The following is a 72,089-nucleotide window of genomic DNA, read 5'->3' as shown; positions in this document are numbered from 1 at the left end:
GGGAAGCCTTGCCTCGTTCAAGAAAATAAGAACCATGACGGGGCTCCGAACCCCAGTTGTTGACACTATATTTGAAATGAGGAAGGAAACCACGGAAACAGCACAGAAAACACGAAAACAGATGTGAAGCTAGAGTTCTATACCCCACCATTGATCGTGCTAATAGGCCACCCAAAGCTGCAAATCATTCTCGACATTCATGCCGGTGACGTAAACTGCAATGTTGCTAGGACAGGAACATTCAACAATGCGTGGGGGCAAACACCCACCACTTTCTTCGAAACAAACATTCGTTTGAGAAATAAATCGTGAAAATAAAATGGCATGATTTATTCCTGGCACGTGACAACATGACACAAATACTTAAATTTGAAGAGATGGAAGAGTGTTTTCACTTTGATTTTTGGAACGTTCAATTGTTGCTGCAAAGATTTGGCGTTTCTGAGCAACAGAAATGTCAAACATTTTAACGAATTGTCATGTCACTTTGATGTAATCCATACAACCCTCTATTTTTTTTGTAACATCAATTAACATAAATTCCCAGTTGTTACATCAATCACTGTTTCTATGTCATGCCTGTATATCATGGCTCGGGGTACCGCAATGTCCTCCTTTAAATAAGAGATGTACATTGTGCGCCATTTTGTTGACGTATGATTGCGTCAGCAATTGGTACTGTCTTTAGCGCAATTCAAAACATTTCCCGTTGTTAACTCAGTAATATTTTCCTGTCGTGGCGGTGACATTGCCTTGGAAACGTAGTGTCCTTCTTTATACCTGCTGCATACGAGACGTCATTTTGCTGACGTAGCATTGCGTCAGTGACTGACACGGTCTATAATGTGCCATGTACGTGAGAATTGCAGGTCGTATGAAGGTGATTGTGCAAAATGATATTATTCTATGAAGACTTCTATAAATCAAATAATAATTAGTTTGCCTCATACATCCCCCAAGATTTTAATTTTTCTTCAGATTTCAACTTAAATAGATTATATTGAAGGCATTGTTAACAAAGTTGTCTAATCTTTCAACAAATGTGGGTACCTCTGACAATCCCCTAATCAGGACAACTTACAATCATGCACATCATCAGTCAGACCGCTTTCCTCGAATTTTTCACGGTTTTAGGCCTCGAAATTTGGCTCGATTTGGAGGTATGTTCTTGACTCTCTTCCAGAACCCGAATCTGGATCTGGGGTAATGTCAATCCAGGAAATGTCATGAGGTATAGAAACATCTTCATTCAATTCACAATGCGCTTGCCATAAATACGTGATTAATTGAATCACCCGTCATAACGAGGCCCGTTCAATAAAAGAAGAGCAAGTTATTAAAATATCAAAGAGTAAATGAACGAATTAATGTTCCACAAACCGACGGAATATGTTAACACGTTATTTACTTGGATTAAAGCCCGAATGGAGACAATTTCCTTGACATGCATTTTTTTCTTTTTCTTCTTTATATTTTTTAGTTTTTGATTTTCGTTACTACGATCATACATTTATAAATTGATAACCTAAAACTGGGGCCTTGAAATTATCAATTAAGTGTTCCAGAACGCATAAGACCGCACATGATGCTATATATTTACAGGGAGAGAGAGAGAGGGAGATAGAGAAATAGAGAGAGATAATTCAGTTTCAACAATTTATGAAGATAATCTGATACTTCAAATTAAAGACTGGTGCCTTTACTAACGAAAAAATCTGTCAAAAATTGCAGACCCCACATGAAGCTTTAGTTGTCATGTATGGAGACATAGAGAGAGAGGGAGGGAGGGAGAGAGAGAAAGAGAGAGAGAGAGAGATAAATAGGGAGAGAACTAACGTTCCATATCTTGCCTTAAAAATCGAATAGTATAGAAGAGAGAGACAGAAAGACATACATATGAGATACAAAGGGGGAGAGAGAAGGGAGGGAGAGAGAGAGAGAGAGAGAGAGAGAGAGAGAGAGAGGAGAGAGAGAGTGGAGAGAGAGAGGATATATATATATATATATATATATATATATATATATATATATATATATATATATATATGTGTGTGTGTGTGTATATATATATAGAGAGAGAGAGAGAGAGAGAAAGAGAGAGAGAATAGATAATGGAGAGAGAGAGAGAGAGAGAGAGAGAGAGAGACAGACAAACAGATTCAGAAACAAGGTCAGACATACACGGATAAGCAGATGCTAGTTTAAACTGTGTGATAATTCGCTGTAAATATATAGGCCCTATTGAGAGATAATATGGAAATACACCAATAATGTAGAAATACTCGTCATATAATGGCATTTTCGGAACTTGTTATCATAAATACAGCATGCCAAGTATTAGTTGTATTAGATGTATTAATTCCCCCATTTATTTATGCACTCTCCGCGAAACATTCAATTTATGAAAATTACACAAATAATTAGATTATAGTTAACTCTATATCCATCAAGTTGCTTATGGTACGGTGTCTGTTTGTTGTTTACAAGTTGAATAGTGTCAAGTTAAGTGATAACATTTAAAAAGATGAAAATTACATTTATCCATAAATTTTGGCAGAATTCTAAAATCCTATAATGAATCAGAAAATAGTGCAACCAAAGTATTTTTTCGATCTTTGAGACAACTAAACGTCATCACTAAAATCTTGATAACTTTCTTTCTTCTTTTTGATGTAAAAAGCGATTTTAAGAAATAAGTATACTTATGCTTTACTATTTTTGTATGAGCTTTTGGATTGCATACAGCATCAGGTGGATATATGAAGCATTTTCGTCAAGAATTTTTGTCTCTCAAACGAGATCATGTTCTGACTTGAGGCTATATATGAAATAAGATCCTACACGATCGGTCTTCCTGATTTAATTAGCAAATTGGCAACGGATCTATGAGCAGCAATTTCGATGTTCACATCATCTCATGGATGGCAAACGGAATCTAATTTGATTCATTACGGCATTTTAAGAAATAAATTGTCAGATTTTGTACTTTCTGCTCAGCGGGGGTTATCATGCACTGCCGTATATCAAAATCCTGCCATAGATATGTGATTCCGGTGTATGACTTGCATTGGTCATGATACAGTATTGCATTTCTATTTTGAAATGAAATATCTTCATATTTCAGGTTAGAGTAATGTGGATATTCTATGACATGGGAAAGATTATGACATAACTTTAACAATTTTAAACATTGAAACGTTGTTTTACCTAGCTTGGGATATATTTGTGATATGCGTAATATAAGTGTGGTATAATATTATCATTATTATCATTGTTATCAATATCATTACTATTATAATCATTATCATTACTATTATCAATATTATTATCATTAGTATTATTATATATCCAGAGAATCCAAACCAAGAAGTTTGCTTAGAATTGGATTCTTCTTGCGGTCAATAACAAATTATCTTCACGACTAAATCCTTCTAACTAAGTATCTTTGTCAATCAAACACTGGTAATCATTAATGAGTGGCAAATTATCTTATCTTAATTCCTGAAATCTTTCAATATCCTTGCTTTGTGTTTATCTTCACAGGGATAATCTCAGTAATGGGTGTCAAAAACTTTGTTTTGGGGTTCTGGACATAAAAAAGGTATACCGTAATTGACAGTGTAACAAAATAAAGCTGACTTTAAAGATATAATGCTCAAACTTTTTGAAAGTTCAAGAGCCCCCATCGTCCCTAAAAAGGATTTTCCATTATTTTATACATAGGCTACACTTAATAAGAAATGTCAATTTCTTCGCACATAAGCAATTCTCAATACATATAAGAACGATTTTCCCTTTGGACATACAATAATTCTCAATTTTTCATTCATACATGTAAGAATTCTCAAATATTTGGTGTTGATTTTATTTTTCCGTATGGTACCTCTAATGAAAGATATCTTGTAATCAAGATGCTTAATCATTATCATATTACTCCATGCGAAACCAATATTTGTATCATTCAACTTTAAAATTTCATAAAGGAGAACGCTATATTTCCCCCTCTTTACCCTCAAAATAGTTCATTTTTTTCGCTTCTGAACGTAGAATTCAATCTTTTGTGGCCGTTCCAATAATATTTTGTACCTTGCCTCATTGTCATTGCCTTTAAAAGACCGGCTTTACTTTGCGCAAATATAGTGGGAAACCGATATGTTTGCATTGCATACAATCGAGCTACACGTTGTTATCCATGTATATTGACAGCCTGAACCAGCTGCATATATACAGCACAAGTTCTCAACGAAGATATATCATAAGATCAGTTTTGCCACGATGTAAACCACCGTTTCATAACATACGTCTTTAAGCCCTTCGACGCAGGTTTGGCCTGATGACGATTGTAATAATTCTGCGTAAACGTTTAGTTTATTGTATTACAATTCTAAACCTCTTGTCTAAACTTCGTGATTATTACTGAAGTAACATGGAATACACATTTTGATCGACAAGGTTAGATATTTTAATCTCACTCATCTGGAATGGTGTTTAGAACACATCCACATAAAAGTCACAACGCTTTTTCCATATTTTCCCTTAATATCTTTCCAATAATCTCAAAACTAATTTGCACTTTTCATGTTTTGAAAGGATCTGTCAAATAATTTGTACACGAGATAAAATAAGAAAACATGATTTGGACATCCAGTATACAAATTACGGCTTATTTGAGCTAGTCTGCTTTGTACGGTTTAAATGAAATGTAGATGAGTATACATTCACATTTTCCATTAGGGTATTATATACATTCAGTTTAGTAAGTGCTCTACAAGCCCCCTCCCCCAACATTGAATGTTAAAGAATCGATATAAAATTAACATTTGACTTTTTCCTTTAAACACACATCAAATCAAGTCAACATCTTGAAGTATGGATCTCGGCATGATTTCACACCCGGCCATATTTCATCACATCTTTAACGATTAACGGATCATGAGGAGGTTGTTCACTCTTCGCAGAAAGCCCCAAAACAAGGGATGTGACGGATAAAGATGAAGTTAATCTTTAGCTACTCGAGGAGCATGATATCATGGGGATAAGACGAGAATTCAAACATGATCCAATATTGATACATCCTTGTTTTCAGCGCTCTCGGTGTGGATGTGCCAGATACTCTAATTATTCTGATTATTGGATCAAGACGTTTTTAGATTGTTTGGAAATTCAAGCGTTGTGGAAACATGTAAACACGAAATGGGATCAACTATGCGTGGGTTCACACGATTAAGGAAGGATGGGTGATTTTAATATGATTATGCATTGCTACTTCGTCAAGAAGAAGATTGTTTCTAGACTCTATTCTAGTATATCTTACACTATTCCATTTGTTTTAAAATGTCATACTCCCAATTATCCTAATAAGTTCGTAATAATCTGTTTTTACTTTCAATAACATTTGGAACTGGCATGCATGTAGAGGGTGTATAGAGAAATTCGCAATATGGTGACCTAAACAAATATTAATAGAGACAAATATGAAAGAGGAATGAATTTTTGTGTAGAGATATGTTCTCATCAATATCATAAACCTTCTCTTCCAATCTTCTCCAGTGAAGACAATTTAATATCTTCACCGATTCAATGTGCGAAATGACAGATAACGATTATAAACAGAGTTCTTTTTAACATTATAAGATTTGAAAAGAAAACAAATGATGAGAAAGAGAAAGTCGGAAGCTAGTCCCCTTCTCCTCCCTGTCTAATTTCCTGCACTGGGCTTTAGTGATTCAATCAAAACATCTTATTTCATAACATGTCTTATAAATATTAGAGCTCATCAAACTTCGTATTTGGGTCAACTTCCGACGGATTCCATCTTATTTCTTAAAGATACTTCCGTCTCTTGAGGTCGAGCTCTAAACGGCTCTAAAGTACTGTTCGCCTCATATACATAATAATTCTTACCCGTCAACTACATTATACCCCAGATTATTTTTCTTCTTACCCATATTAGATTCGAGAACATTAATAGAGATACGAGCTCTCTTAGTCTTATTATTGTAATCATAATGGTAAACAAATAGATTTACAGCGACATGAAACTCAATGCCAAAATCCACCTCTAGTTTACTGAAAAAGGGACAGTGAAAATAAGCTTTTTAATTTGTTTGATTTCCATGCAGATTGCCAACGTCACAAGAAAAGATTACGCTTTAAATGCTCTGGTGTAACGTTGAAGATTCCAAAACAGCGTAAAACACAGCTATACAAATTTATGACCATTCCGATGAGACAATCTCCTTACGAAACTGCAATCGCAATCATTAAACCAGCACTTAACATTCCCTATAACTAAATAAAACTATTTTAAAGGGCTTATTTATTTAAGAGATAGAGGCCATTTGAGCGGGGTTTGGCAAACATTACAAAATAGAACTTCACTTTACTTTATTCCCCTACAGTTTAGAATTAATCAAGTATATTTGCACTATGTCGAGCTATAATTATTACTGCAGACATGCTTCTGTGCTGGCATTCTTAGTCTAGACTAATCGAAACACAATGAGATAAAAAAAAAAAAAAAAAAAAAAAAAAAGCATCGAACCATTGGTATGAGCACTCTCGTTTTCTTGAATAATCTTTGAAACTATTTAAAGATACTATGTCTCTTTTGTAGCCAACATCAAATTCTGTAGAACTTTGCAGGAATTATGAATATGTCATGTATGTCCTATCTGTGAAATTTAAACGTTATAGCGGTGTCCTAATATTCAAATTATTCAAGGAAACCCGTTTATTTGCTAGGCTTTACTGTCAGACACTATTGAGTGACTGATTGGCTTTTTTCTTCTTTGGTAATAACATTCATAAAATGAGCTGTAAAGGGTACAAGAACATTTGTCTACATCAATAACCCACTTCTTGTAATGGCCAAAATTAAACTGATTGAATCTTTGCGCAGCATAAAACGTACGACCATTCGGTACAATGGTCTGAAAAATCAGACTATTACTTACTGGCTCTATAGCTCCTAAGTCGATTCGACAACTAATGGTCGTTATTTTCCCACTTTTTTAGGGAAGTTCTAAATTAATATTGTCTTTCAAATGCCATTGGAATTCAACCTTTTCATTTTTTTGGCCTGCAAACGGGACATAGTACCTTTAAAGCAAGTCAGAGGCACAGTTTCGCATGAAGCCTTCGGAAATGTAACATAGACATGATACATTTTTGTACAAGCTAAAAATATCGCGTATTGTTTACTAAGATGTCGAGTATAGGCGTCAATGGGTTACCTGTCGTAACGTACATAAGGTAGAACAAGCCAATGGGGGCAGAGCTGTCGTTGGGTGGAGGGGAGGGGGGGGGGGGTGGTGTGGAGGAGGGGTGAACCAGAGAACAGGGTCATCAAGCAAAGTGGAGAATAAGGCTCCAGTTGTGTAATCTTATATTTCACGTTGCCTTCCCTTCTCCCATTCGCCTCCCGTACTTTTCTCCCATTACTTTTCAACATTCATAGGGGGACTGGCCCCATACCTATCCACCTAATCCACGTCTACAAAAAGTACAAATGGACCGGACCGATAAAGGCTTCAACAAGGAGAATTAGTGCAGACATCGACAAAGAAGAAGAGTCTCGTCCTTGCATAAATAGATCGCGAATGACCACTTCGAGGTAAACTTTCTAATAGTTCTTTGAGGAGTGGGAAAGTGCAAATAATGTTGAGCGAATCAACACTGTTTGGCTTCTTTGAGTGGGCCCTTCAGGTTGGAGTCATGGGGGTTCTGTCTGGACAGAAACTCGCCGTTTTAGTTGTTCCTTCGATTAATTGTCTATCGGTTGGGCGAAATGTTACAATAAGAAGATGAAGGATGCATTATCAATCGCCTTTCCAGGTTTCTCTAAAAAAAATCAGTCATGTCTAATTGGGGGGAGGAGGAGGGGGGGGGGGGTGGGAGGTCCTAATTTCTGGTGCATTTTGGGGACTACAATTATTGCTGCGAGAGGGGCAACTTTAAGGACCTGTATGCTGTGTCAGGTTAGACAGTTTTCAAGACCTGACAGCTCATCTGTTAAAAACAAAAACAAAAATCTGCATTATTGCCATTCAGCTATGTTAGAATCTGCATGTCGCAGGGGAGGATAAATGAAACACATTTCCAAATGCTTAGTTGCCAGCAAAGACCCAAAATTTACATTGCCTATGATTCGTGACTATTCTTTTCTTATTTTAAGACCAACTTTATCAGGTTTTGTATTATGTTATGTTATTTGTTACACATCGGTTCATGACCTATATTTCTGTCTACCGTATAACCAAACTATTAGATGAATCATAATGGAAACTAAACCATGCAGGCCCTTAAATATGAATCATGTTACAAATATATCACTGAATATTTGGGTGCATAATCCAATAACAGCCGGGTACTTCACAGAACACATCTCCTCCACAGATTTCAGCAGACGGTGTTTACAAATGAGATAAATGATGCCCTATTATACGATAAAGACCAACTCAATCCAATTAGAGGGGCACTTCGAAGCGTATCAGTCGCTCCATCTACACCCTTTCGCGTTTGCCCCCTTTCCAAAAGAATTCATCTGTTTCAGTAATGGGGTTACAAGCAGTAAACGGGTCAATAGACAGTTCATACCTTGTTCAGAAACGCGAGCTGCGAATGTCGCCTGATTCGCGGGAAATTTATAGCGAAATTGGAACAGCGTTTCCCGCCATACAACTCTAGTTAAACGCCTCCCGTTCTTTCGATTTGGGGTTTATTAATTTTCTCCGAGACCAAGTCGTCGCCATCACGACTGCATGTCGTCGTCATTATCATCAAGGACACCCATGCTTTTATGAAGTCGAATATGTCCAAATAAAGAGGCTTCTTTCTGATGTCCACAAGCTTTTCCCGGCGGTCAGACATTGAAATTATGTTGTCTGTATTCATATCGTGTTGGTAGCGTCCATAGAATTGCGCATTGTTCCTTCGTGCTATTGGCAGGGGTAATAGTGGATGGCCATCTCAAAGACTGCTTTTGATAAGGTCTCTTCGAAACTATAATATGGGGTAAATATAATTAGAATAGATAGTGCTTCGAACGGCCAGTTTACAATACAATAGGAGAGAAAATAGATAAGTGGTCTAATCTTTAAATGTTAACTTTCAAGCACCGGTGGCGAACACAAATAAAGTAGCGCCGAATTGTGCAAAAATACGCTGCAAAAGAATGAATGAAAAGAATTTTGAGAAATTGGATAAATTGGAGTCTCGTCAGTGCAGGTATATTTTTGTTTGATTTGAAAGTCCTCTCGATTAGGACCCCTAAAAACTATTTAATATATTTATTACTGTCTGACTGAAACCTTTTACTTGAGAGTGAAGAGATTAAAGAAACCTGACAAACTGGCGAAATCATAGAATTTAGCGTCTCAACAAAGCAACTAGACGTATTTAACTAGTACTGTTAGCTTTTATTCTTCCAAAATATTTAGCGAGGACCAAACACAGACAGACATGAATAAGATAAACCAAAATTAACATTGGTATGGTATCTAATGCATACACGCATTATTATCCTAAATGGGTTGTTATATCTACAGAGAAGCCAGTAACCAATTATAGCCGAAAACTGCACAATCCTAGCTCCCTCCTAAATATTCTGGTGGAATTTACGATCTGAGCAGTCTTTACCATCTTAAATATGTTTCAATGATGCAGTAGTACTAGTATAGTCTTTCGATTGTGCAAATGTAATTACGGAATTGACCGTAGATTGAATGAAAACTGTACTTTCTTTCTTTCTTTACCTATGAATATATCAATACATCGCCTTCTCACTCAATCATTATCAACATATTTCATCTCCACTTAAAAATTCCTCATCGTTTCACAAAAATCTTACGATTTTATCCAATCTTCAGCTTGTCTCTTCATGCTGTGACCGCTGAGTTTGGTGTAAAACCCTGCAAAATAAACACAAATCTGTGATCAACAGTTCCTTAACCATAATGAGAATTTGTACCATCTCAATGGATCATATAACCCGCTGAGCTTTGACAAAATTGTATTAGAGAGCACCTCGGATCAGTGATTAGTAGAGTTCATAAGAATAAACGAGAAATGATGAAAACCTGCGTATTGAACTGAGTGTGTGTGGGCACAGGAACTCATTCGAAATGTCTCTATTTCTGATCATACAAAATATGAGGAGTCATTTAATAGTTGATCCGTAGAAAATAACCTGTCATCGATAAAAGCTTTTCTTTTGGGAGCTGTGGCCTCAAGGGTGTATATAGACAGTTCTGACCAATGCCGTGTTACCAGCTAAATTATTTGTAGTATTCTACCCAATCTCTTGTCCATCGTGTCTTTAAAGGTAAAGACCAGTATTGGAAACGCCCCAATTTCAAAAAATGAAATGGAAGCTCTCATTACCAATCATGTGAAAGAATATGTTTTGACCAATACATAATGATAAAAAAATTTACCGGGAAACCGCCTACTAATTCATATATTTGGTAAATTTGTTTCTCTCATGGACTGTGAGAGATATAGGATAGTCCCATATACATCTTTCTGTGTATAGTGCTTGTAACTTTACGAAGAATGGGCCAAATTTCTTATCATTTTGATGATTCCAGAACCTTGCAGATGCTAGATGCTAGATGATCAACCTTTTCTGATCAATTCCACAACGTTTTTTTTCACAATGCAATCGCATGACCATAACTGGTCTTTACCTTTAATTACAGCGATGGTGCGACTAGTCTAATATGCAATATTTACGTATGTTTATAAACAGAGTAACATAAAGATGGCAGTAACAGGCATGTGAATAAAATGTGAAAAAACACGAAATATATTTAAACGAAAAAGTAGGCAATGTGAATATATTTTGTTGAACGATTCATGTGAACAAAACGAGAAATTGCAATGGGACGCTGTATAGTTTCCTATTTCTTTTACATCATTGGGAAGGGAATTCCAATGTTTTATGGCATTGTAATAAAACGAATTTCCAATACTACCTACTCTTTCTGGTAAGTTAAAGTTGAATCGTCTATTACTTGTATTATAATCATGTACGTCAGTAACAAGATCGAAGTTGGATCGAATATAATGATTCGACCTATATGATATATTTTATGCACGTGATGCAATACGAGTTGTTTTGATCTTGTTTTGGGTTACTTGACGACTTTATGGTAATTGATAATGTTATTTCTGAATTTTCAGGTTATTGTTCTTCAAATGATAATGTTGATTTTAAGAGCTCGCTTACTGATGATGGATATGATACTAGGAGGCATAATATGGATTCTTCTATTAATAATAATGGTAGACAGCTTATTGGCATTTGTCAGAGTTTTGACTTGAAGATAGTGAATGGGAGATTTGGTAGTGATAAGGGTGTTGGTAGCTTTACATGTTACAATAAAAATGGAGGGAAAAGTGTGGTTGATTATGTCATTGCATCTGTTAGTTTATTTCAATATATTACTCATTTTGAGGTTGACATTTTTGATAAGTGTGTTTCAGATGTACATTGTCCATTGAATCTGATGTTTTCAAATAAACTGATTCCTATAAATGAAGATGTTGAATTGAGAAAAATTGAAAATAGGGTTGATGCTCCCGAAAAAGTGAAATACACTTCATTTAAGTGTTCTAAAGAGAAGGCATCTGAATTTAAGTTGAAACTTGATCAAAGTATTCCAGTACTGATGAATGCATTGGAAATGGTTGAGAAGTCATCGACACAAGGTAATATGGATAATTTTAGTACTGTATTGGCAAATTCATTTTTGAAGACGGCAAAGGAAGGCGGTATATGTGAGGATAAAGTCTGTAAGAAAATTCATTCTAGGAAACTTATTGTGGAGAAGAAACCATGGTTTGACACAGAGTGTCAGCATGCCAGATCAAGATATTTTAATCTAAAAAATAGAATTAAACGACAGTGCAAAGGTCTAACTTTGAGTGATAAAGAACAAAAAATGGCTGAAATTAATGCTGTTGCAAAAGATTATAGTAAATTGCTACGTAGAAAGGAAAAAGCGTACACTAGGCTCTTACACAACAATCTTCATATACTTAAGAAGGATAGTCCTCAAGAGTATTGGAAAATTTTGGATGGACCGAAGCGTAGCTTTTGTCCAGCCAAGGTCTCTTTAGATGATTTTGTGCATCATTTTAGTAGTTTGAATAATGTGCAATGTGCAGCATCTGAAACACATTATGTGGATTTTGACCAGTCAATGGGCAATGATGAGCTGAATGCCCCTATCTCGGTTGATGAAGTTATAAAGATTATCCAGAAACTAAAGAATAATAAGGCATGTGGTGTAGATTTGGTTAGAAATGAGTTTTTGAAAAATTGTTCAGCAGCTGTAATTGGTTGTATTACTGTTTTTTTTAATGTAATACTGGAGAGTGGTCTAGTACCAAAAGACTGGTGTCTAGGTAGTATAGTCCCTATTTTCAAAAATAGAGGAAAGGATACAGATCCAGATAACTATCGTGGGATAACACTTTTAAGCTGTTTGGGAAAATTGTTTACTTCCATCTTGAATTATAGGATAACAATTTATTTCGAAAATGAATGCAAGCTTGGAGAAGAACAGGCTGGCTTTCGTGCTGGCTATTCTACAACAGACCATATTTTTGTTTTGAAATCCCTGCTTGACATTTACTTGTCTAAACGGAAGAGAATTTACTGCGCTTTTATAGACTATAGAAAAGCTTTTGATATGGTTGATAGGGTTTCACTTTGGCACAAATTATTGAGGTCAGGGGTGGATGGTAAGGTGTTCACAGTTATTAAGAATATGTATTCTCAAGCAAAATCGTGCGTGATAGTAGATGGTCAAATGTCTGAGGCTTTTCAATGCGATGTTGGTGTTAGGCAGGGTGAAAACTTATCACCACTGCTCTTTGCAATATATCTTAATGATTTCGAGGATTTTCTCAGTAAACACTTTAAAGGTCTCAAATTTTTAGTTGAAAATGTATGTGCTGACATTTTAGATAAAGAAGTAAACAAACATCTTTTCTTACAATTATACACATTGTTGTACGCAGATGACAACCCTATACATAAAAATGGCAATTTTATCAGGTGTCATGCGATATTGTTTCGAAACTAGTCCAGAATATAATCCCTATCAAATATTGATACTGGACTCCCAGGCATGTCCAGTATAACATGAGAAAGGTGACGATGCAAATAACAACGATAAACTCGAGGAAAACACCCCAAATACCAGAAAATGAAAGAAAGATGTGAGAATAAATGAAAAATGGCAAACAGCGGTGTGAAATAAGTGAGAAAAAAAAGGTAAAAAGGGTCCCCCAAAACTATTCTAGACTGATATCACTCATGTCTATCCTATACCAAAGGTCATGACCCCCAGTCAACTATTCTTGACACATGGCTTTAAAGGAAAAGAATTTATGACATGGGAGGTGTCCTCTTTTCAGGTGTTCTTGTTTATTCTTTTCCGACATAATCACTTGTGTTTTTGTCAACCGCGTTTGTTTTTGCAACCTATATTGTGTTATGATTGATGTAGCTATAGGCATGTTCCTAACACACCCTCATAATTAAATATGACCGTGGGCTCAATTTGTGGTATTTTATTCGATTTCAACCCCCGTAGAAACCTTGAAATAGGCTATGAGATATTGAAGTTCAAGAAAAATACAAATCTGTCAGAGATGTTGCCACAAGTCGCATAACCTGAAAGTACTATTAGACGGGCGGGTTGTTCCCACTAGGTGAGTGTGATGACGATGTCACGAAGTGTTGAAAGATTATGACACCACAATCCCTTACGTTACCAAGTCCAAAAAAGTCAGCGCACAACATAATTATAGGGGATGTACATCACAGGAGTTTCAATAGGATGAAATAAGTTTGGAAATACAGAATATATATTGACGGCATGTCAGTGGTAACGGGGCGGGGAAATAGAGCAACTTGCGTTGACTTAAGCCGACGGGTCTTTTGATGTAATACAAACAAATTATTCCAACCTCTTTTGTTGGGTAGTTTTACATCGGCAAACAGTGTGAGTCCGCCTGATCTAAAGAATAATCATCATGACATATAACATACCTCGCCAGGGACCCGAAAAAAAAAATCACCATTGGGTTGTCTGGATAACGATGAATAGGGGTCATCGTAAGGCGTTGGAATCCACATAAATTGAAATAGCGAGATCGATTTTGCGCACAGTCAGAAGAAAAGATGTATGCATTGATTATGCTGATAAGGACGTTACTTCAATGCGCAATGTGACTCGAAACACAACGTGGGAGTTTGAAATGCGAGGTATAATATCAATTATTATGTCCCATCGGTGTAGCTCAAAGCAGAGCGGTGATATTATTAACATTCACTGTGAAATACGGGCTGGTATTTGGTTTTGGCGTCACACATAGCATATCGATTGAAGGGGAAATATATACAAAACACCGCATCGAATTCGGCAACCTTCTCTTCGATCCCAAACTCTCACGTAATGACATGTGAGCAAGCAAAATCATCAGCTATTCCCCTTTCAAAATACAAAACAACAATACACAAAACATTAAAGCCCCACTACACTACTTATAGCTACTTGCGCCCTCTATATAGCAAACAATGCCTTATCGGTGACCATTGGTCCCCCATGATCCCCTTTTACTTTTGTTAATTGAGAGCTGATTTGATGAGATAACCACATGTCAGTGACCAGGCAGGGAGGTCTAATCCCTCATGGCCAAACTAGAGCAGTGGCCAGGGGCTTTAAGAACAATACTGTGAATGATCGTGTATGAGATTGATGAGTAGTGGTAAAGTAGTTAACTGGACATGAAATGTGAAGGTGATGGACTCGAGCCCTGTCACTCACACTTGTCCTTTTAGCAAGACATTGAACTGCACTTGCCACTCCATACCCGGGAGAGGAAAAGGGGTCTGTCACTATATCGAAGCCGGTGATTCAATTTACCACTACGCTCTGACGGCAACCATCTTAGAATGAATACTGCACAATGAGCCTAAGGCCCCATATTACAAAGAGTTGATATCAATCGCAATTATGTACAAAAGAGAGGAGACTGCAAACCTGCGATTGATTGGAGGACTTGCGATTGATTTGGATCAATCGAAACTCATTGTGAGACGGGGCCCAGATAGTGCACAAGATAGTGCACAGGATTGACTACTGACTGTATCAAAATTTCCATATTTTTAATTCAAATTACTAGCAAACATAAACGAAACAATTTGCTGAATGCTCGATTGGTGACCGATGATATTAATTGTATAGACCAGTTCTGGTCATGCGATTGCATTGTGAAAGAAACGTTGTGGAATTGATCAGAAAAGGTTGATCATTTAGCATACAAGTATTGGTGTGTACTGCAAGGTTTTGGAATCATCAAAATAATAATAAATTTGGCCCAGTCTTGGTAAAGTTACAAGCACTTGTACACAGAAAGATGTATATGGGACTGCGCGATATCTATCCAGTCCGGATAAATATGATAATCTACCACATATATCAACTAGTAGGCGGTTTCCCGGCAAAATTTGTATCGTCACGTATTAGTCAAAATTTATTCATTCACATGATTGGTAATAGGAGCTTCCATTTCATTTTTGAGAGGGGGCATTTCCCCAAAATGGCCTACATTTAAGCTAAGATGGTACACCCATCTTTGTGTGAGTGCTTGAATCAGACGACGTAAATAATGATTAACTACTGTGAAGCCCTTGGAGACGTAAGAATCTCTTTTTATTACGTTATAAGCATTTAATGTCAACCAGATAAAGACCGGTTACTAACATATTAAAATGTATGGGTCTTTCTTCCCTGAAGCCCTAGTGACGAGGTATCCATTAACGTTTTATTAATGAATGGACTACAATACTTGGAATCCAGTCTGCATAGTGCATAGTGCATACAATTCGTGTTGCTATGTCGGACAAGCCTATGGCAAGCCTTTAGGTTGTCAATAACAAGCTTTCTTTAAAAAGTATGCATGGAATTTGATATATGCTAGTAAACCAGTCTACTGAATAGATGTCACCTTAATTCAAGTTCAAATGTATTTGTTTCTGTGGTCAGACGTTCACGTGACTCGTAGAGAAGATGGTCTTGGGGTTAGGCCTAGTTTAGACCATAACCTTCCTGGACCAAATTGAGGATTCAGGGATTTAGGCCAAACTTCCGAAAGGTGCCTTTGATTGCCATTCATATAATAAGAATGCTAAATCATGAAACAAATTTCAGTTTGGATCTTGGCCAAAAGAAATAGGTAATGGGGTTTTCGACGCAACGCAATATTTCGTTATTCACAATGGTTGGGTTCGACCGTTAGGTGCATTCACCTATACCTTTGAAATATTGACGGCACATACTATTTCCTTGAACATGTTTCTTTCTGTCTGCTTGTCTGTCTGTCTGTCTCTCTCTCTCTCTCTCTCTCTCTCTCTCTCTCTGTCTCTCTCTTTCTCTATCTCTCCCCCCTCTCTCTCTCTCTCTCTCTGTATCTCACCCCTTCTCCATCATAGTACAAGTATCGAACATGTATAATGCTGTAGCCCGTTCAGAGTGTCTGTATCTCTGAGTATATTCTCATCCTTCATTACTCAGTTAATGACTCACAGATTACATCAATAACAATCTTTATGGAAAAGCCTGCCAGACCGACCTAGAAAATACAATTATACCATTTCTGGCCTCCTTCCTTTTTCCTCTCTCATACAGAATACAATCATATGCTTTTTCCTTTACGATTTTCCACATTGAAACGTACAGAATACAATACTGACACATAAAGGGATTATGCGTTACATCATAGATCTCAGAAGAGCACTTATGTTATTTTAGCCCCCTTTCACAATGAAAACCCCGAAAGTTATTCATGCTTGTAAACATCAACACATAGACCAACTGACACAAGGTTTACTCTTTTCATGGTGCCAGTCACACACATTTACATTTAAATCAAAGATAAATAAGATAATTGCATTGATATTTCTTAAATGTTAACTATTTCAGATATATCTTATTTGAACTACGATATCTGTACAACTGTATGTTTTTAGTTTATTTGCATCGGTAAATCCATTGTCCTGGGTCAAAATGCTTTTGTGATATATCTCTGTATGTGATTTGTTTGTACCACTATCTATGTGGATTACGAAATATATGTTGTATATATTAGAGATTGCATACTCACCCCGAGTTGTGTAGAAAACTCTCAGTTTGAGGAGTGAAAACTAAGATGGCAGCTACCATACTGACTAGCACACAAAGCGTCTGAAGCTCCATTTTTGTCAAATCCACTCACCCGCCAAAAAGTTACAAAATAAGTCCACGAAGATCTGATCTCCTCTGATAAAATATCCACAAATGAAGCGATTAGGATGTCGATGGTTGTTGAGACTGTTCGCGATCCACTGAGATTGCTTTCCGAAATAAGATAACTTAATAGTGATACAGTATTGTCATCCACTAGAACACCAATTACAAGTAAGTCGGATCGGGAGCTTGACAGTTTTCATATAGACGCGTTCTTAGCAGACGACAAAGAAGGAAGCTTTTAACGAATTCGAGTCTTCTGCGAATTATTGAAGTGCGTTGACTTTAATCGGTAACTGTTTGTGAATGGATTTCAAAATGTTGGGTACTGTTAAGTGCCTAGACTGTAAAGTAAATAATTAAACAAATATAGGAGAAATAGAGACGCTTGTAGTATAATCATTCACAAATGTTTTACCACATAAGTATGTTTGGAGTTCCGCTGCCGGTAAAATTGTTTTGCAAAATTGGTGATTTGTAATGGTCACGAAACTGTTTAACGTGAATCACATCCGAAACACAGACAGTAAGTTTTGAAGAAAAAATACCGTCAAACCGAGGACCAGCGATATCACCTTAATACCCACAGCTTCCTTCTAATTCAGTCTCCACTTCACATCGAATGAGCAATAATCATAACCGCTCGTAATTGATATCTTATGATGGCAAATGTTTCTCTATATTTTTTGACGTCTTGTACCTGGGGTTCGGAAAGTTTACCAAATGGTAATGCCCTCGTTTTGGGTATTAGCAGGAAGTTTTATTTCGTGGGCGGTATAGATCCGGTGGAGCGGTGTAGCACCGTTGCCAAAAGAGTCTGACGAGATGTATTTCAATTCATATTCCAGATATCACCGTTCTAAATTAACACCTCTATGCAAAGTGATAGTGGTAACGGTAATTAGTTTAAAAGGTGATTTCTGGCATCACATTCTCCTGTGGATCTACGTATAATGGGTTAGGTGAAAAGGAGATCAGAACATTGGATATGAAATTGATTTGTCGGTCGGGTAGTTGGCGGTGATAGTCACTGACAGGTCAGAAACATTAATCGAAACGTGGAGTTATGCGGAGAGTACAGCCCACCTTCATGGATCCTTTCTAGGGTTTAGTCGTCATCCGAGTGCTCGTTGCAAGGTGATCAGCGGTTTCACAAGGACAATCCGAGGATAGATGGGATTCTTTACAGAGATACGACGGTGATTAGAGATATTACGTTGACTAAAAGCGTAGGCATATGCAGAGAGGATCAGTTCAAACGAGACGTTATAATCTCATAAATTACAAAGGGCTCACAGCTCAGAATTTAATCCTATGCAAAATATCTGCATGAACGTTAGAAGATCCACTCAAGGTTAATCGCACCGTTAGTTACCTCTTACAAAATGTGTAGAAGGATGCGAGAGTTGTAGTTTTAGAAGTGATTTTCCTTCCCAGCGCAGTATACAGTCGCCTTTGGCTTCCGAAATTATATCGCAGACAAAGGGAAAATCACCTTTAAATCAAGTGAAATTCGAGTATAGTCGAGCTCCTCAAATAATCTTCCAAAACAATGGTACTCTAGTTTAGGTCCCATCAACATCGACATCCAAGAAGACAGTAAATGTATGAAGGCAATCCAACTCTAATAAACATGACAAGAGTTCCACAGGTATTCAGAGAGATCACCTCACATACCTCGGCGTATAAATGCTATTCCAAAAATCGACGCAAGAGCCAAGCAAAATGATCCCAAACGAGACAGAACGGTAGCTATTTTGGTTCAAATGAAAACAAATTTCGACTTTCCTAGGAAACGGAGAAGTGGGTCGTCCCAAGCCGAGACAAATAATTACTCTCCAGCCGCCCCAAAGCAGTCAATTTCGATCTCGATTTACCCCCTAATGAGGCGGAGGTTTGATGGACGTATTGTATTCAAGACATCACCATCATCATCTAGGGCACCTTCAAATGAAGTGACGAGCTAGAAATTCATTTGCGAAACAAACTGTCGTCTGCGCGTTGAAAATGAAACGCGATTGGTCAAAGTTTCCGGGTATAGAGGTTGAACAGGTGACTGAATAGCGGTGATGAAATATCTCCTATTTATAATCCTCCACCGATTCGTACCTTGACTGCTCAGCTGTCATTGGTGGTGGCTACTACTGCGGGAGTTTGCCGTATGAATGACAGTTGACGTAGTATGATGATCGTTCATAAAGACCCGTTCCGTCGAGGGCCGATCACAAAACTGTGGTGATATGTCCCACCGCGTGCGGGCGTGCTCTTGTGGCTCACAGCGGTCGTCGTGTTTATAAATTAGAGAAGACAAACTGTGTGATTGAGACGGAGGGGGGGGGGGGGGGGGGTTACAAAATTAACCAGGGAAGTGAATGAAAAAGGGTATGTGGGTATACAAAATATAAAATGACAATTACTCAATACACTAAATTATTTATTACAAGTAAATGATATAAGAAAAAAGATAGATAGAAGTTCATGGCCTCAAAAACATTAACATGATTCATGAACCAAAAATATAAATCTATATAATTTGTGTGTGTCATCTTTCGAATAGGCGAACGGTATGATAGCATGTTGCTTAATAATCAAACATGATTTTTAAAAGCATCACAATAAAGTATTGGATTTGCCTTGAGTTGCTTTCTGGAGAATCTTCAAGTGAGATCATGTAGTGTGAGAGAGAAAAAAAAAGAGGTGCTAAAGACAAGAGAAAGGTGATTAACGCTGTAGATCGAGCTGTAACAGGAGGCGGAGAAAAGCACAGGGAACGTATCGTTCACGTTCATGATGATAATGAATATGATAAAGCATAGGAGCATCTTCCTGTCTGAAACATGTTTTGTATCTTTAGCGTACTGGGCTTTTAATTGGGTTTTTAACTGGGCTTTTCAATATTTTAATATCCCTCTTAACGCTCGTGTGAGATTGGAGGATATTGAAATTTACGCAAGAGCCGCAGAAATAACATTTCAAACTGATGGACTCTGAATAATGAGCTTGAACCAGCAATGGGCCATGCTCGTCGTGCAAGCCTTTTCCAGTCATAACACTCGAGACTGCACAAAATGTTTGGCATACCGGGAGGATAGCTGTCACCGAACTAGGATCAGTGAATCTTCATCGCTTGTCCCTTCTTATTCTTTTCGTCTCTTCTCTCCTTCTTTACTTTTTCCCCGAGGCACATCATTTTCTCTCTCTCTCTCTCTTTCTCTCTCTCTCTGTCAATATGTCTCTGTCTCTGTCTTTTTCTTCTCTCTCTCTCTCTCGCTTTCTCTCTCTCCCATTCTCCCCGACATTCATCAACTCATTTTCGTCTTGTCTGCGCTGTATCAGCACAACTGTGCTTATGGCTGTTCTATTGGCTTGTTTTCTTTGATGAAATAAATCTCACACAATATATACATCTATCTTTGTTTTATCTGTTTTAATGTCATTTCGTTTTCCTTTCAGACTGTCTTGTTTCCAACTAACATGATTTCTTTGAAGGTATAGTGATGCAACACCAAGTCTCCCCCTCTCTTCATCGTATATCTGCCCCTTTTGTTTAATCTCTCTCTCTCTCTCTCTCTCTCTCTCTCTCTCTCTCTTTAGTAGTCTTTATACATTTCATTCCCTTCATCCTTTTACCCCTTTTCTCTCGTTTCCCTCTCTATTGTGAAGGGGGAGGGGCATCAACTCTGGCACGTAAGTATAATAAGAATTAGTACATATAACATGTATAATGATATCGATGTTGATGTAAAAATCACAAATAAAGCACTTCGCTGTCGAAATACCGAAATATGGATGGGGGTATTTAGGCATCTCTCTCTCTCTCTCTCTCTCTCTCTCTCTCTCTCTCTCTCTCTCTCTCTTTCTCTCTCTTTCTCTCTGGTGGTCTGCATTGTGAGCATGTCTTGGTTCTTGCCAGACAGGGAGATGTGAGTGTTCTTTTCTATAATGACATATTATAAAATGTTGTGTGAGGCAGATGCACAAATTAATAGCACAAGTAAGCACACAGAGAAAGAGAGAGAAAGAGAGAGAGAGAGAGAGAGAGAGGACGAGGGAAAGAAAAGGGACAACGAGGCAGAAAGACATAAAAAGAAAATGCAGAAATGAAAAGAGAAAGAGAGAAAGAGGGAGAGAGAGAGAGAGAGAGAGAGAGAGGGGGGGGGGGGTCAACTGTGGTGGCAGAAAGTGAGAACCGACAATAATCGCAGAAAAGGGGCAGGTGGGTACGGAATAGAAAAATAGAAAACAGGAATGTAAAGCTACAATAATAAAGTGGTAAATCTGATAGAAAAGTAAACATCGTTGATGTAAATGACTTGAGACAACAATTGATTTTCTTTACTAGTTAGGCTAGAAATGTCTTTGCTATTGTGTCAATAAGTTCTCAACATCTACTCAAACCTTTCGAACATACTTCAATTAGGCTTCCATTCAGCTGTACCTGTGAAATCGATGTTTTGTTCGAAATCACAGATTTTCCAGCTTAGCGAAATTGAAGGGAAAAATAGAATGAGAAAAAAAAACACTTGAGAGAATCCTAACTGACTGCTGTACTGCATACCAAGTGCATAGTGACTTAACTGTACATTCTGTTTTGAACTTTTAAGCAAGCATTTCAGTTTAATATTTGCTTCATCAAAAATTATAAGACTCCGGAGATACAAAGGGAAGAAGAACTGAAATTAAAGTGTCCACAACCCTGACAATACCAGACTAAACGTCTAATTTCTAACATTTCAATTTAATATCAAACGACACACCAAATTTAGGCGTGAAACTTAATATGTTAGGAGTTAAAGAAAGGAAATAAAACTGAGGAAACGGATGTGGATAATGACATTGAGTAAAGGTCATTTGGTGATGGTGTTTTTGTCTCAAATACCAATATTTTTGTCAAGCTTAAATATTTTTACTAGAGAAAATCCACTTTTTGTTGTTGTTGCTCTTCCCAGTTTTCTCTCACTATGCAAACTTTAGTTGGCCTAGCACGGTCTAAAGTCAAAAGAATTCCTTATTCATTTTTTTGTTGTTACTTGCATACCTGAATATACTTAATTTATATACTGAAATGTGTTTGTTATTCATTTCTGATATTACGAAATTTCGAAATCCACCGTCGACTCTTCCCCTCCCTTCATTCAATTGTTACATCACAGATGGGAGAATACGTCCTTAATGACTCATTATTAAAATGTTATATACCTATGTCATCACGTCATTTTCTCCTGCATGTTTGCGTCAAATGGATTTTTAAACAGACTTTTAAAAAACACTGTTCCTGTTTTTCATCAAATTATCAGCGGTATAACGGAACATTCTTTATCAAAATGCGTTCCATCAATGAAGCACTACTCACGTTACACCAATCATGTCAATAGATGGAAAATTGTAAGTTCCGATGAGAAAGAATCAGCTTCGATCAGGACAGATGTATAACATGGAAAGTTTCCGATCGGAAGGATAAGGGCGAGTGAGTCGGAAAGAGGAAGGGAAGGGGAAAGAGAGAGAGAGAGAGAGAGAGAGAGAGAGGGAGAGGGAACAGTTTTTGAGCGTCAAGTAACGCCTAGCCTGGCTGAAATGCTCCCCAGGGAGTGGAGATTGTGCACAGTGTGTGCGGGCAAGCATTGAATCCAATGACCGGGGTAATAGTATATCTGTAAAGCGCTTCGAGACATTTGTATAAAGTGCATATAGAAATTGAATATTATTATTATTATAGAGAGGTGGATATATTTATATTATGTTTATGGAGAAAAGGAAAACAGAAAGATGGGGAGATAAATAGATAGATAGATAGATATAGATCGACAGTTAGATAGATCGATTGGTAGATAGGTAAATAGATTGCGAGAGAAAGAGAGAGAGAAAGACAAAGACAAAGAGAGAGAGGGGGAGAGAGAGGGAAAGTGTGAGAAAGAGAGGGAGAGAAAGAGAGAGTGAGAGAGAGAGAGACAGAGAGAGACAGACAGAGAGAGACATACAGAGACAGACAGAGAGAGACAGAGAGACAGAGACAGAGAGACAGAGAAAGAGAGAGAGAGATGAAGAGATGAATACTAGAGGGAGAGGGAGGTGTGGGATGATTAAGAACATATGAATCGTTCACATTTTAAAACGTAGGCCTATCCAGTACTTATGTCTTCTTCCATTAGGATTAAAAACTTTACAATAGAAACTTTTTAGCAGAAAGTATGATAAGTTTTAATATTTCCTGAATATTTATAAGGATGGTGATCTAAGGAATTTCAAATGACGTTCCTTCTGGAAAGATTTTACTCGCAACGTGAGTTCACGTTATTTTGAATGATTTCGTCGACGCTCCCGAACCAGTAAAGTCGATTACTTTCAAGAGCCTGCCCACTTCATCTTAATTGGCAAATAGAATTACGATTGTAACAATACCTAGCCTCTAATCAGCATTAACTACAAATCAGTCTCCATTCATCATTGAGTGAAAAATATTTGCACAGCAAGATTTGTGGCCGAGAAGCTCGCTGTTTGTCCCGCAAAGTTCCCCGGGACTCGACCGGTCGAATTCCATCACGGATTGTCTTAAGGCTTCATTCACATCGCCAAAGATCGACTCCATATCGACCGATTTTTTTTTCTTCTTCCACTGTTGGTCTTGTAATTTTTGTTTGTTCCGAAGTCGCTCTGATACTAGTCCCGTTAGTGTGACTGAGGTTTATAGGGCGTGAATTTTAAATAGGCCTTTCGGTCAGTTATTATCAACAACAATATTTGTTACCGATCCGAGCGGATTTCTTAGAGAAAGTGGCAAAGGTGGTATAATGATATAAGCTTCAAAATGCATAACTGTTAGGGAAAGCTTTGACGTGATATTTGAGTAAATAATTTATGAAAATTGCTTTAGAATATCCATTAGTAACGATAACAAAGTATAGTAACTAATGTTTCCAAGCGTTGTGTTATTATCACCCCGAGTGGCAAGCTGCTCTTGCATTCGAGGAATTTCTTCCTACCGGGTACCTATCTACATCACCTGGGTGTCGAGTGGCAAATGCAGATTAATGTCATATCCGCATAATGGTGTCATCGATCCGACATGATGTCATGATTTGTCTGATAAACTTGAAAGAAGCAACTTCCCAGCCCTCTATCCTAGCAGTCTTTCTTTGCTTTGTGTTTATTTATTCTTTTAAAAATCTTTATCTCTCTCTCTCTTTCAAAAAAAAGAATTTAATTTGACAGATTTTGATATTTCTTGTACTATAGCATTTATTTATTTTGTTTATTTCAACAGATAAAGAGTTTTTGAAAGAGACAAAATGAACATGAAGAATTATTGACTAAGTATTTTGTCATTATTATTATAACTATTATTGTTTTAAACGAATAAGGAAATGTACTGTATGAAAGACTTTTTTTGTTTAGCAGTTGATGTTAATTAAGAATTATACTTTTGTATTGTATTTTGATTATTCTAAATGTGACGATAAGTCAGTATGATGTAAATTGCATGATTTTGATTATTAATGTACTACCTCTGCTATTGAGGCAATAAAACACCTTATATTTTTTTTAAAAATTTACTCAGGATGCTCTTGGATCACTGAAGCTTAACACATTGTCAACTGGAACCGGTGGTTCCTGTAGGAAACCTATGGGTAGCATGACATTTCAGGAGTCAACGGGCTAAGTGTTGAGATAATTATCTATTATAACAATGTCGTGTACTAGATTCCTTCAGATCCTGTTCACCATGTTCAGGGGACGAAAGGATATAAGCATCGCAAACGCTGAACCCTATATGTATTCCGTTTCAAAGACCATAGCAATAGAACCGTTGGGCTAACATCTCAATTGTATCGCATCTTAATTTGCGGTCCTTTTGAATAGGTGCAATTTCCGGCTCCTCTTGCGGAGCATATTATATCCTACTATTGTATACAGCATTGGAATAAAGACTTTCAGGTTAAATATATACTTTCACGAAGTGTCAAACTTGATCTAAGGCGGCACCGGTGTGCAAATAGGCCCTTTCTACGTTGCTAATCTTTTCTTTTTCGTCTTTAGTTCAGTTAAGTAGACCAATCCGAACTGCAAATGGTTACAAGTTTGGATACTAATTGTCGTGATTGTTTCCAAATAATCGCATCGATGAGCCGGTCAATATCAAAACCATTAAGGAAATAAGTAAATATTATCATGGAGTTCTACTTAGCTATTTTGTGCTTCTCTGTCGGGAAGAATGGGTAAGAGAAAAGGAATGAAAGAGAGAGAGAGAGAGAACTAAGGAAAGACGGAGAAGTGGAAAGAGAGAGGGGGAGAGGGGAGTAGACGGAGGGAGGGGAGGAGGAAAAGTATGAGAGAAAGAGGAAGAGAAAGGAAGAGAGAGAGGGAGAGAGAGAGAGAGAGAGAGAGAGAGAGAGAGAGAGAGAGAGAGAAGAGAGAGGGGAGAGGGGGGAGGGAAGGAGAGAGAGAAAAAATAAAGTAGGCTACTGCTGTTGAACCGGCTAGGGTAGCCCTATATTTTAAAGAAAAAATTGTGTCGCATGATTTGATTTTTGTTCATAGTGATACAGGGTCACGACAGACTGTAACACCCTGACTCATCCTTTGTTACAGTTTCATTATCACCTTTTTATCCCCCCCCCCTCAAAAAAAAAATACGAAGAGTAAGTGCATACTTGAAGGGACCTCCATCAGCATCGCAAACAGATGTTGGCGCCATCGTGGTTATCAGAGAAAGAGCATCGTTTTCATTTCTCGCTTTCATTCCAGAGTTTGCACATAGCTGAAGTTCCTATCTGACGTCGGTATCAAGAGCATGGGTAAACGTGTTGTGTGGTTAACTTTTTTACATTTCGTGCATTATCGTGAATGTTTTTTCAAGGAAGAGTGCATTAGTTTCGCCCACAACTGGTGCATTTTCTTCTAACTATAAATTTAAAATGTGAATTAAGTGCTCCAAACATTCCAAGTGAAAACATGGTCATTTATATCTTTATCTTCTGCCTTGATTTCTTTATTTATACATTTATGATTTCTGACTTATCTGTTCATTTTTTTCTTTATTTCCCTCTATGCATTCTTGGGAGAGAACTTCAGAAACATTTCTGGCAAACATCAGTCTTATCAGCAATAGTGAATTAACTCGTGGGAGATGGAGGGGGGGGGGGGGGGGAGGCGAGTGATCTGCCCACCTGGCAATTTATTAGCTCTTCAGTGCAACTCCATTCTGTTCCAATCCTCTTGGTATATCGAGCAAAAATTCATGAAAACCTGTCTCTAATGGGGTGTGACTATTTTGTGAATGTTTTCAAGAATGACTTTTGTTAGCGTGGTTGGAGTGCAAAGTTGCAACGCGCAAACATAATTATGCACGCCCACAAAGAATTCCTTCGTAGATCCACTCGTTTGGTTTGCTCCCTCGCATTAATAAGTTTCCATTTCTTCCCATTCCCCTTTTGTCATCAACACCATGTTCATCACCACAACCGCCACCACCACCACCACTACCACCACCACCACCACCACCACCAACACCACCACCAGCAATACCCCCACCACCAATTCCTTCGCCTTCTCCTTTTTATCCTCCTCTACATCATCATCATGATCATCATCATAGTGTTGATGGTGGTTGTGGTGGTTATCGTCGTGGTCGTCCTCGTCGTCGTCATCCTCATCATCATTATCATCATCATCAACAACAACAACCTCCTCTTCCTTTTCTTTAATTTCCTCATCGTCATTATTATCACCGTTACGGTAATCATGATCAACAGCAATTAAGTTTGACGTGCTTCTTAAATTTCTCCCCTACTTCTAAAAGAAAGAAGAAGAAAATGGGGGGAAAAGAACGGAATATAGATGGAGAGGGAAACGATCCCGGAGAATTTGAACTTATCAATCGTGATGTCAGTGACACGAAGCAGAGATGAAATCAAATATTTTATCTTTTACCTCGAAGTCCTTGCAACTGATATCTCAACTTGTAAATTGGCCATAAAAACACCAGACAACACACAGCCCTCGCAAAATACTCTCCGTTCAGACGGCCGGATCTAGTTTTATTTTATTTATTTCAATACTTCCAAACAATGTACAGTCATGTAGGTACATTCGTATAGAGATTTCTTTCATCTACATCATACATGTATCATTCCTTGGTTTTAATTTTCGAAACTTCCCGTTTTTAAAATAATCATTTCCAAACAATAAACAAAACAGTATAACATGTACAGGGCATGGTTGATATTCAGTTCAAACTTACAATATATATGATGAATAAATTAATATACAAAATGACTTGGATCATAAAGAGCTAACAATTAAGAGCTTAACATTTTTCATAATGTACGAGAAATTGCTTAATTCGATTTGTTTTTAAATTACTAAACACCTGAACAAAACAAGACAAGAAAGAAAGAAATGTGTTTGGAAATGCAGAGGCCGACAAGGAAGTCAAAGGCTTGTGAATTGAAGGCCCCTGGACATTCCATTGCAGTATAGCTAGAAAACAAAACAAAATGACATAAATACGGTATAAGTTTAGCAGATTACATTTGATGTATACAAAAAATGCAGCTTCAAAAAGCCGATATTCAATTGACAATATTAGTATGCGTTATTCATGAAGGAGGATATTGAAATCATGATTTCTCATACTCCAAAGCTTTCCTGTTCATGACGTTCATAATTTGCATTTCGTCTGTTGTTCCTATCTGTGCCGTAATCACAAATCATGCAATCAAACTGCATGCATGTATACAAATTAAGTTTGAATAAACATGGATGCACTTCAATATGATTTAAAGGATTTTCTGAAGCCACTACTCTTCATCGTGTCTCATTCTAAACTCTCGTCTGAACTCATACTCCGTTTGATATGGATCCCGTTCAAAGACACCTCCGTGGAAGTGACTAGCTTTGACTCATCAGCCAAGAAATTCTGTGAAGACTGAAGTGTAAGAGCAAAGGCGTCGCTAGAAGGGGTACGGGGATGTGATACCCTCTTTAACAAGAGTTCTAGGGCTGTTTTTATTCACAAAGATTAAGATCGACATTACGTTGGACTTAACTACGGCAGGCCATTCATGCCACTGTTTGTTCACACAGTTATTGGCATTGGTCGCTCAGGGGACGTACAAATCATGGTAACAAATCCAAATATTTCATATTTTTTGATAATTTATTATTGAAGGAAAAAAATTGTCTAAAGATCATATTGGTGAGAGCAAACAGTGGCATAAACACCTGCCATAGTTAAGTCCAACTTAAAGTCGATCTTAATCTTTGTGAAACACTCCCCTGGTCACTATAGATGAATACAATTTGACTGGGAAGTGGAAGAGCAGGGGCGTCGCTAGAACAGTGGGTATTGGGTAAGGGTGTGGCACCAGCCTCCCAACTAAAATAATTATCTGTCCAATATGATTGCAGAGACTTTCCAAAGATTAACCTTCCGCAATTTCAATATCCTTGCCCATTACTTTTGAAAAGTGCGATCATGATAATGACCTATTACGTAATCCAAACTTGATTTGAAGGGCAAGAGAATTGGGTATTGAAAGCTCCCTAAAGTTGATTTCTTGAAAGTCTTTACGATCACGTTATAGATGGCACAACATATGCTCTGTCGACTATAGCTCAACGGTCACTTTTCTACACGAACCGTATTCATAATCGCAACACTAGGTCAAACAATATACTTCCCCTTGACCCTAACCTTAAACCTAACCTTAAAGGTAAAGACCAGTTTTGGAAACGCCCCCCCCCCCTCTCAAAAAATGAAATGAAATGAAATTACCAATCATGTGAAAGAATTTGTTTTGACTAATATACGTGATGTAACAAATTTTGCCGGGAAACCACTTACTAATTGATATATTTGGTAAATTATTATATCTATCTGGACCGGATAGATATCGCGCATGTGTCGCGTACTCCCATATCAGTGCTTGTAACTTTAGCAATACTGGGCTAAATTTCTCATCATTTTGATGATTCCAGAACCTTGCAGTACACACCAATACTTATATGCTAGATGATCAACCCTTTCTGATCGATTGCACAACGTTTCTTTCACAATGGAATCGCATGACACCATATCTCTAAGGAAATTAGACCCGGAGTAATAATCGCCCAAGCATTATGTCGGAGCATCTTTTATTGTGAGGTCGGAAATTAGCCTAAAATTATCCCTTTTTCTCTCTGTTACTTGAGTGGAAAGTTGTCAACTAACATATTGAGAAATAGCGAAATTGGCTCCAACAGCCCCCTCCCTCCCCCATTCAAAAGGCTCTAGCGTCGCCCCCGTTTAAGAGGTCGCGCTTAGAAGGACTTCGTACCCGTTACCATCTTGTTCTCGTGATTAGTGAGAAATGACAGTCTGTTTGGGCGAGAAAATCAGATCTGGAATGATTCATAAGAGGGTTCGAGGTCTGTAGTTTATACAGGAATCTACCCCCGCGTTCCTGAAAGATAAAGACCCTGTAAATTATCTCTAGAGTTGGAAGTACACCAGAGAGTCACCAGGGGCGGATCTAGCTTTTTGCCAAGGGGATCCAGGATTTTCCAAAAATCGCGCCGTTTTACTTTTTTTTCTTTTTCTTCTCCCCCCCCCCCCTTTTCACTTGGCCGCCCAAAAGGGGAGGGGGTGGTTAAACCGTCGAAACCGCCCCCGTAGATCTGCCCCTGGTCACTGTCTACCTTCTAAAATATGAATATAAACAAAAACTGTAAGAGTATTGAGCAATAACGGCAATTGGTAGGGTATATGAATTAACGAAAACGACACTTACTAACGTTAATACGAACATATTAAGAGTTACCTGATACGGTGAAAATCTTTTTTCATAGCCTCAGCAAATTGAGGATCTGTCATTACACTACCACATAATAGAATATTTCTCCAACACTCCCAATTTACTACGACACTATACTTCAGTAAATGATTCCACAATATCTTCATGTATGATTGATAAAGCCTCTTTTGAGAACCAAAACATGCAAACTGCTTGACAAACACAGAGTTGATAGAGTTTTGAACATAAATATATGCAATGTTTGATTTGTGAAATTTAGGCCCCTAATGATCCTTCATTTTTGCATATAACGTGCAGTTGCAACCTCTTTAAAAAAAAATCCAACTAAATATATCCGGCCATGTTTATTAGACAGTTCATGAAAAAAAGAAAGTTTCCGCCCGGGCTCGAACCGGGGACCTTGAGTGTGTTAGACTCACGTGATAACCACTACACTACGGAAACTTGGATGCCAGTGTTTTCATCACTGATGTATGATGTGTATTAGTATATATTTAAGCAGACCGATGAACCAGGGACACGAGTACAATTTACAGGTCCCTGCATCTATTATTTTGATAGACAGAGGCAAATTAGGAGGGGGCATTGGGGCATGGGCGTCAATCCTTACGTAAAACCTATTGTTCAGGGGGGAGGGGTGAATGATCATCCCCCCTAAACAATAGGTATTACGTAAGGTAGGTATTGACGCCCATGTATTGGGGGCTCCCTGCCCCTAAAGAGGTTCGGAAAAGGAGGAAGACGAAATCAAGAGTTGATGATCTTTTATAAATTACATTATTTTAGCATTCTTTTATTTTGATTTAGGCCACTTCATTTTTGCATATAACGTGCAGTTGCAAACCTCTTTAACACAAAATATAAATCGAACTCAGTGTATTCGGCCATGCCTGTTAGAAAGTTCATGAAAAAAGAAGTTTCCGCCCGGGCTCGAACCGGGGACCTTGAGTGTGTTAGACTCACGTGATAACCACTACACTACGGAAACTTGGATACCATCCACTAGGTAGATGTGTTTTCATCACTAATCAGTGGTGTGTATTAGTATGTATATTAAGCAGATAATGACCGATGAACCAGGGACAGGAGTACAATTTACAGGTCCCTGCAATTATTTTATAGACAGAGGCAGATCGGGAGGAGGGGGGGGGGGGGTCATTGGGGGCTCCCTGCCCCTAAACAAGGTTGGGAAAACGAAGAAGACGAAATCAAGAGTTGATGATCTTTTATAAATTACTTTATTTTAGCATTCTTATATTTTGATTAAGGCCCCTAATGATCCTTCATTTTTGCATAACGTGCGGTTGCAACCTATTTGACAAAAAATATATAAATCGAACTAAATGTATTCGGCCATGCCTGTTAGACAGTTTATGAAAAAAGAAAGTTTCCGCCCGGGCTCGAACCGGGGACCTTGAGTGTGTTAGACTCACGTGATAACCACTACACTACGGAAACCTGGATACCATCTACTAGATAAATGTGTTTTTATCACTGATCAGTGGTGTATATATGTATTTATATTATTAAATCAGATAAGGACCGACGAACCAGCTGGGACCTGAGTACAATATTTACAGGCCCCTGCAATCTATTTGATAGACAATGGAAGATCGGGAGGGGGGCATTTGGAGCTCCCTGCCCATAAAAGAGGTTGGAATAAAGGAGGAAGACGAAATCACACTATGAATATGACTGACAAAGAAAGCGGACAAAATATACAGTTTCTCAGTAGACACAGGAACATCACTTCACTGCTAAGAGTGAAGGATCTTTTATAAATTATTTTATTTATGCATTACCCCAAAAATAATTTTAAAATCCTATTTTCTTATTTCGTTATTAAGTTCCTTTTCACAGAACGTTTTGACTTGTGCCCCCACATTCTCACTAGAGAATCCTGGATCCACCATTGGATATACGATGTACGTCTATATGTTTACTCATCATAATTATCTAAACATTAAGTGCTATTGTTTACACAGTGATTATAAAGAGATAATTATTGATTGCGAATAAAATGTCTAGAATAGATAATAAATAGTTAAACCTCATACTCAGAATGGATGAGCTGGCAAATGCATAAATAGCTTAGAGAATGGGTAACAGTTATAGTTTTGTTGCTGTAAACACATTCACCAATTTGAGTTTAATTAAATGGGTAGGGGGCATGAGCAAATTTGTATAGGGTGTATTTATACAAAATTGGCTCCCCGGAAAACCACATCTGCTACTACCAATCGAAATTTATACCCCGATCAGCTGATTTGTTTTAAATTTCACATATCTTACACGCTCCCTTTAAAACGCAAATTGTTGACCCAGCAATGGCTTTGGGGTTTGACGGGTGATATGGCCCAGTTCATGACAAAAAAAAAGTTTCCGCCCGGGCTCGAACCGGGGACCTTGAGTGTGTTAGACTCACGTGATAACCACTACACTACGGAAACTTGGATGCCATTATATAGATAACTGTGTTTTCATCACTGATCAGTGGTGTATATTAGTATGTAAAGCAGATAATGACCGAATAACCAGGATGGTTCATCTTCTTTCGGATGGTGACGTTAAAGGTCGGTCCCCAGACGTAAATAATCATTTCTGATTGATACACGTCTGTAAAAACCCAATTACACACACCCACACACACGATGAACCAGGGACCTGAGTACAATTTACAGGTCCCTGCAATCTATTTGATAGACAGAGACAGATCGGGAGGGGGGCATTTGGGGCTCCCTGCCCCTAAAAGAGGTTGGAATAAAGGAGGAAGACGAAATCAAGAATGAAGGATCTTTTATAAATTATTTTATTTTTGCATTACCCCAAAAATCATTTTAAAAACACATTTTCTTATTTTTTTGTTTGCTTCCTTCCTTGTCACATAACGTTTTGACTTGCGCCCCCACATTCTCACTAGATATACGATGTACGTCTATGTTTACTTATCATAATCTAAACATTAAGTGATATTGTTTACATAGTGATTATAAAGAGATAATTATTGATTGTGAATAAACTGGCAAATGCATGAACAGACAGCTTAAGTTAAATAAGAGTCCTTAACGGGGGTGAAGACAAAATGATGGTGGTGGGGGTTGATATGGGTAACAGCTATAGTCTTGTTGCTGTAAACACTAGCAACAATTTGAGTATAATTAAAGGAGGAGGGCGCATGAGAAAACTTTATAAGGTTTATTCAAAAGAATTGGCTCCCCCATAGAACCACACCTACTCCTACCACCCGAACGTTATACCCCGATCAGCTGAGGTGATGGTCATTAAAAGAATACTCGTTTTAAATTCCACATAATCTTACACGCTCCCTTTAAAAAGCAAATTGTTGACCCAGTAATTGCTTTGGGTTTTGACTGGTGATATGGCCCTATTCAACCAGATCAGTTGTTTATAATATAAATCGAACTAAATGTATTCGGCCATGCCTGTTAGACAGTTCATGAAAAAAGAAAGTTTCCGCCCGGGCTCGAACCGGGGACCTTGAGTGTGTTAGACTCACGTGATAACCACTACACTACGGAAACTTGGATACCATCCACTAGGTAGATGTGTTTTCATCACTGATCAATAATGACCCATTAACAAGAGACCTGCGTACACTGATCAGTGGTGTATATTATTATGTACCTTATTAAAGCAGATAATGAGCGAGTAACCGGGAACCGGAGTACAATTTACAGGTCCCTGCAATCTATCATGTTGATAGACAGAGACAGATCCAAAGATGGGGGGGGGGGGGGGGGGGGGGGGGGCTCCCTGCCCCTAAAACAGGTTGGGAAAAGGAGGAAGACGAAATCAAGAGTGGATGATCTTGTATAAATTACTTTATTTGAGCATTCTTTTCTTTTGCTTGACACCCGAAAACCCGATGACGCATTCAAAAATATGTTCTTATTTCTTTATTTCCTTCTTTACACAGATCGTTCCGACTTGTGCCCCCGCCACCACCTTCTCGCTAGAGAATCCTGGATCCACCATTGGGTATAAAAACGATGTACGTCTATGTATGTTTACTCATTATATTTAAACATTAAGTGATAATGTTTACACAGTGATCAGAAAGAGATAATTATTGATTGCGAATAAATTGTGTAGAATTGATATAGTAATAGTAAATAGCTCAACCTCATACTCATAATAGATAAAGTGGCAAATGTATGAATAGACAGCTTAAGTTAAATACGAGTCCTTGTTGGTGTGTAGAAAATGAGGGTGTTGGGGTTAACATGGGTAACAGCTATAGTTTTTTTGCTGTAAACGCTAGCACCAATTTTAAGTTTAACTAAAAGGGAGGGGGCATGAGCAAATGTTAATGGGCTTAAAAACAAAATATTGGCTCCCCCGTAGAACCACACATGCTCCTACCCCAAAAACGTTATACCCCGATCAGCTGACGTGATGGTCATTAAAAGAAGATTCGTTTTAAATTTCACATATCTTACACGCTCCCTTTAAAAAGCAAATTGTTGACCCAGCAATGGCTTCGGGTTTTGACGGGTGATATGGCCCTATTCAACCAGACCAGTTGTTTATGGACAACATGGCCGGAGATGAGTCTGTTGAGAGCCAGAAGGGCGTTAACTCCTGTAGATATACATAGGGTCAACGCCCTTTTGGCTCTGAACATACGACTGACGGTCATGTAAACAAAACACACCGAGAAGAGATAGACATGAAAGCTAATGAATGGGACCAAGCAGGCCAAGTGACATGTTTGGTTTCAACGTCGAGTGCAACGACCTTTCACTCTAAAGGTGAACTTTTAGGATCAGAAGCACCTACGACCTAGAAGTAAATAGGCTCTTGATACCGAAGAAGGAACAAAGACTTTTTTTTTCTTTTCCATATTTTCTTATTTTATATTCGTTATAAGAAATATTTATTTACCAAGTGAATGAAATTTTCTAATAGATATAAGTACAACATCAAACAAAAATGTTTTGTCTTATAGACAGCTTTAAAAAAAGGCAAATCATTATAATATTAATCGAAAATCTTAAACTACATACATGTAAGCAGAGGAGACGGGTTGGGGAGGGAGAAGGGGGGGGGGGGTATCGTTCATTGTTCCTTCGAACTTGAGAAGCGTCCAAGAGAGAAATCAGCGATTAATACCAATGAAGAGCGGCGTAGCCATTGAGAGGGCGTGGGGGGGGGGGGGGGCTTAACTGTGTGGATGAAGGTGACAATGCCATCAAGTGAAGGGAGGGCACTGAACTTACCCCCCCCCTACCCCCTCTCTCTCTCTCTCTCTCTCTCTCTCTCTCTCTCTAGCCCTTCTCTCTCTTTCCCCTCATCTTCGTTATTCGATGGGGGGGGGGGCATACCTACACCACAGCTGATTAAGGAATAAAGTGAGCAATTATATCTTATTCAGATTCGTATTGGTATTGTTATATCAAGATTTAGCTTCGAAAGGATAGACAATCCATATCTTTTTTTAATGTAACATTACAGACTGTACATTAGCAATAGAGAGATTAATTTAGGAGAAAAGGGTTGACAAATTTGACAGTTTTGGGTAATAAAAAGAAAGTTTGAGCAAACACGGACAAATCTAACAACATGACACAGAAATGGCTGTGATGACGTACAAGGGGAAAGGTTATCAAGACACGGAACATTAAGAACGTTCCGTGTTCCGTGTAATTGTATTCGATTTGAGATTTAACATTCTGCGAGTATAATCAGATGAATACCAGACTAAAAGTCAGACAATGTTGTAAATCATTTGGCGATGGAAAAACTCGTGATGAATCGTGTTTGTTGGGGTGTGTTTGACGGGTAAAAAACATGACGACATTTTTGAGACTTTCCTCTACCTCATACATCTTATTTCTTGGATAAATTAGTATTGTCTTCTGAAGACAGAAATGTTCTCTGTTTCCATGTGGTGAGTTTTGAGAGAAAAGGATTTCTTTTCGACAGCTATCAAGTTCAAAGAAACAGAATGTGTAACAAAGAAGAAATTAAACAAGAAAAAGATTAGGAACAATAGAGTGCGAGATAAGCGAGTGTATAAATATAAAATTGTCTGCATTTTTCAAACTTTTTCAAAACGAATTTTAAACATTTCAAAAGATTAAGCACGGCTTTATGACAGTATTTTGCGATGAGTTGCATGAAGACAATAGCCTATTATCATGATGAGGGACGAAATGAGTGACAGTTGCTGGTTTATAGGCAACGGTGATAAATTCACTCGAACAAAGGAAGAAAAAGAAAAGAGAAGAAAAAAAGAAAGAATGACAGAAAGACAGAAAGAAGGAAAGTTGACTGACGGTATGAGAAAGAAAGAGAAGAAAAGAAAAGAAAAAATCAAAATTTGTTTAAAAAAGAGGGAAATAAAGCTAAGTCGACAAAACAGCTGTACAACAAATCAGAATGAAGATACAAACAAGAGTAGAAAACAAAAATAGAATTTAGGAAAAGATATGATCAGACTTAGAATGATCAACATAAGTGAAAGAGGAAAACAAAATTTGGCATAAAACCATGGAAATCATCCATCCATACAGGTAAAATTTTGAAAAAGTAAGTTTAAGTTTTACGAGATTGAGACAGCTGACGGAATTATGACTCAAGTATATAGTACCGGTAGTCAACGCACTGTGTCCCACGTGTTTGCTATACTTCTATCATCGTGTTCGTTGATCACCTCCCCGAGGGCGGACAGATCACTCGTCGTCGAGATCGTCAACCGAGGTCAATGAACTTGTAATGATCTTAAGATCGATATGGATGCTTCCCGACGACAAAAGTGTGTGTACGTTGGTCTAGTTTGACTGCGACTTCTTTCACAGCGGTGAGAAAGTTACATTTGCTTGTCTTTTTATAATAACAGGAAATAAAGAAGAGAGAGAGAACTTGCTCGAAAAAGAACGTATGACTGTTTTTGTATACAGGCATAATTTTGCCAAGGGAGTTGATACCTCTTACCCAAATACCAACTCTCCGGTTTCTAAAATATTACAAACATCTCATTGAAGTGGAAATGCTATTTTGCCATCGACATTTTCTAGATGGCAGAATATTGGGTGAAAATTTCTCGAATATTAAGATTGGGGGTTGGGGTGGGGGGGGGGGGGGCAGCAGTCATCTGTCCGCGCCTCCTTAGCCCTCTAATTAAAAATCAGTGATGGTGATATAATGAAATATGGGACAATTCCACATGATTTTGATAGCTAAGTGATAACTTCAGGATGTTAAGTGGAACAAAACTAAATCTAGATCTTTAAAACATAAATAGATAATTGGATAATATACATATACAATCTCATCAAAATAAATAAATACAACCGACAAAAAAACGAAAGAAAAGACTACACAAGAAAACTAAAGAAAATAAATGCAAGAAAAAACACAACACAACAAAACAAAACAACAAGTTGTAATCCTATTTTGTGGATCAACCATTTTCATGACCAGTTGAATTAACTCGTTTTCAGGCATAACGGTGATCGTAAGAATCTGGCCATATTGTGGAATGTACAATAATAACAAGTCATATACAGGACCAAGTGAGCATATTAAAGCCCGTCTATATTAATTTGGCTAGGGGATTAGACCCAGCGAGGTCACTGACAGGTGGCTATCTCATCAACTCGGCTCTCAATTAGCATAAGAAAAAGAGGATCATGGGGACCAACGGGCCCCGCTTATGCCTAGGTCACATATAAACCGGGCCCCGTACGATTTTCCCTACCCGGCGGCTTGCCGTGGATTTAGAGACCGTACGGGAACCGTCCGATTTTCATTTCTACGGCATGTGTGGTCACATATTCTGCGGCGCCCGGGAGGTGCCCGGAGAAAATTGGTCGAGTGAAATGAAAGGCACCCGTAAGGGTGCCGGCCGAGTGCCGGCCGGTAACCTTACGGGCTCCGTCCGATGAGCAGGTGTACCGATGGCTCCCGGAAGGTGCCCTGCCGGGGCACGGCCGGGGTTCTCAAGGCGCCCGGCCGGGTGCCGTGCGGTGCACTGAACTACAGAGTGAGTCAGAAAAAATGTCCCACTTTTTAAAAGTTGTATTGTTTGAAGTATGAATATTTAATCATGGGTTTCATGATATATCTTAATAGAGTTATCCTCCCAGTACATTTAGGTACCATTTTCATTTGAATAACTGCATGCATCACTGAATATCAGACAATCTTTACAAGACTGCCAGATCTCACTTGCGCAAAGTTACTGGGTGAGGAATAAAACAGTGCATTGAACATTGAACATTGAACATTCAAATGAAAATGGTACCTTAATGTACTGAGAGGATAACTCTATCAAGACATATCATGAAACTCATGATTAAATATTCATACTTCAAACAATACAACTTTTAAAAAGTGGGACATTTTTCTGACTCACTCTGTTTGTGACATTTCAAGATGCCGCCGTGAGGGACCCGCACGGGCAATATTCATCTTAAATGGCCCCCGGACGGCAGACGCCTGGTGTTGTGCATATCACCCGGGCTCTTGAGGGCCCCGTGAGGGCGCCGTAGGGTACACGTACGGAACCCTTGAGCACCGCAAGGCGCCCGTACAGATTTTTCAAGAGAATTGATCCCCAAAATCGTGAGGGGCCCGGCCGGACACCGTCCGGAGCCCGCAAGGGACCCGTAAGGTGCCCTACGGGCCCTTTACGGGCTTTCTACGGCCTTACGGTCAGATAAAAACGCCGGGAGAATTGGGAGCAGCCAACTCAGCACCACGGAGCCCGTACGGCTTACAAAACTGTCCCGGCGCCCGTAGGAACTTTACGGCAACCGGCCGGACACCGGCCGAAAATTCCCAAAATGTCTGTTTTTACTCGCCGTACGGGCCCCGGAGTGTATATGTGAAAGCCCCATTAGGCATTGTTTTCTATATAGAGGGAGCAAGTAGCTACAAGTAGTACAGTGGGGCTTGAAACTATGAATTCCAGTTGCATCTCCTTGATGAACATGATAAAACGGAGAACAATACGTGCAGAGATGGAAACCTCTTCCATCAAACCCAGATTCTCTTCAAGTGACCTTTGACCTTGGAACACATGATTCGCATTTGTGTCCCGATATTGGTGAAACATTCCCCCTAAAAATAGACATGAATCAAAACTTGTCGATTAATCATTTTCCCTTCCTTTCTTTTGTTCGTGAAACAGAAGTGATAAAAACATGACTAGATCCATATAACTTTTCCCTTTTTTCCTGGATAATGATGACGCCCTTCAGTGTCAGAGGAAAGTGAATTATTCGTCTCGACGTGTGAAATGCGTTTCCGCGGGAATTAAAGGATGTCAGTAAACAATAAAACTATATTTTAAAGGTCAAAGTAATAATTTGGAGGAGAAAATAACCGGAAGATAATGTAACATTTCCAAATTGTTAAAGTGATAAATAATTATAATTCTGATACATGTATATCATTAACACGTTCAGCGTGAAGTATGAATTGTCTGTACTATGGTTATACGTACATTTTGCGAGCTCCTCTCCGATTTGCTCCGGACATAAAATGTCGTAAACTTTCATTTTGATTAGTCTCCATTGATGACGGAATAGATTGTTTCCATACAGCGGTTTTTGTAGAAACAAAATTGCAAAAAAATTATATTTAGGGTGCATGTATGATTGAACATTTTATCAAGGGGAAATAGAAATTTCATTTTCTTTTTCGTACAGAGCAAATTGAAAGAGAGCTCACGAGATACGTCACACAGTTGCCAATTTGTTTGACTGATGGCAACTTCAAACATTCTTAACTTTCTTTTTTGTATCGGTATTTGCGCGCTTTCTCTGACCCGTTTCTCTCATTTTTCTGCTTTTATTCAAACCAACTTAATATCAGGGTGGATTTTCTCTTTAAATCGGCCTACATCATGTAGACCCACATTGTTTGACTCATAGCACTTTAGTAGGATGGCGCATATTATGCACCAAGTACGATCAGGAGTTTTCGATTTGTTACGCACTATGCCCCCTCTCCTGTTTTTATTCCTATATCACATTTTATGTATCCAGGCATATCCAGTAGTTTGAAAAGAAGGGTGGAATAATGCTCAAAGTGGAATAATTATCAAGTTTTGAATTAGTACGCATTATGCATGACCCCTGACTCTTGGTTTATTCCTATATCACATTTTATCTACCTTACCAGTATAGGATTAAACAGGGGCAGCCCGCCCCCGCCCTCGTTTGAAGGTCTGGAAAAGGAATGTAAATTTTGTATAAATTGGTCTACAGAAAGTGAAGCTGCTCAAAATAACGCCCCAATCCATCTGGAGAGGAATCCATAGAGGGACTGTTAGAATATGGGGGAGGGGAAGGGTGGAGGGGGAACTTTGGGGACTTGGGGTTTCGGGCTTTAAGGGTTCTTGCATTCATTTTCTACATGTGCCTCGCGAAAATGGTGGGGGAGGGGCTCAATTTGTTAGGGGGCTTAAGCCCCCCCCCCTATTTCCGCTACTGAATCTACCCCTCTGATACCAATGTCAAGATACGCCCCTGCCTACCTCTCTCTTGCTCTATGATCTATCTTTTATTTCCTCTTTCTCCCCTCTCTTTTTCCTACTTCTTCAATCTTTATTTCTTCTCGCCTTCCCCCTGTCTGTTTTCCCATCCTTTTCTTTTCCGTACTTTATGTCTTTCAGTTTTAAAACCTCTTTACATCACGCTCATCCCTCTGGTATAATTATGACTCCCTTGCGCACGCTCGTTTTTCTGAATTCCTACCATACACCATATTGTCTAAACCCCCATCCACCAATTTATGATGTATTTACACAACCAAGAGGGCAGGTGATGTATTTATTTTGCTCTGACAATTTTGTCATCTCGGGTGAGTTATGAAGATGGAAATGAAGATGTCAAGGCCCATACAGACTGTAAAAAGGTTCCCCTTGGAAAACAACCCCCTTCATAATAAACAAAAACATTCCAATTATATATCATAAAAAATGCAACTCCTGTTTTGGTATGTCCTCAATACCTACACCGGCACTGACGGTCCGTCATGATGTGCTACTCTGGTGTTTGTAAAAGTATCGTAGTCGAGTGGTTTAAGCACTTGACTTGAAATTCAAAGGTCGTGGTTCGATCCCAGACACGGCACTAATGTCCTTTGGCAAGGCATTAACCTACATTTGTCACACTCGACCCAGGTGAAGTAAATGGGTGGAATTAATTCCTTGAAATTGAAATGAAATGATGGAGCGCTGTAATGACAGATAGGCTAAAACCGGGGTAATAATTAGTGCGCCTCGGAATAGAATTTCTAGAGACGGCGCTATAGAAATGCCTATTATTATTATTATTATTATTATTGTTATTATTATTATTATGATTTGTATAAAAACATTGCAAAAAAGTGTAGGGGCTGTTGCACAGAACTTTCTAGTAATTTGCAATTCATGATACGTTACAATAGTTGATATAAGCTTCTGACATATTGCATCTGCATTAAGTATTACATTAAAAAAAAACCCATGAAATTTGGCAGTTGTTAATCTGCTAGTGTTAACAGGCTAGGTGGTACATCATAGGGACAGAAGAATATATATTTTGATGGGAACAGGATTTATCTAATTTAGTACGTTATGTTCGTGTGAGTGCCTTGATTCTTGAAGAGAATGTTCTATTCCTATGTCAGCATCGTCATGACGTCATTATCGTGGCACAGTCCGTCACACCGTGGCCTCCACTTGGCTAAGGCTCTGCTTACAACTTGAATGTCACGTATCAAATCTCGTCATATCGGTCTGGAATTTATTTGAGTCGATGATGATTATGATTTTTTTTTTTGTAATAAAAAATTAACACTTCAACCTTTTAAAAATAATATACACTTTAATCTGTTGAAAAGCACAAATTACTCTCTCACCGGAGATGTAGAAAGGACATGATTATGTACAAAAGAGGAGATACGCCTTTCCATCTCTGATACCACCACTCTGTATCCAGGCTTAAAACTAAAAAGTGACAAATATGGTACAGGGGACCAAATCAACAGGTTGGCCTGCCTACGTGATGGAGACTTGCCACATCTGCAGGTATTTTGAGGGTCATTTGGTGAAGAAATCGTGCTCGCTGTTGATACCACCTAAGTTAGTAAATAGCAAGTCTTGGCTGTTTTACTGCCTCATAATTCAATCATTGCTATACAAAATGCAGTCAAACAATTGCCATTCAGACCCGACAAATATCAAATATTGTTCTGGTTTGATGTGGGGGCTGACGTTTATCGCCTATAAAGGCACCCTTTCTCTTTGTGGTGTTTCAGACCGTAAAATCAGCAAGCTCATTACTTGTAATTTTACGATAATGGGCTTGACAGTGAACTTCAGAGAAGCCGAAAGGGACATAATTATTACCCATAACAATAAAACGTGTTTTGTTCGGGTTTGGGAGCAGAGAAGCGAACACAAACAATATGGTTTGCGAAGCATCACTGGCACAGTTAACCAAGAAGTTTGCTATTTTATTTGGGGATTTTTTTTTTTTAGGGAGCAATTAAGTTTAGTAGACCGTGTACGTGGCAGATAATGATCTTACATAAAAGGTTTGAACTGTAATAAAATGTACGTTCCCACAAATGAGCGGGGAGCACGTATAATGGGCAGGGAGTTAAAATCAATGGAAATGTCTAAAATTGAAAGAATGACAACGAAAATCACTTGTATAAGTAATATTGATTAATGGGATACAGTTTCATGTTTTATTCGTATTGAGAGAAAAAATATAAATAAAGAGCAGGGGGTCCCAGATGGCGACAAGCGGAATAAAGAAAGGAAGAGAAAGAGAAAGAAGTACGGAGACAAGGGAGAGGCGTGGATGAAATTAGGGAGGGAGGGAGGGACATGGATAGATAAATGGTTAGGGAGAGAGAGAGAGAGGGGGGGAGAGAGAGAGAGAGAGAGGGAGAGAGAGAGAGAGAGAGAGAGAGTGAGAGAGAGAGGGAGGGAGACTGACAGGGGTGGATACTGCAGCGAATTTGATTTGGCTGTGAGTTTGTGGGAGAGGGGCAGGGGTTGGCGGTAACTGGGGGTTTGATATTTGGGGAATATACATGTATATAGCCCACATCTATATCAAAATTATGGGTAGATTGTGATTCGAAATATCAGAAGCACCCTCAAAATTAATGATAAAATTATCCAAACTCCGAGGATCTGAGTGATTTACACAAGTCATGTATACAATTATTGTGAAGCAAATTAAAGTATTTAGGAAAATGCAGGAGGAAGTTGGGTCCTCATGACCAGTCTTAAAACCAGCAAATTTCCAAACTGTATCTAAACTTTATCTGATGGCACTCAAAGGAATAAGACTGCAGTGGTGATTTTTTCTTCTTTCTGATACTTGCACGCTGGGCCTTGGGCTAAATGCATGTTAGTCTCTCGTCTGAGCAGCTCATTGGTGGAAAGTTTACCCCGAGCCCTTCTGAGGGCGCTTATCAACCATGGCTTGCAGCATTGTTGCGTCATTCCCAGGTAAGCGTTAGGTGCATGCGCAAAGCCAATGCGTCGATTGTTACGTCATAAGACTTTTAACGCGCATAACGCACAAATTTGCTTAACAACATTAAACTGACAATTCTTAAAGTATAACAGAAAATAGATAATAGGGTGAGTTACGAACCAAATTTAAGGATCGAAATAGAACCCTCAAATTAAGTATCATCATGACGTTGGATTTCATAACAGGTAAGATTAAATGAATAATACATAAACAAAAAATTCGTTTTATAATCCACGTAAAACTTGTTATTTTCAAATGGGTCATTAATTTGTTTCGTACAATTTAGGCGAATCATATAGCTGGTTTAAGAGAATCAACAGATACGGAAAGGGAAATGGAGACGGGGAGGGGAGAGGGGAGGGGGGAAATGTTCGTCTTGATTATAAGAATGGGGGTTTTGCTAACGTTTCTATCATATCAATTATCCTTTTCTAGCAGACAACAATAATGTGAAGATAAAAAGTTTCCATTTTATTAACGAAAACAAGCCTTACAAAATCACATTTTCCCATAATATACTAAAAATTACATTTTTTCTAACTCACTTCGCTCGCTCGCAAATTTTCCAAGAAGGGGTGATGTAGAGGCTCGGATGTGTAATTATGGAATACTCTATCAATAGACGTATAGCTCTACTGCATGAACCCCCTAGTTTCTTAGTATTCCTTATATAGATTCCCTTCAAATGTATCAATGTCTATATAAGTATTATAAATGTGTGTGTTTGCTTTTTGAGAATCAGATACCATAGACTCCAAACAAATTTTTTTTTTCCTTCAGAATCTAATCATTGGAAGATGACAGAAAATCTCTATGAACGACTCAGGAGGACCCAGCGTAAAGGAAAGAGTCGAGATAATGAACTCATGGATCTACTCAACGATCTTGTCAAATATGTTGAATGGTAAAAACAGACATTATGCTAAAAATAAAATCTAATTTTCAGGGGATCTCTGACAAGGATGCTATTTTCGATGTAAATAAGTTTCGTTTTCGTAATAGTCCACCTAGTTTCTTTCAGTTTCTCTTTTTATTTTTTAAACTTTTCATTGATTTGTTAAAAGTGTCCCGTGTTATAACTTTCTACATATATTTGTGGTTGATAGGTCCCCCTTTCATTTAATGGCTATTTGTAAATATGGGGCATTAAACAAAAACAAAAGTCAGGAATTCGAACGTGAAACTCTTTAACATTATAAGTATCAGGTTTTCTTTGCAATGTTGTATCAATTAGCCACTACGTCAATTGCAGTTTTAGTTCAGTTATCAATGTGAATTTCAATGGTAACATTCATTTCTTTGTCGTCTTGAACAAACAGGCAGAGATATGTCACCGGTCGTCGAAACCATAAATGGGATGAAAACCTCCAACCAATGAACCGAGACAGGAATGGCTACACCGACCATGAAATGATGCAAGACTTCAAGAAACTCCAGTTCGACGATGACTGCTCTCCCGTGCAGCCCGCCCTGATCGCCGAAGTGAAGTCGGCTCACGAAGAATGCCAGATCCGTCAATTCGAAGTCGACGAGCTCGAGATCTATCTGCAACACAAACTGGGCGAGCTGGAGAAGGCACACGAACTCTTCCGTGTTCGCATGTGCGAGATCAAGCGGCTGACGGGCCGCGCTCATGGGCGATCGACCGTACGCACACGACCTGTGACCTTCCCCGCACATGACAGTCCGCAGACGACCGATAACAAAGATAGCCCGCCAAGAACAAGTCATCGAGCTTCCAATGACTTCAGAATTAGCTCCTTCGTTTGTGTGGACGAGCAGGAAAACAGATCAAGGCAAATGACGGCACCACCTATTCCAAAAGACATACTCGAACTTTCACAAGAGAAATTCGGGAAGGGGCGCCCTTCTCGATTGAAGAAACGATGGAACAGTTTCAAGAAAAGCTTCCGACGCAACAACAATTAATTTCAATTACAGTGATGAATCTAGCAATGACTTTTCATTAGTAGGAAAATAATCAAGGTCTTAAAACAGAGATGTTAAACATATCAATCCACTTCGCACTTCGATATTAAGATATGATATCCTAGACATGTTATGTAGTCGAAATTCTGTTTTTACCAATGACAGAAACCATGTAGTATGCTAAATCAATTATCCACGCTTTAATCTTCAAAAAAATGAAATGTAAAAATGGCATGCTCCGTTTCTCCCGAACAAATTTCAAGCTATGGATAGAATCAAAATTCTCTTTCTAACTGGTGTCATTTGAATATACAAGATGCAGGATTCATTAATAATTGATAATAGAATTCATGCTACGTTTCTCTCAAGGAACTCTGGAATATCAACCAAACATAATAGTCCATAATTAATTATGTCACAGGTGTAGAACTGGGGTAAACTCATACTTCGATTTGAATAATGGTATGACATGCTAAAACAGAAAAGAACCCATCATTAATTCTAAATGTATGTTTCCAAGAATGAAAGAATCATGAATAAAGGTGTGGAAAAACAACTCTTGCTTGTGGAGGTGATTTTTTTTTTTTTTTTTTTTGGGGGGGGGGGGGTATATACCAAGACCATCTTGAATAGAATGAAATTAGAGACAATTCCAGTAACGTTGCATCTAATTTTTTTCATGGAAATCAAGTAATCAGTGGGAGGAACAGAAAACATCTGTATCAATCAACGAAGGAAATTCATAATCTGTGATTGTTTCTGAAAGTATATATCATTTTGTTCACAACATCGAGTACTTGAGCATTTTCAAATATTATTTTATACTAGATCTTTCAACAAAGGCTAAAAGACAAATAATCACACTTTAGAAGATTCTTATCATTAATATATTTTATTGAATATCTTCTGTAATAAAAACATCAGAATAAATACACTTCATATCACAAGATAAGTTAGAATGAAACATGAGTAAAAATTCCAAAAAGATAAACGCATTCCAATTAATAATCAGGATCTAATAATACATTTCAAAAACTATTTTTAAATTGTTTAGTTATCAATGCCATCGGACGATGCAATAATGGAGAGGTAGCAATTCTGCTGAAATGAAAGGCAGGATCCACAACGAGGTAAAAAATCACCTACCATCATAATCAATGGTAGAATTTGAGAATGATGCATAAATATCATGCATTTACAAAAATAAATAGATTTTAAGAATTGTAAGTAATAGTTATTTAGTTAAGGATTACACACCCAACAGTAAAGGTATGGCCAACCATATAACTAGCTGAAAATATGATGACACTTTCACTGCTCGAGTCTCTTGAAAACTTGTTAAAAGTGAACGAACACAAATAACGTAACAAGTAATAGCATTTTAGTATCTGGGGGGGGGGGGGGGGAATGTTTGCTCTATTGCATCAAGACCCCATTAGCCCTCCTTGGTTCCATAAATAGACCGATTCTGTGTGTTCAACCTGTGTGCATGATATACAAATGATCCATGCAAATGATTTTATTATACGATCTATCCGTACTTGAGTTGAGGCTGTATGCATCTATGGTATGAAGCCTTCAAGTTGAGTATGATAGGTGTATACACAGGCCAAACTAGAGCAAATAGATCGTTTAATGAACAAATGAAAGCATGCATCATTTCTTTTATACAACAAAAGTATGAAACCCCTATATCCTTATTATTTGATTTTAAAAAGGATTCATTTCAAGATTGTTTTCACATGACATTAACAATAATCTCAAAAGATCAAGAAAATGAGTTAAGAAAAAACCTTAGGAATTATTGATATCACCTTTTTTTCTTAACCACTGTAGTAATTGCATTGAACAATTAAGAAAAAGATTTGGTGAATATGACCCCCACAGCACTTGTGTATGTGGGAGAATGACATTTAGTGTCCAATGACATAAAGGCACCACTTTCTTGTTTTCAAACAATTTTGATGAGAAACTAGAAAATAATTTTCTTTGGCCTTACAATGCCCATGGTCTTTTAAAGCCTCACTGCACTACTTGTAGCTATTTGCTCCCTCTATATAGAAAGCAATGCCTAAGCGGTGCCCATTGGTCCCCCATGATCCTCTTTTTCTTATGATAATTGAGAGCTGATGAGATAACCACCTGTCAGTGACCACACTGGGTGGTCTAATCCCTCCAGGCCAAACTAGTGCAGACAGGCTTTAAATTGTGTAATAACTTGAGCTCATCAAGCCTGTGAAGGCAATGTTTGCATTGTTCATTTTACATTCCCTTTCTGCACAAAGCAACTCTGACATGGTGAGTCAAAACCACATGCAGTCTCGTAGGTCAGACAAGTGACACCTCATGTGCAATGGACATCGGAAATGGAATGATCTATCTCAGGCTAGCAAAAGGAAAGCTCATATCAAAGTGATTCAACAAGGAATGGGTGCTTGAGGGCTTGTTCAGCAGTTATTCTCTTCTGAGGGTCTAGCTCTAGAAGGCGTCCAAGGAGAATGATCTTAAGCTCATGTGCAATGGACATCAGAAATGGATTGATCTATCTTAGGCTAGCAGAAGGAAAGCTCATATCAAAGTGATTCAAGTAGAAATGGGTGCTTGAGGGCTTGTTCTGCAGTTATCCTCTTATGAGGGTCCAGCTCTAGAAGGCGTCCAAGAAGGTCATAAGCCGTGTCAGGAAACTGATCCACAAGGCCTTCCTCGCTTCCAACACTGCCCACGCTCCGCTGCGATTCCGGGCTACCGACGGTTTCCTCTTTGGGGGGTGAGGTCTGGTTGATGCTCCGCCTCCGTCGTTTTGAGGATTCACCGTTGCTTTGGGAGCTCTTGCTCAGCCTGCGCTGGACGGCACCAAGTCTTAACTGACGACACATGGTCTTTAGTTCCATAGCGGGGAGCTTCACATTGCACAGGAGGTTCTTGCCTACAGTGAAATGAAGTAGAAAAAAGTCATACAGTTATTATTCCTTTAGACACAATATACCTCAAATTTCTTCTGCTTAAAGGGCACATAATATCTTTTTATTCTTTTTAACACCGCTCAGGCGATTTTTATTATTTTTTAAATTTAAAACAGTAACCATTGGGATGATCCAATTTTTGCTCTGAAAAAAAATCGCTGTGTACTTCATAAAAAATGGGGTTAGGATTGCCATTGGGTTTTAGGGTGATAGGGGTAGGATCAGGGTTAGGTGTATTGTTTAGCCTCTCATTGAAGTTAGGAAGGTGCAGGTAATTAAAGGTGGAGCAATTGTTGCTAGAGCATTTGTTGTACACACACAACTTGCTCACAATCCCCCAAAATATTCTTCATCCTGACAGAATTGAAGAACAGGGTAGAAGACAACAATAAATTATCAAATATGCTCAAGATAGAGATGATGGCATAGACCAATTGTCAAAAGATAAGGCATTAGGAGAATAACAATTTTTTTTCCCCTGAAAATTTAGACATGAATAGATGAGAACCCCAGTTGGTTTCATTCAATGAGCCTTGGAAAGAGATCCAAACATAATGGAATCCAATCTATGTCTGTATCCGTTTTGTTCTCCTACAATGTAATGTATTAGTTAGGTTACCCTGCCTGAGGAACTTATACTTTCAAATGTAAACCTCGGTCTTGGGTTATTTATGTTCATTCTTTATTAGAATGTTGATTTTTTTTTTACAAGAAAGATGAATTAAGGAAAAATGTACAATAGGACATCTGGAAAACACTGAAAGAGAAGGTATCAAGGCCTGAAAACAGTTTATGGCCTGAAAACTGAAATCCCTGTACTGAGCTTCAATGAATTCACAACACGATGTAGTTCAGTTTTTAGAATATTTGTGAGGATGAAGTTCATTTTGACATACAAGTTTCTTTGCACGTTCTTGACAGAACAACATCAGCCAAAACAAGGAAACTCAAGTGACGTCATGCTATAGCAGCACATTGTGTATCTGAGTGGCCTAGATCAGAAGGATTGATAAGCTTGCTCGATGTATGTAGCAGGGTTGGCCGGGATGATACATCCCCCAGCAGTGGACCAGCGAAGTACAGGCGCACAGAGTTTCCAAGCTACACTGTAGGAACTATTACGACTCGACTACCTCAACACGACTAAAACTAAAGACCTAGACTAGGCTTAAATAGTCACATTTGACAGAACGCCATAAATACAAACAACAACATTTTGACCTACCGTTGACCTTAGCTGCCTCGGTGGTCTCCTCCGTTCCCATAATGCTCATGATCTGAGCGAGGGCTGTAAAGTCGTCAGGTGCTCGGAAGAAGGGGTAGCGCCCACTCAGGATGGATAGGAAGATCACGCCTGCAGCCCACATGTCCACAGCTGAAAGTAATAGAAAAATAAAGGATATGAATAAAAGTTAATTTATTGAATATTGTCCTCTTGGGACTGTATGATGAAGCATCAATAGGGCTAGTACATTCATTTCATCTTATTTTCTTTCTAATACAAAAAGCACTGCTTACAAGGTAAAAAAACAAGATCGGTCTATGCATGCCAATAACAGTAGAAAAAAGATTCTTCTAATTAGAAGACAGCAGAAATACAAAGTAAATTCAACATTAATCTCAGGGCAAAAAGTGGTTGCCCTAATAATAATAATATTCCGCTTTTATATAGTGCCCAATACATCAATACAACGATGTGTCTAAGCATTCACGTTATAGAAAGTTATCTCCGTTTATCATTGTTTACTAATAAGTAGATTAACTTTGCATATGAGCTGTTCTTGCACAATTTCATGCTGAATGTGAATGCTATCGACACAATCTCTTATGAAGATTTTACTGCAGTATATAGTTATAGTGAAAAATAATTGTTGCATGTCACTTTGATCTTCTCACCCGTTGTTTGGTCAGGGCACTTGAGCAGGACTTCTGGTGACCTGAAGCCCGGTGTGCCTGCTCTAGGTGCCACCTGGTTCTTCTTAGCCATGCAGACATCACAGACCTGAGGTAAACCATAGCACCCGCAGATACCCTGAGGTGTCTTTGGCATGTCCTGCAGCCTCCTAGTCACTCCTCTTGTAGCGATGGCAGCGCAATTCCTTGTCAGGATGACCGGCTTGGGGGGTTTTGTGGGCTTCTTTTCCTTAGAAGGGGCGATGATCACCTCGGCGGTGTTCTCGCTGCCCCTTGCTATCATTGCAGGCACCTTCTTCTTGAGGTCGTCTTCATTGACAGAATCCAGCCGGTGGTTGCTACGGTCACGGGATGACTTGTCGGTGGAATGGAATGTGTTGGGGTCGAGTTCTACTAGCTTGGGGACCTTAGAATGACTTTCTGATTGAGTTCTCTTCGGTTCAACTCTGGTCAGAGCCTGTCGAGGTAAATAATAAAAGAACTGTTATTAAGTCATTAGGGCAAAGAATGCAGTCTCCTAAAGTTCATATAAATGTATTTGTGGTGTGTTTCCTTCACCAGAGACACCAAGAAAGCAAATATTTAGTGAATGTAGAGAATCATCCCGAATGCATGCAGCTGTGAATAACATCCAAAGGACTGGACAATTTGACGTCTAATGTCCTATATTTAGGTACAAAAGTGCACTGAACCCAGGACCTACAAAGTTCAAGGACCCCAGCTACTGTGCTTCATGCTATACACACATCAATTCTTGTTGGATTGATAGTTTATGCATCTTTTCTGTTACTCCAATTTCAAAGCTTATGTCAAAGCACCAAACCAGAAGATTGGTTTCAATGAGGTCATATCTACTGGAGAATTGTTGGTAACAAACCCTACACAACAGAGTCTCTTTGCCAATGCTACACATTATAAACTTCTCTTTTTTGTTGTTAATTTAATTGTATTCTTATTATCCGTAATATTACCCTTCTACATGTATTTATGTATTTCAAATTTCAATTTGTTTGTTAATACTCTGTATGTATTGTATATGTTTTTTTAATGAAGATTGAAATAAATACCAATACCAATACCATATCCAAGTACCAAGATTCCAAGTACAGGAACAATAGATCGATACGTTTATTTTGCTATGAATCTTTTACCAACCTTATTCTCTGATGTAGACACAGCCCTCCGAGTGTTCTTCCTTGATTGAGGCGGCCTTGGGGTATCGTGGTGGAGGACGCCCCCTACAATCGAAGGCTTTACAGTTGTCTTGGCAGAGGATCTGGTGGGTACTGCCTGAGCGAGGCCAAAGTCAACAAGAGCATATCTGGGGGGGGGGGGGGGAGTTGGCAACATGAATATGAATAGTTTACTTTACATGACCTAGAAATGTTGTAAGCCATCTTTCCTTCATAGTAAAGAGAACAAGCATATTCCACAGTATATTGAGTTCAAGTTAACTGTAGCTCAAAGTCATTCAAAGTAATCTTTGAATAAATGATGTGCAAGTAGATCATCAATACCTATTTTTCATTATTGTATTTCCTGCTATGTTTTAACCATGCTAATATTTAGTGGACATGATATTATGAAGAAATTACTTTTACAAGGCATTGTTTCACAAAACTGCCATACATGTATGTACAAGTTTGCCGACAACCTATTCAAATGTGTGTAAAGTCTAAAGGTACTATGTCCCATTTGCAGACCCCAAAAAATTAAATTACAACAGCATTTGACTAATTTAGAACTTCCCTCAAAACGAACTGTTGTACTTATGACAGTTTCATGAAAACGATGCCCTGAGCCCCTGATCTATAGATCCTTGTGCTCTAGAAATGAAACATTGCACCTGTTTTGAAAACAGGAACCAACATTCACAAAAAATCAACTGCAAGCCATTTCAGAATATGATTTATTGAGAGCAGGTGAGGATACATCATTTTACAGCTCTTCCATGATCCCCCTCCCCCTTCTCAAGAAAAGGTGCACAGTAGGACTTACTTCCTGGAATGTCGGTTATACAGGAAGTTTCCTGGCTTGACGTCTCGATGAATGACGTTGAACTTGTGGACTCTCCTAAGGGCTATGAAGAGGGCTCTGAGATAGTCCTGGACTTCTTTGACGGTCATGTCATGGTAGAAATCCTGCATAGGGTGAAAGGATGTTGAAATACATTAATTACTGTTATTATTTCATTTGGCAATACATAAGGAATCAGAAAACAGACAATTGAGCAAATAGAGAGATAACAAATAATACAATTATTACATTCCGATATATTTGTCTTTTATGTAAAACAAACTTTTCATCTCTACAAGAAAACGGACCTTGAACTACACAAAGATCACTTTGTATTTTGCAAGGACGAGATCTCAAGGCAGCTTTAAGCACACCCATGTGCCCTCATTAATTGGCATTTGTGCTTCTTTGACTGCTCGGAGGTTAGATTAGATGTAATTGAGGTAGCTCTCCCATTATTCATGGCACCTTTACAACTTCCCTAACACAAATTGTCTACCATCAATACCAGACTAGTCATTGCATTTGACTTTCATGTATTTGATCAACTCTTAAACTTGTCTGAAAAATCAAATTTGTCCTCTTGGTTCAGCAAATAAATCGTTTATTTCATCACAATACTGCACTCACCTGAAATTTATTATGTTTGAAGTGTGGCATCACAATGACAATGTTGTCTTTCTCCCTCACAGTGAGTTTCACCCCCATCACATTATGACAGCCCCTAAAAAAATAAGAGTACAGAAAATCAAAAATGTAAATTAGTGTTGGTGAATCAGCAAATGATAATAATAATCAGAAAAGGGTAAAGAACAGGGAGAAATAACAAAGATATGAAAAGCAGATAGTACAGAGGATAAAAAACACCAACAATGATGGAATGAAGAACAAGATTCTGGAAAAGGAAACAAGAGAACTGGCTCATACATTTTGATTCATGAGGTGGTATCCCTTATGCAAACTTTTGAGAATAAACTTTGACCTTTGCCATAGATACCGTAAGTAATATACTGTAACATGTAAATACAAAATCTTACACCTATATTTAGGTTCTGTAACATATTCCTACAAACTGGAATAATAATCTCATTTACCTACAAAACACAAGTACATGAGTACAAAAACAGTACATGAGTACAAAAACAACACATGTACAAAATACCATATGATAATTCAATTTGAAATCCAACAGCGGACAATGTCAAGAAAAGTCGGTTACCAATTTGAACTTTAGGAGGATAGAGCTTCTTGAATAATTTTTTTTTTTAAATGATCACCGAGACATTCATGAGATGGATGACCGATGAAAGAGCTGCGGCCCATTTCATGAAACCTGTTATCTATAACAAATACTAAATTTCTATGAAAAGTTTGCTCTCAGCCAATCAGATGCCATAATTTCAGTAGCTTATAACAATAGCTTGTAACTTGTTATTGATAACATTATTTTATGAAACAGGCCCCAGAGCAGCATTCAGCTATATGACGTACCCTATTCTGACCAAGCAGCTGAGTTCACTGAGGATACGAGATGGATGACTGGTAGGGATGATGTGTTTCAGAGCAAACTCCTGGTTACAGTCTGGAGTCTTCTTCAGAGTGGCTCTATACACAGAACTGAATGTACCTGTAAGAAAGGGGAAAAGATATCATATCTTTATCTCTCCTACTGTATTTTAGTGTTGTATGGGTACAATTAATTCCCTAGGGGCATATCAAATACTTGAATACAGTTTATTCAATCTTGATAGTTGTGCAATGTACCACTTCTGGATGAATTAAAACAAAATATTAAAAATGCAAAGCTCACCCAGACTTACATGTAGAATTTTAATTGAATAAATTCCTTTCTTCAAAAAGATACTAGTGGGTGGGGGCTATTGATCAGGTCGTGGTTCACAAGTGATAAAAAACAACAACGAATCAAAAATAACAATACATTATACCTAAGCTAAACAATGCCTTATTTGATGGTTAACAGTAATGTTAATGTTCAAACTTCACTTCTATTAATAGTGGTGAATATTTTCTTTAAAGCTTCTTAAGATGCATACAAATCATTTCTTCTATAAACATCACGTAAGTATTCTCACCTTCTCCTATTTTGTCAAGCACTGTGAACAACTCATCAATTTTGGGAACAGCTTTCAGCATGGTGCTTATATCTGCCCGTATTTTCTCTGAAAAGAAGAGCGAAAATGAGAGAATGAAGTCAATTTTACATCAGTAACGCCCCCTCATTGCATTAGATAAGGAGAGCTGAGGTACAATATGACAAAGAAAACATAACAGGTTAAATAGTATTTTGTTTCATATTCATCATGACTTATATTATTTAAATAATCGTAAACAATTTGTTATTATTGATCAACAGTCTTCTGATTTATGTAACATTGTGACTGGAATTCCTCAAGGGAGTATCCTTGGCCCCCCCCCCCCATTGTTTCTATTATTCATTAATGATCTTCATTATGCTTCTAGTAAATTGTCCTTTATATTATTTGCTGATGACACAAATATATTTTTGTCTGGTAAATCTGTTCAGCAACTGAATAGGAATTTGAAAACAGAATCGGAGAAGGTTTCATGCTGGTTTTATGCTAATAAATTAAAAGTCAACATGACTAAAACTAATTATATGGTGTTTAAAGGGAGAAATATCAATTTCGATGTTGATGAATTACATGTGCAATTAAATGATAAATATTTATCCAGAGTCTGTTCAACAAAATGTTTAGGAATATATGTAGATGAAGGCTTAAACTGGAAGACACATGTTAACCACATTGCCTCCAAGATTTCAAGTGCAATAGGTATTCTTTATGTTGTGCATAAATTATTTCCTTTGCCAATCTTATGTAACCTTTATAATACATTGCTGCTTCCTTACTTGTCGTATGCAAATATTGTTTGGGGCAACTGCTCAGTAACCCTTCTGAATAGACTTTAAGTTCTTCAAAAGAAAGCCATACGCTTGATAACCAAATCTTCCTACCCAGCACATACTGCACCCCTATTTAAACGGATGAATATTTTAAATGTTAATTCTATATATATTATGCAGCTTGGTCAATTAATGTTCCAGTACAAACATAACAACTTGCCACCTGTCTTTGATGACCCTTTTATACTGAACTCTTCTATTCATTCATATGCTACAAGAAATGCAAATAGTTTCCATATACCCATAGCTAAGACTTCTTTTTTACAAAAACGGATACCCTTCAATGGACCTATGTTATGGAGTCATCTTCCACCTGACATCAAACATTGTTCTTCATTGTATTCATTTAAGGCTAAATTAAGATTATTCCTGTTAAGTAACCCATTCTTTACAACATTCACATATAGGTAGATGCACTCCCCCCCCCCCCCTGTCTTTGATATTTTTCTCCCTCTTCTTTCTTGTTATTGGTACCACCTCATCATTTTACCTTATATTTACTTTTAAGTTTTAATTGTATAATTTTTTTTCTCCATTATTGGGGGTAGTCCTCGACAAATCATTTTTGATTTTTGACTACCCCTTCCACATTTGCTGATTTTTTCTTTTTAAAACTTACATTGCTTCAACTGGAGTCGTTTTATATATAATGTACATGTTTTATTATTGTATTGTATGTATGTATTTTATTTTATGTAGCTTCCTATGTTTTGCATTTGTGGAGAAATAAATTGAACTTGAACTACTCTTCTTCATGAGTACATTAGAAGTACATGTAGAACCAATTATGGTTGGAGTTTTTAATATAAATTGAAAGGCAAATTTTGGATGATTTGCATTTCTTATCCATTCACTGTGATACTACTGGGAGGTTGTTAATGTTTCTTCTTTTTGGTAACGATGAATGTTCATGTATTTATAAAAATAAAACAAATTGTGAGACAAGTAACTCTTATTAACAGTACTCCTTTCATTGTTCATCTTGATATCAACATTATTCCCTGATACATAACCACTGCACATGTATGAATCTATTTTAAATTTCAAGAAAAAAAAAGAGAAAAAAAATCTTTGTTCATATAATATCAACTCCAGTAAATAAAAATGCATAATAAAGAAAACTTGGGTGTTTTGAGTCTTCACTCTTCGATGATGATTACAGGTAGAAATGAATGTCCCAATCCTCTCCCCCCCCCCCCAAAAAAAGGAGTCCAAATGAGTTACCTGTCATTCTGACTGGGCCCTTGAATGATGATCTCTTCCGTTTCTTACATGTAGTCATAACCGTTGGTGTTATAGGACGTAAATCCGAATCCATCTCTCCTGCATCCACATCAACATCGAGGGCGCTTGTGGAGCTCAAGTTGTTCTTTTTGCCAAGCATGATGCTGTGAGGAGAAAGAAGGACTGGATACATTGTCTGAACCAAAACCATAATTATCAAATCACTCTGTCTATTTAATGACTCTGTAATGCAATGTCCACTGAGACTTGCTCAGCCAGGTCATCCTATTAGTATTACCCATTTAGACGCTAACCCTAATAATAAGGCCGGGGGGGGGGGGGGGGGGGGGGGAGGGGGGGCATTATGGCCCCCCCCCCCCCTCCACGATTTTTTTTTATTATTCAGGAACGCAGAGGTCTAGATGTGGATGGCGCCCCGCCGCTCGCTGACTTCTTCTCTCTCTCTCTTATTCTTAGTCTTAACGACTTAACTCTTCCTCTTCTTGTAATTTATTGCTTTCTTCCTTTTCAGTGATTTCAACGCCTCCTTCTTCTAGATCTAGATTCTATTTCTAGATCTACTTTGAAGTTCTTCTCCACCATCCACGAATCAATTGATCATGATGTTTAATATTTATCACAATCCGCCATGTTATTTCGTTAATTGTGTAACTTTGTAATGTCGGCAGCATGCATGCCATGGTACAGTGTATAACAAAGCTTAGCTTTGCATAATTGGGGCGAGGCCGAGCTACGAGGACAGTAGTAATCCATCGGACTCTGCTGGCTGCATGCCGCCGGGAGTCTCGGCGAACAAGCTACGCGCTACGCGATGCCAATAACGTTTGAGCTGACGTCTTTGCTTCTCGAGACTCGACGCGCGACGTAGGAAAAAGTAGGGAAAAAAACCCTGCGTTTCACACGTCTTCACACATCAAAAACTCCACAAAATTACAATTATTATATATTTATTGTTATCTGAACTTACCCTTTCATTTGATTTTGCAAAATTTGCAGTGAAAAGGTCCCTACTCCAGTTAGATTTTGTCGGCAAACGAAAAGCAATCTCAATTTACAAACCTACGAATTTCCCGCGTTTGGGGTCAACCGGAAATTCATTCAGCTCACGGTCCATTTAAATTCAGCGTCTGAAAACAAATAAAATTTGGGGCTATGGTGTCTTCAAAAAAACAAACGAGAAATGGTAGTGTAATATAGGTGATATATATATAGAACAAAAATGAGATCAAAGCTATGAGACTGCAATGTAATCGAAAAAATGTGTCATATCATAGCAGAATAAATATCCAATATCCTTACGTTGAGATTACACTACGCCTATTTCGGAAGACACAATTCTATGCCATTTAGCAAAGTCATTTTAAAGATAAAGTTGAGTTCTAGTCATGCGATTGCATTGTGAAAGAAACAGTGTATATAATCGATCAGAAAAGGTTGATCATCCTTTTATCAGAATCTTCTGAAAGCATGGATAGATATGAAAGAATATGTTAAAACAGAAGAGAGATACAAAGGGAATGAAATATTGTATAATAATAATTTTATTCAACTAGAAGGTCAAACCTTATTTGAGGAAACTTTGTTTTTGAAAAATATATATCGAATTCATCACATTTGTGAAGAAAATGGAGAATTGAAACCTGAAGCTCATTTTATAATGTTAGGTTTGAGCAGAGTGGAAATTGATAAAGTAAAACAAATTTATAACGTAGCCCCTTATGAATGGAAACAGAATGTTCAACCTTTAAGAAAAGCAATTCACACTGGCTTTAGTTTAGAATTTATTTTTTCAAAGAAAGTGTTTACATTTGAAGATTTAAATGCAAAAATGGTATATAAGAGTCAAATTAAAAAGAATGTAGAAACAAACTCGGCAGGCGGCAATTTAATGACACTTTACAATATTCCAAGAAAAGAAGTAGAAAAGATATATGTTCAACCAAAGATGTGTACCTTAAGTAGTAAACTGCGAGAATTTCAGTTCAAATTATTGCATAATATTTTATATACAAATCATCATTTACATAGATTCAGGTTCCATGAAAATGGTTTGTGCTCATTTTGCAAAAATTTTGAAGAAACTTATCAACATGTATTCTTTGAATGTAATACAATAAAGGAAGTCTGGGGGAAATGTGGAGATAGACTTAATTTACCAATTTTGAAGAAATTATCCTGGAAAGAAATTCATATAGGAATAGATGACACTACTTTTAAAACAGAGCAATTATTGAACCACATTTTAATTTTGATTAAATATATGATTTTCCACAGTAGAGAGAAGGGAAACCCTCCAAAAGCAAAAGAAATAGAATATAGACTGTTGGAAAATAGAAATGAAGAGAAAAAACTTTCAATGGAAAGAGACACACTTTCAATTCATTTAAGGAAATGGGAAGCTTTGGAAAGTTTAGAATAAATGTTTTCATTTTCATTTTTTTTTTTTCTCTCAATATACAACTTCCTGACCCTCCTCTTTTTTTTTTTTTTTTCTTTTTTTTTTGCTCGTTCTATGTTAGCGTGTGTTTTGTATACTGTTGTATATGTTATGTGTTTAAATGTTGTGTGGGGTGGGGGGGGGGGGGGGTAGTAGGTGTTTTGTAGCTTTTTCCCTTTTTTATATATATAATTTTTTTTTTGTCTCCAAAGGAAAATGAAGAGGTGTAACTTTTGTATGTAAATGTAAAAGATCATTGGTAAATTTATAAAGACCTATGTTAAATTATTTTGTTATTTTGTATCCAATGTTATAAATGTACAATTTTTCTTTGAGAGAAACGAATAAAAACCTATGAAAACAAAAAATCTAGCAAAAGTATTGGTGTGTACTGCAAGGTTCTGGAATCATCAAAATGATAAGAAATTTGGCTCAGTCATGGTGAAGTTACAAGCACTGTACACAACAAGATGTATATGGGACTACACAAACATGAGGCATAAAAATCTGTCCTGATTTGTATGCTGCTACATGACATATGATATTTAGAATATTGAGGCATTTGAAGAGCCATGCTTAACAGTGGACATTTTTTTATCTGATGTTCTTCCACACTTTGCATAATAACAGTGATAACGCTCACAAAGTATTTTTTACCTCTTCCCATGCAGAACTCAACCTTTTCTTAAAGCATGCTCACGCTATTCTTCAATGTACAAATTGAGAATGAAGATAAACACATTCTATTTCTAACTCATTTAATTTTCAAAATTTCGGGAAATCGCTCATTTGATGCATATTGTTAAATTTATACATAATAATTATATGGTAATTTTTAAAGCTAAATGATTTTTCTTAACTCTCGTGTCACATGTCGAAAGTTTTTCTCTGATATCGTAAACATTGATTTACATTTTTCGGAGCTTAAAGGTAATACAAAGTTTTGGTATGAGGTCATGAATTTGGTTCAAATGAACATATTGGAAGCATATGCGGTCCTACAATATTCAGCGATCTTTGTCGGGGATGAAATCGAGTCTAAAGTTATACAATTGTAAATAATAAACTCTTTATGTTGTATAGCTCCCTCTCAGGTCAAGATATTAATTAAGCTATAAAACAATGTTTATTGACTAAAATCAACCGATTAGCCATTCCCGTTTGGAAATTATATACCCTCGCTAAATGTTCTGACATTTTCATGGTCGCAGCGACCATAACACGTCCGTATGCGCTATTTGAAATTTATCAAAATTTACCGGGAGCACCGGTAAATTTTTATATTCAATTTTTCTCGAAAGCAGAAGTGTTTTCGGGGATAAATTTTCTAGTGCTTCTATTACATCCACAGGGGCATCCAAATATATCAAAGTTGTGAAGAATCACTATCCACCCGATTTCCAAAATTTCCCAAAACTTTGTATTACCTTTAATGGTACTTTGTCCCATTTGCAGGCCAACAAAATGAAAAATTCCAACGGCATTTGAAAGATAATACTAATTAAATACTTCCCTAAAAAAAAAAAAAGGGGGGGGGGGGGTCTTGAAAATGTCTTTAAGTGGGAAAATAATGACTATTAGTTGTCGAATCGACTTAAGAGCTATAATTGTTGTTGTTGTCGTTGTTTAAGTTTATAGGCGTTTGTCATTCAGAAGTGAATATTTAGGCCTCTTCTCTTAGGATTTGTATTCCTTTAAAATTAGATTTACTTTTTTAAATATATATATATTTTGATAAATTGGATTTTTAAAAGTTAAACTTTTTGTTTAATGTTGAAGAATTCAGTTGATGGCGAGCAAAAAGCTTATCGGCTATATAGGACGCCAAAGAACCAGCTCGGACACGGTGCGTTGTGACAAGCTTCTCAACTCAGCCTAATGCTAAGCCTATAGGCCTTCCAACGTCCACCCGTTATGACTAGTCGTCTCCACCGCGTTTCATCAAAGTTTTGTCCGAAAACCAAAAAAAAACAGATCATATACATGAAGATTCTAAACGTTAATATCGGCAGTTCTCTCTTCTAATTTGTTTTTCTTCTTTTTCTCACTTAGTTCTTCTTCATTGGCACTGAACTGAATTCAACATATTTTTTGCGCTTGTCGTCGCCGAGTTGTATGCTTCGCAACCATAGTTGATAATATGATAGTATTAATGCCTTATATAATTATCATCACTAGTTCTTTAGCATCTCCAGACTATTTGGCGTATACTAGACTTTTGATTCTACCTTTACATCTTTTACTAATATCTAATAATGAGGCCTTCAAGTCATCCGTTTGTCAAATGTGACGCCGAGATATTTATGCTCTGTATGTGGTATCAACTTTTGACCTCTTATAATATAAATCGTAGTTATCATCATTTGTATTGTTCGAAAATAATATAGGGGTCGTTTTCTCTATCGACATAATGAGTCCAAATGGATTGAGCCATGAGTTCAAAGAGTTTAGATAATTTTGTATGTTCTGCATATTTGTTTTACATCATGGCCTGATTCCCAAATTACGATGTCGTCTGCATAAATCAAGCTATGTATATCTGGTCTTGAACGTATGTCACCTATTATTAAATTAAAAATGAGGGAGCTCAAAATGCTACCCTGGGGTAAACCATTTTCAGGATGCGTAATTGCCGATTTGGTATTACCTATTTGCACTTGAAAGGTACGGTTCAACAAATAGTTTCTCAAAAATTTCCTTGGAGGCCAATTCTACGTAACTTGAAGATTTATCATTTCGTCCAGAGAGTATCATAGTCTTTGGCCAGATCAATAAATACAACTATGGTTTTCATACCCACAAAAAGGTATTTCTGAATTTCATTTTCTAAATGTACTAAGTTATCTATTGAGCTTCTCTTTTTTCTAAACCATGTTGTATATTACTCAAAATTTAGTTTTTCTCTACGAACCATTCTAATCTCTCCTTTACCATACTTTCAAATATCTTGATAAAGCAAGGTAATAATGAAATAGGTCGGTAGGATGTTAGTTGGGAGGAGTCCTTCTTCGGTTTTAAGATGGGTATCAGCATTGCGTGTGTAATGTTCCGGAATCGTCCCAGAAGACCATATTCTATTATAAAGACAGAGTAATGTTTTCCTAGCCTGGCTGGGAAAACCAGCCAGTAAGTAATAGTCTGACTTTCAGACTATTGTACCGAATGGTCATACGTTTTATGCTGCGCAAATATTCAAACAGTTTAATTTTGGCCATTACAAGAAGTGAGTTATTGATGTAGACAAAATGCTCATGTACCCTTTACAGCTCATTTTATGTATGTTATTACCAAAGAAGAAAAAAGCCAGTCAGTCACTCATTGGTGTCTGACAGTGAAGTCTAGCAAGTAAACGGGTTTCTTTGCATAATTTGAATATTAGGACACTGCTAACGTTTAAATTTCACAGATAGGACATACATGACATATTCATAATTCCTGCAAAGTTCTACAGAATTTGATGTTAGCTGCAAAAGGGACATAGTATCTTTAAACAAAAAATTATGCAATAACGATTCGTAGATAATCCAGGCCTACATTGATGAAGATAAATTTACCTTGAAACACCCTCAAGTAGACTGCAATCTTTGTAAATTGACTCGTTAAAGCTGTAGGGCAAAGCTCTCCAATTCTCGCTACCCTAAATAGGTACGAAAATCTCGAAATTCGCGAGACGAGGTAATTTTCACTCTCTCGGGTCGTCACTACAACTTCCGGTATAGAGTCCCATCCCGCTGGCGCTAGCGCCTGTGTTCGCTGTGCAGAGTTTTCACGCACGCTAAAATCGATGCCAATCAGTGTAATTTGTACAAATTATAATATGCAATGGAAAGCTTCGGGCAGAATTAGTGACTTTAGCACAAAAGGCCGTTAAACTCTACCGTGAAAGAGAGGGTTGTGATCACGAACGCCTGCACAGGAAGCTGTAATGTCGAAAAGCTATCCCATAATGCAATGCGCGTTTTCAGGATTTTCCCCGGATCTCGGCAGAATCGCTATTTGGGGTAGCGAGAATTGTTGGCGGCTGAGATTTAATAAAAGGAGCACCTTGGGGGTACTTGAAAAAGTGGGCGGATGGGGGGGGGGGGGGCACTCCCAGGGAGTAACGCCTCTGCATTGAACAAATTTCATATGACTGGACCTCTGGACAGTATAGCCTACTGACGGCGATGGCAAAAATGGAGGTTATTTGCTCCTGCCCAGTGGCAGGAGGTCTGATGTCATAATTGAGATTAAGTAGGCCTACTTATTAATCACGACGGTCTGCGTTTTTTTTTCTTCTAATGGTCTGGGTCGTTTACATCTATATTAGATGCACCTTTATGGGTATAATCTGTATTTCTCCTCGTTCTAATTTTGAATTGGCGATGCCAGGCTTCGCTTTCTAGTGCACGAAACCATGTTCTGTCAATCATTAATGAGAGGAGGGGTATAGGGGTGTTTCAATTTATTGAATAAGGATATTGAGAATTTTTACATACTGATGATTGTGTAACATGCTTCCTCAGCATGCGGGGATAGATTACACCTCCCCCTTTCAATATTATTTACCAAGTACGCCCTTGATTGAAAGACTATTCGCCAGTGATACTACGTAGGCCCTTAATGTACAGTAATACCCCCTGGTAAATATGATGGTTCTTTATTTCTGTATCAATGAAGAGTGAAAAAGATTGATTAGTTTAATTGGTAACCTATTTTGAACAACCCTGGGTGCTTAATGATTGACAGACGATGGTTAATTCGTGCACTTTAGACAGCGAAGCTTGGACACTAAAATATTTACACCCTAACCAAGTTTTGTAATTTTTCAAGTATGTGAAAAATTGATTTGTTCCGATTCATGTTTCATGAGACTATGACATTAAAGCTTACATATAAAAGCATCCAATAAGAGCCCCAGTTTAACCGGTTCTTTTTTTTTCATTCTTGAGTTTCGAAAAACACAAAAAACATAACATTTACAAGGGGTATAAATATTTAGTTGATTACTGTACATTGAACCATAACCACGTTTTCACGATGTGAAATCAGTTGTTGACCAATCAGAGCCAATGCAACTTAAAGGGGGGTAAACTGACTTCGTGTCTTTCCCGAGACCTGACTCGGGGCCAATCGGGTACTACTATGGACGAGGCGACCGCAGCAATCACGTACGTGCATCATACGCGAAACCGAAGCGTGAGGGGAACCTCGGTCTGTTTCGCGAACGCTGACCATGTAGAGATTAAGTCGCAGACTACCGTTAATAGGGACTTTTAGATTGAGTGGACGAGAACACGACGAACGCCGACTGATCATGCGTGTCAACGTACTTAACTGCCCATGTTGACTACAATTAGAAATCTTTTAGATTGCACTCGACGATATACATGCATACAGGAAGTAACACTATGAACATCACGGACAAAATATACAGTCCCTCATTCTACCCTCAACAAAAGAACATCCCTTCACTGCTATTATGTAAAAATGTGTAGCACAGGTGAATATGCATGTGACACCTGTTCTACACATTTTTACATCATAGCAGGGAAGGGATGTTCCTTTGTCTATACCTGAGGAACTGTATATTTTATGCGCACGCGGCATACTAGTACCTTGAGCATGTAAAGGCGCTATATAAATATCAATATGTATGTATGTACTAGATTTAGGAAAATCAAGGTTTACGCATTCTCGATCACCGACTGAGCCGACGTAACGCATGCGCAGTGCCGCAAAATGACGTCACACGTTGCAGTCAAAGCTGTCGACGTGCAAAGCTAAAAGTCCCTAATCAAGTCAATTCGTTTACGTGCAGTTGTCCAGCAGGAGGTGTAAATGGCGTTAACCAGTATTTGATAAGCTACACGGCCTTTAAAAGGACATTTTGCGACAGATTAGCAAGTTTTTCTAAACATGAATTTGCTTTTAGCCTTTTTAATAAATTCTTTAATCTCAAATTTTCAATTAATAATTTTGTTTGTATTCCCACTCTCTAAAGTGCATCTAAACAGTTTTGCTGCCTTTAAATTACATAATTATATTGTGCATTTATACTGAGCAGGTGCAAAGGCGTGGCTTTTGATGCGTCTCCGGGAATAAAACAAATACTTGTGCGTGCGGAAAACAGGGCATGCAAGGTGATTGAGCACTTTGACAGGGAGAACAAACACTCGAAACAAACAGCATACAATACAAAAGATTAGAATGCAAATATGACACAATATTTTGCTCGCTGCATGTGTGCAAAGGAATCTGCAAAAATATGGAATAACCTTCGATAATCAGTCATAGGTTCTAGAGAAATGGCATAATTAAGATAGTCATGCGATATAATTAATGTCTAAAGGTTACTAGGTGACATTTTCATTTCGAAAATAATAGTGTTTATCACCTGGTGATGTTTTCACCGATTGCGGTGATTAGATAAACGTTTAAGGATAAAATAATTAGATTGCAAACATGGAGTTCTTGCGTACTGTGTTTGGTGGGGCAATATGCAAGGGTAAAATATCGTATCCGGACACCTAAACCCCTGGAGATCCACCTCCCGGATAAGCACCCCCAGTCAACTAACCCCTAGAACAACTACCCCCTAGGACTACTAACCCCTAGGGCAACCACCCTCTAGGACGACTACCCCCAGGACAACTACCCCCAGACATCTACCCCTAGGACAACTACCCCCAGACAACTACCCCTAGGATAGTTGTCCCAGGGATAGTTGTCCGAGAGGATGGTTGTCGTAGGAGGTAGTTGTCACGGAAAAGGGACAATGAGAAGGAAAATGGCACTAGTTAAAAAGGATGGAGGCACTTGTCAACATAATTTACGTTGTATCATCCGCTCAATCTGACCTGCGTGCATAGAACTAATAATCATTTTTGTATGAAAAATTGAAATTTCCTAAGAAGTGGGTTTCTTTCCATCATTGAGGTGCCCGGGAGTCCCTTGGGTAACCTTTCAACAAGTATAATATCAAAACAAGTATTGCCCCTGCTCTGTTCTCCGGTTGGAAAAAAACATAATAATCCAGCACAATTGCGTCTACTTTTTCGTTGGAGAAGAGCAAAATAGTGACTTTCAATTGCACGTCGGCCGCTTTCGTTCCATTGTGGTCAGGCGGCTTTGGGGTAAGCAAATAATGAATATACTAATCGTTAGCTTTCTTCTGGTATTACATTTTTGATTGGTTGTATATTGTTGTTGGAATTTACCCATTCACATAAAAAAGGGCACTTAATGTAAAATTGGCACCTCTAAGATTTGAATAGAAAGGGGAACATATTATCTGAAGTAAAAGGGGCTCTTTAGGGGTACTTGAAAAAGTGAGGGGAATAATAATATCTTATATCACTCATCTTGTTGTTAAAGAGCGATACCTTAGGCGCCCATGGACCCCATCCGTAAAGATAGAAGTGATTCCCAATACAACTTTTTGTTCTATAAATTTTGAGATAGAGAGAGAAAGATAGAGGGAGAGAGATAGAGAGAGAGAGAGAGAGAAGGAGAGAGTGTGCCTGGTCGTGTGGTGCGTGTTTCTGTGTGAGAGTGAGAGATTTTGTGTGTTTGTGCGTGTGTGGGTGCGTGTTTGTTTGATAGTGAGTGAGAGAGAGAGAATCGCTATCCGATGAAATAAACCAATAGGGTGCCTTTTTAGGGCAGAGCAATTTCAAGGCATAGGCCTATATTGGAGTTTCTATCTTGAAGGTTATGAATTAATTGCTAAAGTTCTAGAGCGTCCGGAGGCTCCGCCCCAGGAACCCCGGCACCTGGACTCCCATTCAAGACAACCTTATGACTTTCAAAATTTTTCTTTGGAGATAGTGAGTGAGTGAGAGAGAGAGAGAGAGAGAGAACGAGAACCAAATATTAGAAACTACATGAGGAAAAAGTGTATTTCTTCCTCGCTCGTTTTGCTCGCTCGCATCATTTAGAAACAGGATGCTATCAGGCGGCGGAGTGGCGAAATGAAACGAGCTGCCCGAATGTCATTCTAATCGACAGCGAGGTGCCCGAATATATTTTATATCTTTTATATCGAAAATATATTTTTACCATTAGTTCGTTTCACTCGCTCGCATCATTTAGAAACGGAACAATCCTGGGAAACAAGATGTAAGACATTTTTTATATTCATGTCATTTTGGCGACAGGGTACCTGCATACCCTTTTGAAATATTTTATCTAGTGTTTTGATTTATTTCTATAAAAAAATGATTAACCAAAATATGAAGAAAAAAAATTAAACAAAATTATTTAAAAAAAAAAACATATTGTAGGTATTTTTTTGTTTTGTAGAGATCTTTTATTCCCGTACGTTTGTACATATGGCACTTGACCAGTTTAAAGTGGCATGTTCCCCGTATTCCAGAGGGCGTTCAAAATACGTACCCGCTGGCGGACGGTGCTAGCTGCCTATTGACACCAACAGAATACGGCTCTTACGCAGATGGCATGTTCCGAATGCCCGCACAATGCCGATTATCGCATACATGTGCCGAAGTAATACCAATCGCAGTTCGGTTCTAAGATTCGGCTGCTGTTTCCGCCCACTTTCGTGACGTCAGGATCGGCAGCGATCAGCTGGCTTGACGAAGGCAGGCCAGGCCGCGCGTACTTTGATTGACAGCTTTATGCAAATTAGAAGTCGATCTTCGGAACAAAGATGGCGATGACAAGAGCAGCGATAACTACAATGGCGGGAACGTGCCCCTTTAAGGGTGGCGACATTGGGTTTGGAGTTACGCGAAATTTTTTACTTCTGAAGAGGTTGCCGTGACTGAAAAACTGTTAAATAACGCTGCGCTAGACTATAAATCAGATATAGTGACCTGTATTTGTTTTACTTCCCCCTTATCCAGGTACCAATCAAATCGAGATAAGAATTCATCAGTTAAGTGTCACTGGACTTTTTATATGACGTGTGTCTCTCCACGTAATACGACGTATTTTTATATGACATATGTTGCGTCAAACTCGGTAATTTTCTGCCGCGAAAAAAGATAACAACGAAGTTGCTCTCTTCGTTATTTCGTTACCATGATGTTCTTCATCTGATATTGCAATATTTAGAAAGAAGTCCAAGATTACGTGCAGCTGTGAGATCTTTCATTTTTAAGTACCGGCCTCGGTAAGAATTTCAAAAGTTCGTTTTAATTCTATAAAACTTGAAGGCAGATTACGCCTAGTCTCAAATGAGAAGATTAAGCCTAGTCTCACATGAGATTACATCTTTTGGACGGCATAAGTCAATGGTCAGAGATCGTGGTGGTCATAGACCGTGGCTCGGTCTTTGGCGCTATGTGAATTGGTTTATTAAACAAAAAAGTGAATGCAAAATAAACAATAAAAGCATTGCCTTGAATTAATGATGTCTTCAAAAATTCTCGCAACAGGCAGTGACATGAATAATGTTTGACGTCTTGATTTTGGAAAGGCCTTTTTTCATCAGCTGAGTGAATACTCAGTAGCGGAGATATTTCTTTGGTTATAGAGACAATTTACAAATGCCGTGCATATACAAAGTTCGAAGATACTTCTTTCATGCGAAACAAAGACAATTTAGTTTTAAGTTTAACTAAAATAAAAAAAAAAATTGTCTAATGCTATGGTCACATTACCCAAAAGTAGCCTGCTCGGCGGCTGAGCGGCGAGTTTTTAACCAAATCTGCCCGGCGGCTGCCCGGCCACCGAGCGGCGGCCGCCCAGGCCAGGCACCGCTCGTTTTTAGGGCATCGCTCGGTTGCCGCTGAAGTTTTAGCACGGAGTTAAAATTTGGGCGGCGCCTGCTCACTTTTCACTCGCCGCCCAAAATACGCTCGGTGCCTCGGCGGTCGCCGCCCGCCCGGGCACCGACCTAATCGCTGGGCGATGCCTAAATTCCAGCAGCGACCGAGCATGCTACTGATCGGTTGGTCGCTGCTCTGATTTGTGACCATAGCTTTACCCAGCGTTTTTAACCTTTTTTCAGTCACGACACACTTCAACAAAATTATTTTGTAATCAACATAATAGATTAGATAGTAGGTAATATATGCGGATACCCCGCTCCCAAATATACATTAATATGAGGATATTCTGGCATCCCGATGCCCTGAATTCCCCCTTTTATATATGTTGTGAGTGAGTGAAGCGAAAAAGTTGTCAAAATGTAATTTTGATTATAGATATACATACACACGGGCACCTCGCTGTCAAATAGAATGATATTCGGGCACTTTGCTGCCCGAAATCATCCCGTTTTCAAAAAAATGCGAACAAGCGATTCGAGCGAGGAAGATATATACTTTTTGTCTTTAAAATGTTATTTCCTCATCAAATTACATACACTAGCAAGCGGTTCTATGGTGTTTCACGAAATCGACGTTATTCCAAAATAACTGTTTGATGTACCTAAATTTCTCTCGCCGCACCCCGGCCGAAAAAACGCTGATCTTACCCATTAGAGCTCGACCAGCACGCGCGTGAATAGTTGTAGTTGTTCAGTGTAAGTGTACATCAAATACAATGTTATTCGACGGTATGGAATAATCAATATGAACAATTATTATTTAATTTATGACAGCCTTATTTACTCTTTTCATATAATATTTTCCAGATTGAGACGATGGATCTCTTTGACGCAGTTAATCAAGGAAACGAACAATTGGTGCATACATTTATGAAGCAGTCAAGTGCTGGTATAAATGAAATCGATGAGCAAGGTTTCACGGCATTACATTATGCAGTTAAAAGGTAAGATTTATCTATTCAATCATTAGTTCATTAATTGATACCCCCTTAAAGTGAACGAGCTATAATGCTCCTATGTAAATCAGTGGAATATATACAGCATGAAGCTGAAGTTTTAGTTAAGCATTATATCATTATGATATTTGATATACGAGAGAGGCATGAACGGATATTGCGCATATATTTACCCCAGGGAATGCTCAAATACTATTATTACAGTGGCTTTGGCCCAGCTGCCACGAGACGCTCAAAGCATTAAAGGAAAAGTTATTAACAGGTACCCATTTATTACACGTGAGTAGAGAGCGGCAAATGCAGATTTAATACGTTATAAAATTACATTTTTGCCGGCTGGGAATTGAACCGATTCAAAGCCGGACGCTTTTCCGAAAGAGAACGCAATCGGATAAAAAAGTTCTTCCTTTATCAGATATGAAACAGTCATGATAAAACCAAAATAATTATTTGACATTAATTTAGTCAGTTCAAGAGGTTTTTGTGAAATAGAATAGCCCTTAAAAACGTTGTATATATTTAATATTAATAATAATAATAAGATTCCGCTTACATATAGCGCTCATTACAATGTCTCTAAACGCTTTACAGAAATACTATAACCCCTATTTGGGGTCCGATTCTCGACGGAGACATTTTTTCAACCTTTCAGAATTTTCAAAATGGAGGACAGTCATTGGAACTTAATTCACAACCGTTAATCTCTAATTTCTCTTCGCAGTGTATTTATTTCCACGAAAATTGTAAGTGTTGTGATAAAGATGAGGCCAGCCTTGCTGAAAATTTGCTTTAAAAATTCGGCATACCCTGAAATTTGCCACCACGAATATTTGCATGAAGACAATGCAATTGTGGCATTATTCCCGGCATCGTACATTACAGAGAATGTCTTCTTCATTTTGCTCAGTACTTAGTGATTACACGTTTTTCTTATTATTTTGAACATTCCTTTAATTAAACCTGGAAAAAATGTGTTCAAATTGTACTGTTGAATTCTGTAAGATATTATTTGTCACTACAAATTAAAATTACCTTTAAAAGTATATCATTCTATACAAAAACAGAGAAGACGCTAAAAAGCTGCAATTGCCCGTTTATTATTATTTTGTTTTTTTAGGGATTGAATTAAATGTTTTAAACAACATTGCATTTAATCCCTTCTTATCGAGAGAGAAAAAAGAAAAAAAGAAAACAGCTAAATAAAAGAACCATAAAGAATAAGTAATGAGGTTTGTTATATTTTATCTTTACAGTCGTTCTATTGTTCTTCCAAACATAGATTACTTTATGTCATCATGACAACGAGGTAGCAAACATTAATTTTTTTTTCTGGTATCAGATAAGCAAAGTCACTTACCATTTGAAACTTTAAAAAAGAGGATTTATTCTTCAATGGGCTTATAAAGAAAGAAATATATAGTAAAATCCCTATTATCTCGATTATGAAAGAAAATGCGTACATTGTCGTATACATTGTTTCTTAGATGTTAATCTCTGCCATCAGTAAACAAAATATTTAAATTAAAAAAAAAAAATCTAAGATAGAAAGAGAGACACAGAGAAAGACAGATACACAGAGAGAAAGAGAGAGAGAGAGAGAGAGAGAGGGGGGGGGGAACGAGAGAAAGACAGACAGATAAAAGAAAGTGATTACAGATTTTAACTGAACAAAATAATCATCATTCCCTTTAGTGTGACCTTCATAATAATTACTTTACTCAGTTGCCATCATGTTTGCATTAATAACTCCGACTGAAATGTTCCGAAAGAAATGCCGAGAAAAAATAATTTTTATATCTATCTAATTATACACAAGGTTATCGCGGTTATTTTGATTATCAAGATCTTTTTGAAATTCTTTCTTAACGGATTCTTGTCAACACGAGTTGCTCTGAACGTTAAAATGCTTTTCAAACATGTTCGACAATCGACATCGTCACTTTTTAAAAATAATAGCCTAGGTCACATTTTGAAGAAAATTGGTGTTTTTGTAAAGTCATCTCTTCATGAGGCTATACACTTTTGTTAAATGAAATATGTGCTGAATTTAACACATTCATACTGCTTAGTATAATGGCCTAAGTGAAGCGTGTGACTTAGGCCGTTTAACTATTTATGTCAAGAAATGTGACTCGGGCTTTAACGAAGACGACTGAGAAACATGGGATTTTTTAAAATGGAAGTGTGTTAATTTCCTTCAACTATATTGTTTGTAGTGGGAATAAATGAAGTGAACTGTTTTGCCTAAACTTACTCCAGGATTAATTTGGCCTAAGTCAGCTGTAAAAATTGCTTTGGTAAGTCA

The 72,089-nt window shown here is 37.9% G+C and overlaps 2 protein-coding genes and 5 non-coding genes across 7 annotated transcripts; 1 reads left to right on the top strand and 6 right to left on the bottom strand.

The window, feature by feature from the left end:
• Window positions 1-30,465: 30,465 nt before the first annotated feature.
• Window positions 30,466-30,538, bottom strand: TRNAV-AAC. The gene has a single exon. It is a non-coding gene; the product is annotated as a tRNA-Val (tRNA).
• A 471-nt stretch (window positions 30,539-31,009) lies between these two features.
• On the bottom strand, window positions 31,010-31,082 carry TRNAV-AAC. The gene has a single exon. It is a non-coding gene; the product is annotated as a tRNA-Val (tRNA).
• Window positions 31,083-31,479: 397 nt separating this feature from the next.
• On the bottom strand, window positions 31,480-31,552 carry TRNAV-AAC. The gene has a single exon. It is a non-coding gene; the product is annotated as a tRNA-Val (tRNA).
• Window positions 31,553-32,471: 919 nt separating this feature from the next.
• Window positions 32,472-32,544, bottom strand: TRNAV-AAC. Its single transcript has one exon. It is a non-coding gene; the product is annotated as a tRNA-Val (tRNA).
• A 1,019-nt stretch (window positions 32,545-33,563) lies between these two features.
• TRNAV-AAC lies at window positions 33,564-33,636 on the bottom strand. Its single transcript has one exon. It is a non-coding gene; the product is annotated as a tRNA-Val (tRNA).
• A 10,736-nt stretch (window positions 33,637-44,372) lies between these two features.
• On the top strand, window positions 44,373-45,776 carry LOC105447526. The gene is made up of 2 exons (XM_030998110.1): window positions 44,373-44,509; window positions 44,925-45,776. Exons 1-2 carry the CDS (start codon window positions 44,403-44,405, stop codon window positions 45,532-45,534), a joined length of 717 nt encoding a protein of 238 aa, XP_030853970.1. The 5' UTR covers window positions 44,373-44,402; the 3' UTR covers window positions 45,535-45,776.
• Window positions 45,777-47,645: 1,869 nt separating this feature from the next.
• Window positions 47,646-57,724, bottom strand: LOC580385 (cell division cycle 7-related protein kinase). The gene is made up of 10 exons (XM_030997717.1): window positions 57,584-57,724; window positions 56,596-56,759; window positions 54,521-54,607; window positions 53,919-54,054; window positions 53,058-53,151; window positions 52,410-52,552; window positions 51,567-51,732; window positions 50,394-50,868; window positions 49,723-49,872; window positions 47,646-48,460 (listed from the first exon to the last, which is right to left on the bottom strand). Exons 1-10 carry the CDS (start codon window positions 57,589-57,591, stop codon window positions 48,108-48,110), a joined length of 1,776 nt encoding a protein of 591 aa, XP_030853577.1. The 5' UTR covers window positions 57,592-57,724; the 3' UTR covers window positions 47,646-48,107.
• Window positions 57,725-72,089: the final 14,365 nt, after the last annotated feature.

The sequence above is a fragment of the Strongylocentrotus purpuratus genome, unplaced genomic scaffold, assembly GCF_000002235.5.
Source record: "Strongylocentrotus purpuratus isolate Spur 01 unplaced genomic scaffold, Spur_5.0 spur5_scaffold_4, whole genome shotgun sequence".
Lineage (NCBI taxonomy): Eukaryota > Metazoa > Echinodermata > Echinoidea > Camarodonta > Strongylocentrotidae > Strongylocentrotus > Strongylocentrotus purpuratus.
This window is presented reverse-complemented; position numbering and strand designations above follow the sequence as displayed.

Bases quoted from the DNA above. Each gene is read 5' to 3' on its own strand.
- LOC105447526 (XM_030998110.1), top strand. From the start codon at position 44,403: ATGACAGAAAATCTCTATGAACGACTCAGGAGGACCCAGCGTAAAGGA. The intron at 44,510-44,924 runs GTAAAAACAGAC...TTGAACAAACAG, and splicing joins CTTGTCAAATATGTTGAATG to GCAGAGATATGTCACCGGTC.
- LOC580385 (XM_030997717.1), bottom strand. The intron at 53,152-53,918 runs GTACGTCATATA...TTATTTTTTTAG, and splicing joins AGCTGCTTGGTCAGAATAGG to GGGCTGTCATAATGTGATGG. The intron at 50,869-51,566 runs GTTGGTAAAAGA...TTACCTCGACAG, and splicing joins TGTCTACATCAGAGAATAAG to GCTCTGACCAGAGTTGAACC.